This window comes from Elephas maximus, chromosome 15, assembly GCF_024166365.1.
Source record: "Elephas maximus indicus isolate mEleMax1 chromosome 15, mEleMax1 primary haplotype, whole genome shotgun sequence".
Lineage (NCBI taxonomy): Eukaryota > Metazoa > Chordata > Mammalia > Proboscidea > Elephantidae > Elephas > Elephas maximus.
Window position 1 is genome coordinate 76559028 of NC_064833.1, and position 60948 is coordinate 76619975.

The 60948-nt window shown below is 40.8% G+C and overlaps 1 protein-coding gene across 2 annotated transcripts; it reads right to left on the minus strand.

Moving 5' to 3' along the window:
- Nucleotides 1–5285: 5285 nt before the first annotated feature.
- TRIM55 (tripartite motif containing 55) lies at nucleotides 5286–60670 on the minus strand. Of its 2 annotated transcripts, XM_049854105.1 has the most exons (10): nucleotides 59906–60670; nucleotides 59220–59392; nucleotides 53049–53214; nucleotides 48111–48206; nucleotides 11256–11489; nucleotides 10840–10862; nucleotides 10616–10740; nucleotides 9007–9227; nucleotides 7436–7720; nucleotides 5286–5872 (listed from the first exon to the last, which is right to left on the minus strand). In XM_049854105.1, the coding sequence occupies exons 1-10, from the start codon at nucleotides 60071–60073 to the stop codon at nucleotides 5756–5758; spliced, it is 1608 nt and encodes a 535-aa protein (XP_049710062.1). In that variant the 5' UTR covers nucleotides 60074–60670; the 3' UTR covers nucleotides 5286–5755. The 2 variants fall into 2 exon arrangements, with proteins under 2 accessions (XP_049710062.1, XP_049710061.1); XM_049854104.1 differs by lacking the exon at nucleotides 5286–5872 and having other exon boundaries at nucleotides 6553–7720.
- Nucleotides 60671–60948: the final 278 nt, after the last annotated feature.

Sequence of the window (60948 nt, forward strand, 5' to 3'; positions counted from 1 at the left end):
AGCATTGATTAGAAGAAAATTTATAACATTAAATGATTACAAAAGAAGAAAGACTTCAAATCAATAGCCCAAGCTTCCACCTTAAGAAACTAGAAAGAGAAAAAAAAAAAAAAAAAGAAAGAGAAGAGGAAATTAAATGAAAGAAAGCAGAAGAAAGAAAAATAAATAAAGAGCAGAAATAAATGAAATAGTTAATGGTCAAACAATAGAGAAAACCAACAAAGCCAAAAGCTGATTCTTCGAAAAGGATCAATAAAATTGATAATCAAAACAATTTTGAAATGAGAAGAACAAAGTTGGAGGACTTACACTAACTGATTTCAAGACTTATTATAAAGCATAAAAATCAGAAGAGTATGGTATGAGTACAGGGGAAAACATAGATCAATGGTACAAAAGAGAGAGTCCAGAAATAGATCCACACATACATGGTCGATTGAATTTCAACAAAGTCAACAAGGTATTTCACTGAAGGAAAGAAAAATCTTTTCAACAAATAGTGCTGGAACAAATGGATGGCCAAATGGGAAAAAAAGAGCCTTGATCCTTACCTCCAATCAACTTAAAATAAATCTCAGACCTAATGTAAGAGAGAAAATAACAAAAATTCTAGAGGAAAACATGGGAGAAAATCCTTGTGCTCTTCAGAGAAGCAAACATCTTCTGAATAGGATGCAAAATAAAACAAAACCCTACAAATCATAAAAGAAAAAATGATAAATTGTACTTCATTAAAACAAAAAATATTTGCTTTTCAAAACACATTAAGAAAGTAAAAAATGCAAGCATGGACTGGGAGATAATATTCACAAAACGTTTATCTGATAAGGGATCTTATCTAGAATACATAAAGAATTTTTACAACTCTAGAAGACAAAAAAAAAAACCAATAAAAAGTGGACAGAAGATGTGAACAGATACTTCACCAAAAAAAATATAAAAATGACTAATAAGCACATGAAAAGATGCTAAACATCATTAGTCATCAGGAAAATGCCACTTAAAACCACAAGGAGATACCATACACGCCCATCAGAATGACAGAATTTAAAAGGCTGACACAATAGCAAGTGCTGGCTAGGATGTGGAGCAACTAGAACTCTCTTACCTTGCCGGCGGGAACTCAAAATTGAAGAGCCACTATGGAAACAGTTTGGCAGTTTCTTCTGAAGTTAACTGTAAGTTTACCATACAATCCAGGAATTTACTCAAGAGAAATGAAAATATACATTCACACAAAGACCTCTATGTGAATGTGCGTAACAGCTTTATTTATAGTAGCCAAAGCCGGTAACAACACAATTAGCCATCAATTGAATAGAGAAATAAATTGTGGTACATTGGATAGCCATATATGGGATAATACTCAGGAATTAGCTACTGATAGCTGCAACAAAATGGATAAATCTCAAATGCTTATGCTAAGTGAAAGGAGTCAGTAACAAAAGTCTACGTACGGTATGATTTCATTTATGTGGCCTTCTAGGACTGAGGAAACTACAGTGACATCAAACACCGGTGATCGCCAGTGACTGGGATACGGGGAAGGAATTAACTGCAAAAGTGCATGAGGGAACTTTTTTGGAATGATGGAAATATTCTGTATCTTAATTGTGGTGGTGGCTATGCAACTACATATTTGTCAAAACTCGTTGAACTGTACACTTAAAATGGGTAAATTTTAGTGTATGCATATCAGATGAAAATCACTTATCTTTCACCTAATATTCTGTAACTGCCTCTAAAGTGTACGTAAGTCTTTGCTCTATCGGGTCATGAGGTCTGTAAGGTCTTTTAGGTGAAGATGATTTTAGGGAGCTTATGGCATCTGAAAAAAAAAAATTTTTTTTTTTCATTTATGGCATCTGAAGGAGATGGGTGGTGCAAATGGTTACTGTGCTCGACTGCTAACTGAAAGGTTGGTGGCTCCAGTCCACCCAGAGGTGCCTCAGAAGAAAGGCTTGGTAACCTACTTCTGAAAGATCAGCCATTTGAAACCCTATGGAGCACAGTTTTACTCTGAAACACATGGGGTCACCGTGAGTCGGAATCAACTCGAGGGCAACTGGTGGTTGGCATGTGAAAGGGTCATAACAGATGTGTAAACATTCTGCTAAACAGGCGCCTAGGAAAAGATTTTGGAAAACAGTTTGGGAAATGGGGAGTTTTGTAAGAGCTTCAAGACAGGAAATATATTTCGAGAAAGGCAAAGGATTGCCTGTTTCACTGAGAATCTACGTCGTTACAGTCACTCAGGATGATTTGTGTCAGGCCTGAGTTCCTCGCAACCACCCCCTCCTCCATAATGAAAACAGCCTGAAACAAATGATTACGTTACTAGCACTAAATTTAGCACCGTTCAAACACTGTAGAAATCTATTCATTGAATAGTCCCCCCATTTTACCAGTGAGAAAACTGAGTCACATGCAGGTCAGGACGGGGACCTAAGCCCTTTTTCCTAATTTCATTGATTTTCCACTGCCCCAGGCCTTGTAAGAGTTTGTGCTCAACTCATTTGCCTATTTTTAGGCTTAAGAGATAGAATGTGAAAAGTGGGTATTCTCTTCTTGAACAATGAATCCCTATAATATGGTAAAGCTTTAGGGTCTCCTACAACTACAACTTTATGCTCCTGTGAAATATGTGAGTTTAGACCCAGTGCTTGCTCATAGAGGGAGCAGTTGCAGAGATTTGAATGCCAAAGTCGCATTTTCAATGCTAATGGCTGTTGTGGGGTAGGGGTGGAGGTTCTCTGACTGTGAGGCAGCTGCCATGGTCCAGCTCAAGTATCAGCCAGGGCAGCTGCTGAGTTAATCCCACAGAGCAGGGGGATATTTCTCCAGAAAACTCTATTCCCTGCATAGCTCCCACTAAACGGCTCGGAAAAATTCTCCAATGCAAGGCTGCTGGGCTACATCAGAAAGAGAAGAAGGGGAAGGAGAAAGGGAGGCTCCCGTTGCTGCTGCTCCCACCTCTGCAAAAGTTTAATTGCCACACCTATTCCCAATAAAGTGCGCAGTTGTTCACGGGGAGAGGGTGGAGTCCTTAGTAACAACTAGGTGTACTTTGGGTATGGAGCCTTGGTGGTGCAGTGGTTAAGAACTTGGTTGCTAACCAAAAGGCTGGCAGTTTGAATCCACCAACCACTCCTTGGAAACCCTATGCAGCAGTTCCACTCTGTCCTATAGGGTCACTGTGAGTTGGAATCGACTTGACAGCAAAGGGTTTGGTAGGGTTTTTTTTTTTCTTTTGTACTTTGGGTTTAAGGAGTGTACGAATGGAAGGGCAGTGGAGTAGGACAGGAAAAATGACCACAACAGGGCCTGCCTGAGAGAGAAGGCTTCCCGAGCCTGCTTTTCAAGACATAGAACTGTCTCATCGTACCCTTCTCCCCCCTTATCACTGCCCTGTGTTCTGAGGTTGGTTACAGCATGGTGTCATTTTTCCAAAATAAATTGAAAAATTAATAAATGAAGCAGATCAAATGTTATTTCCACCAAACTCTCTTTGAATTGGCTGAGCATACCAGCTTCTCACACATATATGATTGGGTGAAAAGGGAAGGTAGAGCTTACCCAGCATCAGAAATCACAGGCAGCAAAAGCCAAGGGAGGTTTCACGGTGAGAACGGATATGAGGAAAGAATGGGAAATAGAACTTTGACTTGTTCAAACGTTTGCAGCTCATTTAAGGGGGACTGAAGTGAGTTGACAGATCAGCAAAGGAGCCTGAGACGTGTCTGAGTTTCTAAGGCAACATCACTTCTTGATTTTAGACTATACAGTAAGGAGAGGTAAGTCCAGTAGTGAATCAAGAGGAACTTTTGTATCACATCCTAAATGTTCAGGGAAAGACTGATAATGGACTCTGAAATTCCAACAAGTGCTCCTTGCACTGGACAAATGTTAATCTAGGGAACTGGGTTCTGAGGTGGTGAAGGTTAATCAGGCCTGCAGAAATCCACAGAGAGGCCAGGAAACTGTCACCCAGTGAGGTCTCTGTCGATCTACCCATATATCCCAGTTCAAGAGTGACAGTAACACTCCATCAGGGATAGTTTCTTTCTCTTTGTGCTTTCTCAAACACTGAGAACTACATAAGCAAGGTTCTTGGCAATACTGAATGCCAATTCACCTCACCCCATTCCATCTCCATTCTGCCTCACCCACATCTCCCCCAGACAGGCATGTGAATGTCAGCAAACATGAATGGGCTAAGTGGATGGCAGCCACAAAGCATGACTCTCCCCCCGCAGCTCCAGAGAAGCATTCCAAGGATATGTGGTGACAAAGCCCCAAATCCAAATTCTCAGAATGAAAACTGAACTCTTCAGACAATTATTCAGATCCATAATTAGGTCCTTGTTCCAATAAAGGGTGGGTTTTTGTCTCTTGTTCACCCCACTGAGTCCATAGCCAATACTTCCTCCCACTGCTCCTCATGACAAATAGTGACAGGAGAAGACTACCAGAACATTCCAGGGCACACAGATTTCTGGCTGCCTGTTAGGCACTGAGGCAGGCCCTGCTCACACACAATTCCAGACACGGCAGGGGCCCATGGAGATCCTCCCTGCCATTGCAGAGCAGACAACTAATGAGGGAGGCAGAAGCTCTAGGATGGGGAACTTCAAGAAAAGTCAGTGTCAACACAGGAAAAAGTGAGTGAGCCAGAAACAGCTGAGGATTCTCAGCATCAGTGACTCTGGATTGTTTCTGAGCTCCAGGCAGGGAGCTGCCTCTCAGGCCCAGCAGGGGCATTTACTCACAAGCATATGGAGTTTACCTTTAAATATTATTAATTAAACTGATAACATTCAAAAAAGGGAGTAAGATGTCAGTCCTTATAACAGTAATCAACAAAATGTTTATCCATGAGAAAGGTAACTCAACAATAATATGCGGGGGCTGTTTGATGGCTTTAAGGTTTTTCTTTGTTTCTAATTCATTATAGCTGGTGTACGAATGTTAATCCAATGTTGATCTTCTGGCTTCTTATTCATTCAGGTCACACCTGGCTGCAGCCCCTGATGTGATGCACTCGGTGCCTTTTTTTCAGAGCCCTCCCCTCCAAGGAGAGTCACTGTAGTGTTCGAGGGTTCAAAGAGAAACAAGAAGCTACCTAGTCCACCTCCCAGCAGTGCAGAAATTGCCTACAACAGGAGTCACCTGGTCTTCTCCTGGGCATCTCTGGCGTAAGCAGAGGAAACAAGACTCTTTTATCTATGGAAGAAGGAGCCCTGGTGGTGCCACTTTTAAGCACTTGGCTGTTAGAAAAAGGTTGGTGGTTTGAACCCACCCATGGGAGAAAGACCTGGAGATCTGGTTCTGTAAAGAAAATCCTATGGGGGAAGTTCTACTCTGTCACATGGGGTAGCTAGGAGCCCATACCCACTCAATAGCACCCAACAACAACAATCTATGGAAATAAGGATTGCAATTTCTACCCCTGCCTCTTTAAGAGCAGTGAATCTTCACTGCATTATTGACAGCATTTGAAACTGGGGAGCTCATTCCTACTGGATTACTGAATAATTGCCCGTTGAGTCAGGGTTCCCTCCATGCAGGATTAGATAAAGGAGCCTGTCTCCTCAGGAAACGGCTTTGAGGCGGTTGCATTGTAGGGAGCTTGGGGCCCTGAGTATTGTCTACCAACATGATTCTTTTTAGATGCTGAGCCTCAAGGTTTGGGGAGAAATTCTTCTCCGGGCTTCCAGAAGAGGAATCTTATGGAAGAAGCTACATGAGATGTTAGTCAAGGGAAAAGAAAATATTTCCTACCCATTAAAGTAAAAAGCAAGCACTGAATCTGACGCCAGATGTAGTGAAGTAAGACCAAAAAAGCCAAAAGTGCTAGGCAGATTACTAACTCCTGTGAGAAAACAAGAAGAAAGCTTCACCGATGTTATCACAATTTTTTTTTTTCCCCAACACCCTTAGGATGGTCTTTTCATTCTGGTTTGGAGTACCTACTATATGCTCTTCATGGAATATTATACTACAGTTTTCAGAAAGGAAACCCTGGTGGCGTAGTGGTTAAGAGCTATGTCTACTAACCAAAAGGTCAGCAGTTTGAATCCACTAGGTGCTCCTTGGAAACTCTATGGGGAAGTTCTACTCTGTCCTATAGAGTCGCTATGAGTCGGAATGGGGTTTGGTTTTTTTTTTCTCTTTCAGAAAATAACTCCCCCTCACTCAGATCCCACTAACCATATAAGAATTCCAATAAACTCTATAGAAACAATCAATGCCTACTCCATTCTTTTACATAAAAACCACCTTAAGAGTTTTCCTCACTTTGGAGATGGAAAATGGTGATGGTTGCACAATATGGTATATGTAATTCATATCACTGAGTTAGACACTTACAAATGGTTAAAATGGCAAATTTTTTGTTAGACATATTTTACCACAATAAAATTTTAAAGTTTTCCTCACATCAAATATTTATTTTTGATATTTTTCATCTACGAGAATAAATATTCGCCACAAAAGCATTTTATTTTGAACTTTCCAAACATAATTTCCTTTTATTACCTCGTCGAATTGAGGTTCACATAAGAAGATACAGTCACAATGTTAAGCAAGTCTATTATTTTTGAAAAAAATGTTGTTTGTTGCTCATCACCTGATGACCCAGGAGTATGGAACTAGAGAGTGTTTCTTTGGCAGCCCCCTTGTCTGGGCACCACTCACACCACACACATAATTTAAGAATACTCATGGGTATAGAGTAACCATGAGTATTCTTCCTTCTGAAGAAATCGTAAAAGATTTTTTTCTGTGAAATTTTGGAGCCATGCAAACATCTAACGTAGGTTAGGGAGAGGAACGTGGACTTCAAACACTCATTATAAAAAGAGAAGGGGAAAAAAACTACCGAATATCCCTTTAATGTACGGAGAAAAATACATGCTTTTCTGCTTCCAGCAGGACATGCTTAGGAAGCACTGGTTTCTTCAAGCCAAGGCTATCTTTGTCTAGCTGTGGCCAACACTCTCCCCAGAATTCATGAATCAGAGGTTATTTTCCAAAGCAGATTTAAAGCTCAATTCACACGTGCTCCTTGGGGGTTGCTGGGAACTACACAAAAGCAAGTGATTAGTGCTTGGAAGCCCAAGGAGGACACAGAAAAGGCTGAGCAAGGGCACATGGCCATTCCAGAGATCCAGGGACAACCACCAGTCACCGCAGGCAAAGCAACTTTCTGCCCCTCCCCTGGGAAGCCAGGTGTGAGGTCACACGTTAGAGTGACATCAAATCTGTTTTTTGTTTTCCTTTCACATATTGCTTAAAAAACATGTCAATATTGGGGTGAGTTGTTTCTTTGTTTTTCCCAAGGCAATGATTACTCTCTCTCCCTCTCGCTGTGTTTTATTCCCTGGGACCCCCGGCAGCACAGGAAAGCATCAGACAGAAGAGCATCAACACTAACCTGAGAAGTGGCTGCAGGTGAACTAGTTTCCTTACCACTCTCTGCTGCCCTCTCATTGGCTGCGGCTTCCGCCACGGCTGCCTTCTGCTCACTGGAATCCTTAGAACCTGGATTCCCTACTTGTCCCAGACCTTCATTCCCTGTGGTGGAAGGTGGGTTGGCGGCTTTCCGGGTCTGGCCTTTATACCAACTAGGGTAAAACAAGGGATCCGTAGTTTCCGTTGCTGCAGGGGCTGGAGTTTCAGACTCTGGGGTCTGCTGAGAGCCACTGGGCACAACCTCCCCCTTAATCAGGACAGATAAATTCGGAAGTAAAAAAAAGAAAAAGAAGAAAAGAGCAGTCGGTTTTAGTTCCTTTTGGGTTTGAAGACTGAGAGCTGTCTGAGTGCAGTGCTGACTGTTTGTTTCAGCTCATCCCACCCTACTGGGTGCTAAGGGAAAGAATGCAGACAACAGCGCCCCCTTTCTTCTCTTCTGGGCTTGTCTTTCACTAAGCGGTACCCAGTGGAGGCTGAAACAGAAGTCTAAAATGAAAATTGCTTATAAAATATCGGATGTGGAAAAAGGATCAAACTATTGACCAGAATTAATTTTGTCACATTAGATGTTGGCTGCCGAACCTCTTTTCCAAAACCAAAAATCTATTTTATTGGTCAAGTCCAACCCTCATTTAGTTACCACACCATTTTCAATTTCAGTGCAATAGGTATACCCAGAATCAAGATTCTCAGGACTATAGATAGTATCTTAGAGCTACTGTCCTATGGAGACAGCATGGAATATAATTCAATCTTTGAGTACCCCCTCTGAGGTTTTGTTTCTATAGATAACTTCAATCCCTCTCTGAAAAAAAGGTACAAAACCAGGGCCCCTCTCTGATGAGTGGGTATTGCCCACAAATTCAGTAAGTTGGGATCCTGTCTGCTGAAGGTGTCATGGAGCTGGCTCAAAGGCTTGAGGACAGGACAGTTCACATTTTAGAAACATATGGTCAGCCAATTAGGTGCAGCATTTGTGATGAACAATTTCCTAAGAAATCTTTTAAACAACCTATCGACATGTAATCTTGTTAACTGACAAACCCATAGGAAAGCAGGATTTATTTGTTTCTCCATGGAAGGGAAGATAAGTGGTGTGGCTTCTTTTATTACCTACAGAAAAATCAAAATTCTGAAAGTATAATCACTTTTATTGTTAATTCTGTATTATTTTTCATCCCATACTTTACATCTGTATTCATTAAGCAACAAAGAGCAGACCCAATCCTCCTGATATCATCTATGAATTAATGTTTTACACACACACACACAATTTCTAGACAAGGATGGCCTCAGATTTGAGGGTGTTTTTGGTGGGAAAATCTTGTTAAACTAAGTCTTGTGAACCAGCTATAACAACAATGACCTGTTGCATCACTCAGAGGACTTTTCTTCCTTACACTGTGATTTCCCTGAAATCTTTTGTCCTACACATACAAATGCCTGGTGTATAGTCATCTTTTTCTTACTTTAAATTGTTCAGCAAAGAGGCACACCTGTGTGTCCTGGAGGAAGGAACTCATTAAGAGTTACCTGTGTCACTGGGGCCTCAGCAGTAGATGGCAGGTCTGGAGGTGGCTCTGCAGAGGAAATGGGAAGTGTCTCGGAGGCTGCTGGGAGCTCGGAGGCCTGCAGCGAGGGCTGAGAGTTTTTCTCCGGAGTTTCATCTTCTCCTGATGACTCTGTTCGAACATTTTCTACCTCTTCCACTTCTATAACTGCTTCTTCTTCTTCTTCTCCTTCATCTTCTTCTTCTGGTCAGGTAAGGAAAGCCATTTTTTAATCATAATTACCACCACAGCCATGAATGCAATTAATGGCCAGTACTGACAGACCAGGTTAAAGACAAGTGTGTGGGGTAATCCTCTCCAACAGATGGGTAACAGCCCAAGTAAGCCAGGCTGGGGCTTGGTGGCTCCAGTTCAGTGTAGACAGGGCAAACATGAAGGGGTGCCTAACCATCACTATCTTCCTTGTTTCCCTACCCAGGACAAAATGGTGTGCTCACCACCATCCCAGAGCCTGTCCATGTTTTAATCATAGTCTGCTACCTGTGGAAACTCTGGAGGGCTATTTGTCTCTGTCATATTAAATTGAAACGCACCTCTCTTCCCCATCTCAGAAACATACAAAACCCTCACTCACTTTATCTTAATTTTTTACCGTCTTTTTTCAGTGAATACTAATTTTTGTCACAGTTAACGCCAGGACTCTTTTCCTAACCCAATAAGCTTAATTTCAGACAAGCTTAAGCTTTAAAAAAAAAATCCATCCTGAAGATCTGCTTCTGAATTTAAGTCTGTGGACACTGATGCAGCCTTACGGCATTATTAGTGGCCTAGCCAAGGGGTCACGTCATCTAGATGAGCTAGCACGAATCAAGGTGATCAAAGATTTGGTCAGTTTCAAAGTTATTTTCCTCTTTTCGATTATTTCATCAAGATATATTTCCAGGGGTGGGAAATCTAGGCCAAAGCGTAGGGCTATGTTTAAGGCTCATGCAGTACATCTGGGCACACAGACTCAGCTTTATTTCCAGGTCGTGACTTATTACTATTTTTGCCTCTAAAGTTAGAGTAAGTGGATATGCTATGATATCTAGCTCAGATGTGTACTATGTTTTATTTTTATATGATTCTTAATCTTGTACCTGATGCCATTCCATCATCATAGCTAACACTTTATGTATGGTCAAGGTTGAGATCATCACCATGAATTATTAAGTATTTGACTACCCAGAGTCAAATGCCCTCCAAAATGGCATTACAATACCCATTGCCGTTGAGTCGATTCCGACTCATAGCAACCCTATAGGACAGAGTAGAACTATCTCATAGGGTTTCCAAGGAGCAGCTGGTGGATTAGAGCAGCTGGCCCTATGGTTAACAGCTGAGCTCTTAATCACTGCATCACCAGGGCTCTGGCATTGTAATAGGCACTGTGATATGCAAAGCTGAATAAACTCTCTCAACAAGCTATATGATTCTGTAATGAGGCAGAGCTTCACTTTGGATTACAATCCTTGTAAAGTTGTCGACATTCATTCTGGAGGTGAATCTGAGTCCCTCTTTCCTCCCACTGAACTCTTCTGCTGCTTTCACAGAACTGCAGTTTTGGCCAAATGGTCAAAAGAGTAACAAACCTCTGTAAAAATCAATTTCTCGTATTATTTTTTCTTCTCTATTGAGGTTGACTGTGAAGTGGTTCATATTTTCATAACCATGTTCTATTTTCTCCATCTGAAATGCCTTCGATGCTTCAGAAATTCTGCAACAAAGATAGGTTGCTACTTGCTGTCACTGAAGTTTGATAGCCTCAGGTAAAAATAAAAAGCACACACTTTCCCACAGAATAAAAATTACTTACTTTTGTAACAGGGTTTTGGCATTCTGTGAAAGCAAACAAAAGATAGGCTTTCTTAAATTCTTTATATCAAAAATGGTGTTGAGACTTAATTCTTTCCTTTGCTGACTCGGAATCTCATAGTTTAGCTTCTAAATGGCATAAATAATTGCTATTTGATAGCACAAAAAAAAGCCCTCTTATATTTAAGCAATGCTATGGTCTTTTAAATATATGTTGATTAACTTATTTAAACAGATAAAGATAGATGCACAAATTGGGCTTATATTTCATCTGGCAAAATAAGTCAAAATGAGGTGAACATAGAATAATGCAAGTACCCTATAAGGAGATGCTCTTGCATCAATTTGTGATAACAATGAAATTCTCTAGCACCCACCTTCTCAGTTTGTTTTCTCTGGTGCCAAAAAGAAACTTACCTGTAGAAACACTGCCATTTCTGGCTCGTCCATGAACTGGATTCCTGACTCAACCAACTTTGATACGTTCTCCAAATGATCAGAATACTTTTTGATCAGAGCTCGGACATGTTCCAATTTCTCCTCTTGGGTACGGGTGATGACTCGTGTCATTTCATTCTTTCTCTCCTCCAGGATGCCATACAGGTAATCAAACTTCTCACAGAGTTCTTGCTTCTGATTTCGGCAGCATTCCTGTGATTTGAGTTAGCTAATGTTAGGAAGTTTTTAAAAGTCAACATTTGGGAGATAAGAAATTTTACTTCTGTAGCATATTTTTTTCTTTTCCTTTAAGCTGACCCTTTAAGTATTTTTTTTTAAGTATAATTTTTTATTATTATTATTATTAGGTATAGATACCACTGTCTTGACTCTTGGAAAAGCTATTTAGAAAATTCAAAAATCAATCAAATTGGCTAAATTGATCAGTGATTTTTCAATCTTCTGTCCTTTGTAAATGGAGAATTTCATAAAAATTAGGACAGATTTTGTTTTGTTATGTTTTTCATTTGTGTGTGTGTTTGTGAGAAAGGAAAAAACTATTCCACTTCCTGGTTTGTACCCTTCAGTCTCTCTGCTCCATCTATACCACTACTGTCCTCAGTCCAGTCCTTTCCTGTAGATTTGGTAGTTTCCCAATGGCCTCTGCATCTGGGAGTGCCCTCTCCAAGCCAACTCACGCACTGAAGCCAGATTCATTTTCCTGGAGTAGAGTTCTAATCATGTTTTTTCTCTATGATGACTCTCTGTTACCCAAAGAATAACATTCAGATTTCATAACTGGATTTTAAGACCCTCCATGATCTGGTTCCAGCTTTCTTCCACGATATTCCACTATCCTTCACATATTCTATGTCAGAAAAACTAAACCACTCACTGTCTTTTCTCATGCTTTCCCTTCTTTCTAGAATGTTTTTTCTCCCCAGCTCACAGCTGCAGACTCTAAACAATCCTAAAGACAGTGTTAAAATACCTCATAAGCTTTGCTAGATCTCTATGGCTAAAATGTAATATGTCCATTCTCTGAAATCCCATAATAGTTACCATTTATGGCATATACCTGCATCTACCAAGTCCTTTATTTATCCAGTACCATCAAAGAGAGGGAAATACTGGATCTCATCTTTGTTCCATGGAGAGAAAGGCTATATTGGAAGTCAATGTATCTGTATTGTGTGGCTGAAGCGTCCCCTCTACTTTGAGTCCATGATGGAATCATAATTAACTTTCCAACTGGCCTTTTGATTTATCAAGTTCTATGTTTTAGTAAGCTTGGCATGTGTGTATGTCAACTCCTTGGACCTGACCATCTCTGGGGCTGGGACCTCTACAGCTGAGGGCAGGTCCTGTGCCATGATGGTCCAACCTAATTCTCCTGCACTCTGAGGGCTACTGGGAATTCAGCCAATTTATCTTTGATATCTCTCACCTCAGTATGACCCTTATCACATGTTCTTTCATTTTAGTAAACATCAGTCTCTCTTACATATTGCTTTCTTCCTTTACATGAGTTTCTTACATATATTCTTGACATATTTGCAAAATATATTCTTACCTATATCTAAACTACATTCTCCTTGAGGGCAAAATCTGGGTCTGATTTGCCTTAATGCCTAGTAGGACACACACTACTTTGCATAGTAGAAATTCAGTAAATATTTGGTGATTTACTCCAGTAAATATTCAGTAGTCAATCTGTTGAATACAGTTTTATAAATTTTAAGTTTCATTTTCCCCAATTTCTCTACTATTCTCAGATTAAGAGGAAAAGAGGGGATAACCTAAGACTAAGTGTTGATTTTAAAGATACTCCACAAATGTGAAGAAATACATCTCTGACTTCACTTGGAACACAGTGAGTTCTCATCACGGGTTCTAAGCAAATTAGAACACGCAAAGGAGATTCAATAGTTCAAACAATTTTAATAGTAAGTACTAGTTACTGCTGTCATCTACCCATTCATTCACTCATTTGACAAAAAAATTCTTAAGCATGTCATTTGTGTCAAGCAATATGCAAGACTCTGGGGATCTAAAAATGAATTAAACATAGTGCCTGTTCTCAAGGAGCTCACACAGTTCCTTGAATGAGAAAACCAGTAATGGAATACTATATAGTAAGCTGAATAATGGAAATATTTTAGAGATTTATACCAGGTTTCATAGAAGCATAGAGGTGGGGACATAATCCAACCCTTTGTGTGAGTGGGAGATGTTCAAGGGGAGCAATGAGCGGTGGCTCAGGAAAAGCTTCTTTGAAGAAGTGATGCATGAGTTAGACCTTAGAGCATGAGTAGAAGTAGAAGAGATGAGGGAAGGAGAATAAAAATGCAGGAGTCTAGGCAGTTGTCAAAGTAATCATATAAGGAGCTACACACAATGTCAAGACAGTGGAAACTAGTGGGCTTGCCAAATTTCCATTTGTTTTGAGCACTCTAGCTTGATATTTGGACTATTACAACAAGGCCTAGAAACTGAAGCCTGTTAGTAGCTTCCCAATCAAACTTTCTTTCACTGTATTACCTATTGTTCTAGCTTCCAGACAATCATTACCTACTGCATTCCTGAAATATGCTTCTATGATGTTTAGAAAACTCTACTGCTTACTGCCACCACTCATCTGTCACTTTGTTGTATTGTGGTGGCTGGTGTGTTGCTGTGATGCTGGAAGCTATGCCACTGGTATTTCAAATACCAGCAGGGTCACCCAAGGTGGACAAGATTCAGCAGAGCTTCCAGACTAAGACATACTAGGAAGAAGGACTTGGCAATCTACTTCTTAATAAAATTGGCTGGTGAAAACCTTAAGAATAGCAGCAGAACACTATCTGATATAGTGCCAGAAGATGAGCCCCTCAAGTTGGAAGGTACTCAAAATACACTGGGAAAGAGCTGCCTCCTCAAAGCAGAGTCAACCTTAATGATGTGAAAGGAGCAAAGCTTTGGGGGCCTTCATTTGTTAATGTGGCATGACTCAAAATGAGAAAAAAGAGCTGCAAACATCCGTTAATATTTGGAACATGGAATGTTGAAAGTATGAATCTAGGAAAATTGGAGGTTGTCAAAAATTAAATGGAACACTTGAAGATTGATATCCTAGGCATTAGTGAGCTGAAATGGACTGGTATCGGCCATTTTGAATCAGACAATTATATGGTCTGCTATGCCAGGAATGACAACTCGAAGAGGAACCGCATCACATTCAAAAAGAACATTACAAGATCTATGCTGAAGTACAACGCTGTCAGTGATAGGATAGATAATATCCATATGCCTACAAGGAAGACCAGTTAATACAATTGTTATTCAAATTTATGCATGAACCACTAATGTCAAAGATGAAGAAATTGAAGATTTGTACCAACTTCTACAGTCTGAAATTATCCAGTCATACAATCAAGATGCACTGATAATTACTGATGATTGGCATTCAAAAGTTGGAAACAAAGAAGGATCAGTAGCTGGAAAATACGGCCTTGGTGATCAAAATGACACCAGAAATCACTTGATTGAATTTTGCAAGACGTACTAATTGGAAATACCTTTTTTCAACAACATAAACGGAGACTATACACGTGGACCTCACTAGATGGAATACACAAGAATTGAATTGATTACGTCTGTGGAAAGAGATGATGGAGAAGCTCAGTATCATCAGTCATGATAAGGCCAGGGGCTGATTGTGGAACAGACCATCAGTTGCTCTTAGCCAAGTTCAATTTGAAGCTGAAGCTGAAGAAAATTAAAACAAGCCCATGAAGCCAAAGTACGACTTTGAATATATCCCATCTGAATTTAGAGACCATCCAAAGAATAGATTTGATGCGTTGAACACTAATGACCAAAGACCAGGTAAGTTGTGGAATGACATCAAGGACATTATACATGAAGAAAGCAAAAGGTCATTAAAAAGACAGGAAAGAAAGAAAAGACCAAAATGGATGTCAGTAGAGACTTTGAAACTTTCTTTTGAATATCAAGTAGCTAAAGCAAATGAAGTTAAAGAGCTGAACAGAAGATTTCAAAGGGCTGCTCAACAAGACAAAATGTGCCAAGACCTGGAGTTGGAAACCAAAGGGGAAGAATACACTTGATATTTCTCAAGCTGAAAGAACTGAAGAAAAAATTCATGCCTCAAGTTGCAATATTGAAGGATTCTATGGGCAAAATATTGAACAATGCAGAAAGCATCAAAAGAAGATGGAAGGAATACACAGAGTCATTGTACCAAAAAGAATTGGTCGACATTTAACCACTACAGGAGGTAGCATATGATCAGGAACTGACAGTACTGAAGAGGTCCAAGCTTCATTGAAGACACTGACAAAAAACAAGGCTCCAGGAACTGACAGAATACCAGTTGAGATGTTTCAACAAAAGGATGCAAAGTGCTCATTTGTCTATGCCAAGAAATTTGGGAGACAGCTACCTGGTCAACAGACAGGAAGAGATCCATATTTGTGCCCATTCCAAAGAAAGAGAATTCAACCAAATGTGGAAATTATAGAACAATATTATTATCACACGCAAGTACAATTTTGCTGAAGATAATTCAAATATGATTGCAGCAGTATATTGACAGGGAACTGGCAGAAATTTAAGCAGGATTTAGAAGAGGACATGGAAGGAAGAATATCATTGTTGATGTCAGATGGATCTTGGCTGAAAGCTGAGAATACCAGAGAGATGTTTACCTGTGTTTTATTGACTATGAAATGGCATTTGACTGTGTGAGTCAAATGAACAAATTTTGGATAACATTGCCAAGAATGGGAATTCCAGAACACTTAATCGTGTTCATGCAGAACCAGTACATAGACCAAGAGGCAGTCGTTCAAACAGAACAAGGGGATACTGTGTGGTTTAAAGTCAGGAATGGTGTGTGTCAGAATTGTATATTTTCACAATAGTTATTCAATATGTATGCTGAGCAAATAATCCAAGAAGCTAGGCTATATGAAGAAGCATGAGGCATCAGGATTGGAGGGAGATGGATTAACAATCTGTGATATACAGATGACACAACCTTGCTGCTGAAAGTCAAGAGGATTTGAAGCACGTACTGATGAAGATCAAAGACTACAGCCTTCAGTATGCAACCTCAACATAAAGAAAACAAAAATCCTCACAACTGGACCTATAAGCAACATCATGATAAATGGAGAAAAGATGGACATTGTTGGGGGTTTCATTTTACTTGGATCTACAATCAATGCCCATGAAAGCAGCAGTCAAGATATCAAACGATGTACTGCATTGGACAAATCTGCTGCAAAAGACCTTTTACAGTGTTGAAAAGCAAAGATGTCGCTTTGAGGACTAAGGTGTCGCTGACCAAGCCACGGTATTTTCAATTACCATGTGCATGGGAAAGCTGGACAATGAATAAGGAGGAACAAAGAATTGATGCCTTTTGATTATGGTGTTGTTGCAGAATATTAAATATTACATGGGCTGCCAGAAGAACAAATAAATCTGTCTTGGAAGAAGTACAGCCAGAATGCTCCTTAGAAACCAGGATGGTAAGACTTTGTCTTAATGTACTTTGGACATGTTATCAGGAGGGACCAGTCCCTGGAGAAGGACATCATGCTTGGTAAAGTAGAGGGTCAGCGAAAAATAGGAAGACCCTCAGTGAGATGGATTTGCACAGAGGGCTGAAACATACCAACAATTTCAACAATGGGTTCAAACACAGCAAGGATTGTGAAGATAGCGCAGGATGGGGTAGTGTTTTATTCTGTTGTACGTAGTGTCACTATGAGTCAGCACCAACTGGATGACACCTAACAACAACTGCTTATTAAGAATATACAATTGCTTCTAACTTATTTTTCTAAAATGAACTGTGCACTTCAAACATTTATGATGAGTATTATATTAAGAGGAAACTCTGGTGGCGAACTGGTTAAGAACTACAACTCCTAACCAAAAGGTTGGCAGTTTGGATCCACCAGGCGCTCCCTGGAAACCCTATGGACCAGTTCTACTCTGTCTTAATAGGGTCACTATGAATCAGAATCAGCTTGGCGGCAGTGGTTTTTTTTTTATTACATTAAGATTTGATACTGGCTGAATGGTTTTGTTTCATAAAATTATTTCCTGTATATGATTTAATATGTGTGGGAGCATTCAAGCTTTTGAGAGACAAATGATTTGTAATGAGACTGATGTGAAGTCATTTGGTTAGTGTATTCTCTCAAGTCAAACAAAGATGAGATCACTTTTATTTCAGACATGTAAATTTTACTTACTGGTTTAAACATCTGTCTACTTACATGCTTAGATTATTTCCAATTCCAAATACTATCTTATTTCTGGTTTTTTTTTTTTTTAATGATTTGCACTATTTTGAATGGTAAGAAAATTACTATTATTTTAACGGTTCCTGGGTGGTACAAAGGGGAGCCCTGGTGGCGCAGTGGTTAAGTGTTTGGCTGCTAACCAAAAGGTTGGCAGTTTGAATCTACCAGCCACTCATTGGAAACCCTGTGGGGCAGTCCTATTCTGTCCTATAGGGTCCCTATGTATCAGAATCAACTTGATAACAAAGGGTATTTTCAGGGTGATGCAAATGGTTAATCTATTTGGCTGCTAGTCAGAGGTTGGAGGTTCAAGTTACCTAGAGGCACCTTGGAATAAAGACTTGGTGATCTCCTTGGAAAAATCAGCCACTGAAAACTCTGTGGAGCACAGTTCTATTTTGACACACACAGGGTTGCCATGAGTTGGAATTACTTGACAGCAACTGGTTTTATCATTTGCTTATGCAGTTTAGGAAATGCTTCCCCATGCATGGTATATGCTTTATTATTATTACTATTCTTATAATATTCTTATATGAAGCCCTGGTGATGCAGTGGTTAAGAGCTACAGCTGCTAACCAAAAGGTCAGCAGTTTGAGTCTACCAGCCTTTCCTTGAAAACCCTATGGGGCAGTTCCACTTGGGCCTATAGGGTTGCTATGAGTCGGGATCAACTCAACGGCAACGGGTTTGGTTTGGTTTTTGGTTTATTCTTATATAAGTACATGCTTTGTAAATATTACTTAGATATTACTGGCACATACCAGTACTAATTGCCATCAAATCGATTCTGACTCATGATGACCTCATATGTTTCACAGTAGAGCTGTGCTCTATAGGGTTTTCAATGGCTGATTTTTCAAAAGTATATCACCAAGCCTTTCTTCTGAGGCACCTCTAGGTGGACTCAAACCTCCCAACGTTTCAGTTAGCAGCCAAGTGCATTAACCATTTGCACCACCCAGGGACTCCTCCCTGGCACATAACCAAAAAACCCATCGCCATTGAGTCAATTCTGACTCCTAGCGATCCTATAGGACAGAGTAGAATTGCCCCATAGGGTTTCCAAGGCTGTAAATCTTCATGGAAGCAGACTGTCACATTTTTCTTCCACAGAGCTCTTGGTGAGTTTGAAGCACTGACCTTTTGGTTAACAGTCAAGTGTTTTAATACTGAGCCACCAGAGTTCCCACCTGGCACATAGTAAGCACTCTATCAGTGCTTATTAAATTTAGGTTCAATTTTCCTTAATTTGTATTACTCAGTTGTGGAATTTTGAAGCTAAATGGAATCTTATAAGTAACCTGCTCCAAAGCAAATCATTTCATTCACGTGGAAACTGAAGCTCAGCAGTTAAGTCATTTTCTCAAGACCATCCTGCCCATTAGTGGTGGCACCTGGCCTAGAGCCAAGATATTTGAACTCCTAGGACCCAGCATTGCTGCTTCCATCACACGTAGCTGTGCCCATATTTTAAAATAACTTGAAAAAAAATTTATATGAACTGCTTATGAATGGAATATATGCCCTTTAGCAAACCTACTATGATGAAAGTAGGTTTTAAAGATAAGAAATCTCAAACTGCTTCAGAATTATATTCATTTGTTCATTCCTTCAACAAAATTCACTAAGTGCGTACTATGTGACAGGTACTATAAGATCTAAACACATGCTGTAATTTTCCAGTGTTCAGGAGAATGGTGAAAATTAACATATTTCCTAACAGAAAAAAAAATTCACTTTTTCTTTTTCCTCTTGCTTATTGTGACTTCAACATAATTCTATGCAAGATATGGTAAAGTTTCTGAAATAGGAAAAATGTATGCTTCTTCACTGGAATTATGAAATTGGTACTTATAAGCTTTTAGAAATTCACTTAAGATATTCGGGTTAATCTGATATCAGATTCAAATGTGGAAAATGAGATTGAAATTCCCAACTAGAAAACCCCACACAGAGCTTTTTCATACTCTCTGAGGTAGAAACAGCCCATGCAAGGCTAACTTGGGTGCCCTTCGGTCCTCTTCGGCAAGAGGACCTTCAAAGTGCTATGAAAGTCAGTAAGTGACAAGTACCTCAGTTTATTAATTCTCTCTCCAAGCCAACTAGATAACAGGTATCTACTATGAAAGGAAAATAGGCTCTCAGAGCCCACCTAGCTACTGGTAGTGATTACTCTGAATTTCAGTACCTACTGCGCCTTTGTGAATCTGAAACACTTTCAACATTGACTTTCTAGTAACCTGGAAAATGGAATGGGAAAAAATGTGACGTCTGCTTTGTCAAAATGTCTGCAGACAGAACACTGTAAAGGGCGATTGTTACCTGCAAGAGCATGACAGCAACCAAGTTTCTCTCTCTCCACAAAAATTCAAAGGCATCTCCTTGCACTTAACATACTCATTTTACTTAGTTGTGTTAGAAGGTATGTATCTTTAAGCCCAGTTCTGGGCTGTATGTGTACACATGTACACACAGACATAACTTCTCTGGGGAGTAACTGAATCAAGATTTATATTTGGGGGACTTTCAAATTCTGTTTTTTCAAATGTTTTCATTTTCTTATTTTTGAGGTCTGTGGCTCCTGTGTGTGTATGTGTGTGTGTTCAGCAGTGAAGTAACCTCCATCATAAATGCACCAGGGTTAGCCTCCAAGCATATTCTGATGTAAAGCTTCCAATTGCAACATGACGTGCCTCCAGGGTCTGCCAGGACAGATATTTATTGGCTTCGTGGAAGAACCAAACTAAATTGGTCTACAATACATTAATGAAAATAAAATCCCTCCCGTATATAGGCAGAACCTGGTAAAAATCAATATATGTAAAGGGGTGATTTTATAAATGCAAGAATATTATGCTCATATTGAAGCAGTAAGATGTAGAATATTGTTTCTATGCAATGTCCACAGATATGGATAAAAGAAAAAAATTAAGTAGTCAGTTGAATGTTTTCTTAGACCTGAATAGGTAACCTTTAATACTTATCTAAAAACAATGTCCATCACGTGTCTGTCAGTTCATTGTACCGTGGGGGTTTGTGTGTTGTTGGAAAGTATACCACCAGTATTTAAATATCGGCAAGGTCACCCATAGTGGACAGGTTTCAGTGCCATTTCTAGACTAAGACAGACTAGGAAGAAGGACCCAGCAGTGTACTTCTGAAAAGAATTAGCCAGTGAAAACCTTATGAATAGCAACAGAACATTGTCTGATATACTGCCGGAAGATAAGCTCTCCAGGTTGGAAGGCACCAAAATACAACTGGGGAAGAGCTGTCTCCTCAAAGTAGCTTCCATCTTAATGACGTGGATGGAGTCAAGCTTTCAGGACCTTCATTGCTGATGTGGCACAACTCAAAATGAGAAGAAACAGCTGCAAACATCCATTAACAATCAGAACCTGGAATGTTCAAAGTATGAATCTAGGAAAACTGGAAATCATCAAAAATGAAATGGAATGCATAAAGATTGGTATCCTTGGCATTAGTGAGCTGACATGGTATTTGTCATTTTGAATCAGACAATCATATGGTCTACTGTACCGGGAATGATAGCTTGAAGAGGAATGATGTTGCATTCATGGTCAAAAAGAATATTTCAAATCTATCCTGAGGTATATGGCTGTCAGTGATAGGGTAATATCCATACGCCTCAAGGAAGACCAGATAATACGACTGTTATTCAAATTTATGCACCAACCATTAAGGATGAAGATGAAGAAATTGAAGATTTTTACCAACTTCTGTAGTCTCAAATTTATCCAACGTGCGATCAGGATGTGCTGATGATTACTGGTGATTGGAATGCAAAAGTTGGAAACGAAGAAGGATCAGTAGTTGGAAAATGGCCTTGGTGAAAGAAACGATGCTGGAGATCGCATAATTGAATTTTTGGAAGACCAATGACTTCTTCATTGCAACATAAATGGTGACTATACATATGGACCTCCCCCAGTGGAATACACAGGAATCAAATAGGCTACATCTGTGGAAAGAGATGATGGAAAAACTCAGTATCATCCGTCAGAACAAGGCCAGGGGCTGATTGTGGATCAGACCATCAATTATGCATTTTCAAGTTCAAGTTGAAACTGAAGAAAATTAGAACAAGTCAACGAGAGCCAAAGTACGACCTTGAGTATATCTTATCTGAATTTAGAGACCATCTCAAGAACAGATTTGATATGTTGAACACTAATAACCAAAGACCAGACGAGTTGTGGAGTGGCATCAAGGACATCATACATGAAGAAAGCAAGAGGTCATTAAAAAGAAGAGAAAGAAAGACCTAACTGGATGTCAGAAGAGACTCAGAACTAGCTCTTGAACGTCGAGTAGCTAAAGCAAAAGGAAAAAATGATGAAGTAAAAGGGCTGAACAGAATATTTCAAAGGGCAGCTCGAGAAGGCAAAGTATTTTGATGACACGTGCAAAGACCTGGAGATGGAAAACCAAAAAAGAAGAACACTCTCAGCATTTCTGAACCTGAAAGAACTGAAGAAAAAATTCAAGCCTCAGTTTGCAATACTGAAGGATTCTAGGGGGAAAATATTAAATGACACAGGAAGTATCAAAAGGAGATGGAAGGAATACACAGAGTCACTATACCAAAAAGAATTGGGGTAACATATGATCAGGAACCGAAGGTGCTGAAGAAAGAAGTCCAAGTTGCACTGAAGGATTTGGTGAAAAACAAGGCTCTGGGAATTGACAGAATACCAGTTGAGATGTTTCAACAACCAGAAGCATCTCTGGAACTGCTCACTCATCTATATCAAGAAATTTGGAGGACAGCTACCTGGCCAACTGACTGGAAGAGATCCATATTTATGCCTATTCCCAAGAAAGGTGATCGAACTGACTGTGGAAATTATCGGACAATATCATTAATATCACATGCAAGAAAATTTTGCTGAAGATCATTCAGAAGCGGCTGCAGCAGTATATTGACAGTGAACTTCCAGAAATTTAAGATGGATTTAGAAGAGGATGTGGAATCAGGGATATCATTGCTGATGTCAGATGGATCCTGGCTGAAGGCAGAGAATACCAGAAAAATGTTTACCTGTGTTTTATTGACTATGCAAAGGCTTTTGACTGTGTGGATCATAACAAATTATGGATAATGTTGTGGAGAATGGGAGTTCCAGAATGCTTAATTGTGCTCATGAGGAGTCTGTACACGGATCAAGAGGCAATCATTCAAACAGAACAAGGGGATACTGCATAGTTTAAAGTCAGGAAAAGTGTACATCAGGGTTTATCCTTTCACCATACCTATTCAATTTGTATGCTGAGCAAATAATCCAAGAAGCTGGACTATATGAAGAACAACAGAGCATCAAGATTGGAGGAGGGCTCATTAACAACCTGTGTTATGCAGATGACACAACCTTCCTTGCTGAAAGTGAAGAGGGCTTGAGCACTTGCTGATCAAGATCAAAGACCACAACCTTCAGTATGGATTACACCTCAACATAAAGAAAACAAAAATCTTCACAACTGGACCAATAAGCAACATCATGATAAACAGAGAAAAGATTGAAATTGTCAAGGATTTCATTTTACTTGGATCCACAATCAACACCCATGGAAGCAGCAGTCAAGAAATCAAAAGACCCGTTGAATTGAGCAAATCTGCTGCAAAAGACCTCTTTAAAGTGGTGAAAAGCAAAGATGTCACCTTGAGGACTAAGGTGCGCCTGACCCAAGCTATGGTGTTTTCAGTTGCCTCAAATGCATGCAAAAGCTGGACAATGAATAACAAAGACTGAAGAAAAACTGATGCCTTTGAATTGTGGTGTTGGTGAAGAATATTGAATATACCTTGGACTGCCAAAAGAACAAACAAATCTGTCTTGGGAGAAAAACAACCAGAATGCTCCTTAGAAGCAAGGATGGTGAGACTGTCTCACATACTTTGGACATGTTATCAGGAGGGATCAGTCCCTGGAGGAGGATATCATGCTTGGTAAAGAAGAGGGTCAACAAAAAAGAGGATGACCCTCAAAAAGATGGACTGACACAGTGGCTGCAACAATGGACTCAAGCACAGCAACAGTTGTGAGGATGGTGCAGGACTGGGCAGTGTTTCGTTCTGTTGTGCATGGGGTCGCTATGAGTCGGAACCAACTCTAAAGCGTCTAACAACAACAGCAACAACAACAACAAAAAATTTTGTTTCGAAGTTCAAAAACCCCTCATAGAAGTGCTAAAATTGCCAGATTTCAAGTTTCAGCCATCTTTATATTTTAGGGAAACCCTGGTGGTATAGTGGTTAAGTGTTATGGCTGCTAACCAAAAAGTTCAGCAGGTGCTCCTTGGAAACTATGGGGCAGCTCTACTCTGTCCTATAGGGTCACTATGAGTCAGAATCAACTTGACAGCAATGGGTTTGGGTTTGGTTTTGGTTTTAGTGGCAATAAGATAAAATAGTATACGCTACTGCAAAAGGGAGGTTTTCATGGGTGGGGGAGGGGGAACAGGGAAACCAACAGTAGATGATCTGATACTAAAAGTGTAGCTACCTGGCAAAAACACCATCATACCAACACTTTCAATCATTAGCTTTAGACGCTCACTTTTCTCCCAGAAAGTCATGACTCTCTGAAATGATCTTGCTATTCATTTGTTTTACTGCCTGAGAGCAGGGACTTTTCTGTTTAGTTCATCACTATTTCCCAGGTTTATGTGGACAGAATATGGCACATAATACACACACAAGAAATAGAGTTGGAATGATTGAATGAATGAATGAAATATGACACAAATCTAGAAATATTCATCCCTGCACTCAAAAGTTTCTATTTTGTTCTGGTCCAAGTAATTAGGTATTTAAGATGATACTGCACATCACTGCTTCACTCAGTCTCCAAACGAAGAAGGTAGAAAATAGCTCCACAACCTCACACCCGTTGCTTTCGAGTCAATTCCAACACACAGTGATCCTATAGGACAGAGTAGAACTGCCCCATAGGGTTTCCAAGGAGTGACTGGTGGATTCAAACTGCCAACCTTTTGGTTAACAGCCTTAGCTCTTAACCACTGTGCCACCAGGGCTTCTATAACTTTAGGAAAGCCATTCAACCTCAGCACAGTTTTTATATTTTAAATTGTAAGAAAAGGGATCAGATTAGATGATGGGGAAGGTCCTTCTAGGAGTCCCTGGGTGGTGCAAACGGTTAATATGCTTAGCTGCTAACCAAAAGGCTGGGGGTTTGAGCCCACCCAAAGGCACATCTGAAGAAAGGTCTGGTGATCTATTTCCAAAAACTGAGCCATTGAAAACCCTATGGAGCACAGGTCTACTGCGACACACTTGGGATCACCACGGGTAAGAACCAACTCGACAGCAACTGGTTGGTTAAAGTCCTTCTGACTCTACGGTTCCGAGATTCTGTGACTCCAGGTAAATGTGGAGATATCTCAGAGTCTTCAGGCTTTATATAAAAGGCTTATTTCCATTCCCAGCAAGTTTCAGAGTGGTCATCTACATCACTATGACATACATTACATGTCCTTGCCCTGGAATGTCAGTCCTAGTTTGGGAGTGTGGTATGTATGGCCAAGATAGGAAAAACGTAAGACAGTTGTGGCCACTGCTCTTACCATGTAAGGAAGATGGTTCTGTGACCAAAATAGAGCTGAAGATAAGCACTTAGCCCACCACTTGTTACTGAGCAACTGTGGCTCTATAGGGCCCATTCATATCTATACCACATTCCTCCAACATTAATCAAGACACACTTGTCGGAAGCTGCAAGTCTGAGTCCAAAAGTACCCCCTCAACTTCACTTGAAATACCGTAGTTCAAAATTCCTTTCATACATCAATCAGGTTTTCTTTTCCCAGAAATTAAAAAACAAAAACAAGAAACAAACAAAAACCCAAGAGTAGGTTAATAATCCTGAAGAAAGAACTACATTAAAGCAGGAAGTTCCTTCCAAGGAAATCAGGTCCAGGCTTTATTTGTAAAGCCCCAGTTCCAGGCACTTGGGGTCCTCTGAGTGCAGACCAGGATGAGAACCCGGTCTCTGCCAGGCTGCAGTCAGCCCCTGTGGGCTGGAAAAGGGAAGACAAACTAGAAAAACACTGTCCCTCCAGATAGACAAAGCCCTGAGGCACACCAGCTGGAGTTCAGCCCCCTCCGCCCACAGTCAGAAGCTGAAGCCTTCATGCAGCACACAAGGAACAGTTACGTTTAGGGACCACAGTTTCACAGGCTCATGCCCTTTTCCACCATACTGTGTTGCCCCTCACCTCGCATTAGAAAGATGATTATGGCATAATTGTGTGGAATTTCTAATGCTTACTCCTGGAGGTCTTGGCATTAGGGTTATTTATTATTATTATTATTTAATCTCCTTGAACAAACCCTCAGAGGGCTGAGGACCAGGTGGGCCAGTCCTAACTTGAACTGAACTTCAACGCAAGCCCCACGGACGTAGCAAGCCAAGCAGCTGTCTAATTTGCTCCTTTCTGCTGTGGATAGTCAGCAGGTTTCTTGAAGAGGCCAAGTCTCCCCTGGTTGCCAATATTTTGAGTTATCACAAAGTATCGTAGATAAGGAATAGAGCTAATATCTATTTCCATTCATTCTCAGTTTTTCCCTCTGAAGAGAGTTGCTCAGCCCTGCTGTCATAATTGACCACGACCCTGAGAGGTTTATTTTGGTGCCATTTAAAAGACACCTCATGTGTTCCAGAGTCCCCGGGGGGTGCTAACGTACTTGGGGGCTAACTGAAAGGTTGGAGGTTTGACCCACCCGGAAGTTCCTCTAAAGAAATGCCTAATGATCTGCTTCCTAAAAATCAGCCACTGAAAGCTCTTTGGAGTACAGTTCTGCTCTGACGCACATGCGGTCACCATGAGTTGGGGTTGAGTTGAAGACACCTGGTGTTTCATGTACTCCAGTGGCTCACAACTATCATTAGCATCATCAGAATAAGTGAGGGAAGGGGCAGAGCAAGATGGCAAAATAAGTGGACTCTCTCATTTACTCCCCCAGCAACTAACCCACTGGAAAATAAGTAAAAACAAGCACGGGCTGAGATCTCAGAACTCTGGGTGGCAGCTGAGGTGTAATAAAGTTGGGGTGAGTTCAGAAGCAGGGGAGAGGAGAAGCAAGGATGGCACAGAAGCTCGGAGTACCGATCTGCTAACATCTGGAGTGCTCACTCATCACAGCCATTTTGGGATGGGGTTGGACAACACCCCAAATAGGGAACACAGAAATTGAGCTAATCTGAGGAAGCTGTAGCCCGATTTTTTAAGGTAGCACAGATTGACTGTGGGAGTTCGTGGGCCACACAATTGGGAGGGGTGAAGGGAGACTGTGGTGCTGTGAGAGATTGCTGTTGAATCTCGCTGAGGCCTCAGACAGATGGGGCACTAGGACCGGGAGGAACTGCAAGGGCAACAGGGCGAGGGGAATAGTTCTGATGAAGGGGCAACACAGAAAGCACCCCATCTTCCTTACAGGAAAGTCGAGCCCCATCGTTTATGTCAGTGTCTGCAACCAAACCACCACCCCTCATCATGCATATTGAATTCTAGAGATCAAGCATCCAGAACTCCTGAATCAGCACTGAAAAAAAAAATAATAATAACGAGTGCCCTCCAGTGGTTCTCAGGAGAAAATACCAGGCCCGCTGCCTCTGTGTCACCTCGGACCCATGGAGACCCTGTGGGGTGAAGTGGACCTGCCCCATTGAGTTTTCAGGGCTGTGAGTCTTTGTGAGGCACACTGCCACATCTTTCTCTCGCGGAGTGGTTGGTGGGTACAGGCCCTGGTCTTGTGGTTGGCAGCTAGGCACTTGCCACTGCACCACCAGGACACCCAATCAGAAAATTTTTCCACAAAAATCGGAATACAAAATTTTTTTAAAAAGATAACTGAACGACCCACATTCAACAAATAGTAGTAAAACACAAAATCACACAAGAAGGACCAATCAAAAACAAAGCATGAAGAAGAAGAAATTTCTCCTATAGAGGTCAGACTAATGGAACAAATTGAAAATTTTCAAACTATGGTGCTAAATATGTTTAAAGAAAGCACAAGGAAAACAAGCTAGCATAGATCAGGAAACAAATGGAGGGACAAAATGAGACACTCAACAAGGAAATTGAGAACATCAAAAAAATAAATAAAAACAGAGAAATACTGGAACTGAAGAGTAAAGCAACTGAATTAGAAAAAGCAAGAGAAAAACTCAACAATAGAGTGGAAGAGACAGAAGATAGAATAAATGAACTAGAAGACAAAATGACTGAACTTCTCAAGTCTCCAGAGAAACAAGAGAAAAGAACAAAGAAAAGCATACAAACCCAAAAGAAAATACGGAATTTAATTAAGAAATCTAACATTAGAATTATTGTAATCCCAGAGCACTGTGACAACAATAAAGGCATAAAAACAGAAAAATCAGAATAAAAAAATCAAAGAAGATACAAAACACTCAGAAAACAAATAGCGAAATGAGTGAGGCAGATACTTTGTTTTCAGTAATAACCTTAAATGTAAATGGTCCAAACATCCCATGCAAAAGGCAGAGAATGGCAGAATGGATAAAAAAAGATCCATCCTTTTGCTGTCTACAAGAAACACACCTTAGGCATAAAGACATAAACAGACTGAAAATAAAAAGATGGAGAAAAATATTCCACGCAACCAGTTAACAAAAAATAGCAAACAACAGATAAAACAGACTTTAAATCAAAATCTATTACAAGAGATAAAGATGGACATTACATAATAAGAGGGTCAATCTAGCAAGAAGACATGACAATTATAAATACACATGCACCTAACAGCAAGGCTCCAAAATACATGAAATTAATACTGAGTAAAATGAAGGGAGAAATACACGGCTCCACAATAACACAAGGGGATTTTAACACACCACTTTCAATGACAGACAGGACATCTAAAAAGATCACTAAAGATGTTGAGAACTTAAATAAAAACATAAGCCAACTGGAGCTAACAGGCATATATAAAACACCCCACCCAACATCAGAAAAATACACATTCGTCTCCAGTGCACATGGATCGTTTTCCAGCACAGGCCATATGCTAGGACACAAAACAAGTCTTACCAAAAACAAAGCATCTTCTCTGACCATAACGATATGAAGCTACAAATCAACAACAGGAAAAATAAGGAAAAACAAACAGAAACTAAATAATGTTGTTATGTGCCATCGAAAATAGTATATCAAAATATACTATACAACCACACTGTAATCAAAACAGCCTGGTATTGGTTCAATGAGAGACACAGACAAGTGGAATAGAATTGAGAACTCAGAATTGAACCTAGCCATATAAAAAAAAAAAAATTTTTTTATATATAGACAACTGATTTTTTTAAAATAATTTTTATTGTGCTTTAAGTGAAAGTTTACAAGTCAGTCTCTCACCCAAAAACCCATATACACCTTGCTACACACTCCCAATTACTATGAGACAGCCTGCTCTCTCCCTCCACTCTCTCTTTTTGTGTCCTTTTTGCCAGCTTCTAAATCCCTCCACCCTCTTGTCTCCCCTCCAGGCAGGAGATGCCAACATAGTCTCAAGGGTCCACCTGATCCAAGAAGCTCACTCCTCACCAGCATCCCTCTCCAACCCATTGTCCAGTCCAATCCACGTCTGAAGAGTTGGCTTCGGGAATGGTTCCTGTCCTGGGGCAACAGAACATCTGGGGGCCATGACCACCGGGGTCCTTGCAGTCTCAGTCAGACCATTAAGTCTGGTCTTATGAGAATTTGGGGTCTGCATCCCACTGATCTCCTGCTCCCCCAGGGGTTCTCTGTTGTGTTCCCTGTGAGGGCAGTCATCGGTTGTAGCCAGGTGCCGTCTAGTTCTTCTGGTCTCAGGATGATGTAGTCGCTGGTTCATGTGGCCCTTTCTGTCTCTTGGGCTGGTAATCACCTTGTGCCCTTGGTGTTCTTCATTCTTCTTTGATCCAGGTGGGTTGAGACTAATTGATGCGTCTTAGATGGCTGCTTGCTAGCGTTTAGGACCCCAGATGCCACTCTTCAAAGTGGGATGCAGAATGTTTTGTTAATAGATTTTATTATGCCAATTGACTTAGGTGTCCCCTGAAACCACGGTCCCCAGACCCCTGCCCCTGCTACGCTGACCTTTGAAGCATTCAGTTTATTCAGGAAAATTCTTTGCTTTTGGTTTAGTCCAATTGTGCTCACCTCCCCCGTACTGTGTGCTGTCTTTCCCTTCACCTAAAGTAGTTCTTATCTACCATCTAATTAGTGAATACCCCTCTCCCACCCTCCCTCCCTCCCTCTTCTTGTAACCACAAAGGAATGTTTTCTTCTCAGCTTAAACTATTTCTTAAGTTCTTATAAATATTTGTCCTTTTGCAACTGACTAATTTCACTGGTTTGGGGGTTAATCTCACTCAGCATAATGCCTTCCAGGTTCCTCCATGTTATGAAATGTTTCACACATTCGTCACTGTTCTTTATCGATGCGTAGTATTCCACTGTGTGAATATACCATAATTTATTTATCCATTCATCCATTGATGGGCACCTTGGTTGCTTCCAGCTTTTTGCTATTGTAAACAGAACTGCAATAAACATGGGTGTGCATATATCTGTTCGTGTAAGGCTCTTATTTCTCTAGGATATATTCCGAGGAGTGGGATTTCTTGGTTGTATGGTAGTTCTATTTCTAACTTTTTAAGAAAACGCCAGATAGATTTCCAAAGTGGTTGTACCATTTTACATTCCCACAAGCAGTGTATAAGAGTTCCAATCTCTCCACAGCCTCTCCAACATTTATTATTTTGTGTTTTTTGGATTAATGCCAGCCTTGTTGGAGTGAGATGGAATCTCATCATAGTTTTAATTTGCATTTCTCTAATGGCTAATGATCGAGAGCATTTTCGCATGTATCTGTTAGTTGCCTGACTATCTTCTTTAGTGAAGTGCGTGTTCATATCCTTTGCCACTTCTTGATTGGGTTGTCTTTTTGTGGTTGAGTTTTAACAGAATCATATAGATTTTAGAGATCAAGCGCTGGTCGGAGATGTCATAGCTGAAAATTCTTTCCCAGTCTGTAGGTGGTCTTTTTACCCTTTTGGTGAAGTCTTTAGATGAGCATAGGTGTTTGATTTTTAGGAGCTCTCAGTTATCTGGTTTCTCTTCGTCATTTTTGGTAATGTTTTGTATTCTGTTTATGCCTTGTATTAGGGCTTCTAACGTTGTCCCTACTTTTTCTTCCATGATCTTTATCGTTTTAGTCTTTATGTTTAGGTCTTTGATCCACTTGGAGTTAGTTTTTGCGCATGGTGTGAGGTATGGGTCCTGTTTCATTTTTTTGCAAATGGATATCCAGTTATGCCAGCACCATTTGTTAAAGAGACTATTTTTTCCCCAATTAACTGACACTGGGCCTTTGTCAAATATCAGCTGCTCATATGTGGATGGATTTATATCTGGGATGTCAATTCTGTTCCATTGGTCTATGTGCCTGTTGTTGTACCAGTACCAGGCTGTTTTGACTACTGTGGCAGTATAATAGGTTCTAAAATCAGGTAGAGTGAGGCCTCCCACTTTCTTCTTCTTTTTCAGTAATGCTTTACTTATCCGGGGCTTCTTTCCCTTCCATATGAAGTTGGTGATTTGTTTCTTCATCACATTAAAAAATATCATTGGAATTTGGATGAGAAGTGCATTGTATGTATAGATGGCTTTTGGTAGAATAGACATTTTTATTATGTTAAGTCTTCCTATCCATGAGCAAGGTATGTTTTTCCACTTAAGTAGGTCCTTTTTAGTACTTTCTTGTAGTAGTACTTTGTAGTTTTCTTTATATAGGTCTTTTACATCTTTAGTAAGATTTATTCCTAAGTATTTTATCTTCTTGGGGGCTACTGTAAATGGCATTGATTTGGTAATTTCCTCTTCGATGTTCTTTTTGTTGATGTAGAGGAATCCAACTGATTTTTGTATGTTTATCTTGTATCCCGATACTCCGCTGAACTCTTCTATTGTTTCAGTAGTTTTCTGGAGGATTCCTTAGGGTTTTCTGTGTATAAGATCATGTCATCTGCAGATAGAGCTACTTTTACTTCTTCCTTGCCAATCTGGATGCCCTTTATTTCTTTATCTAGCCTAATTGCTCTGGCTAGGACTTCCAGCACAGTGTTGAATAAGAGTGGTGATAAAGGGCATCCTTGTCTGGTTCCTGATCTCAGTGGGAATGTTTTCAGGCTCTTTCCATTTAGGGTGATGTTGGCTATTGGCTTTGTATAAATGCCCTTTATTATGTCGAGAAATTTTCCTTCTATTCCTATTTTGCTGAGAGTTTTTATCATGAATGAATGTTGAACTTTGTCAAATGCCTTTTCTGCATCAATCGATAAAATCATGTGATTCTTGTCTTTTGTTTTATTTACGTGGTAGATTACATTAATTGTTTTTCTAATGTTGAACCATCCCTGCATACCTGGTATGAATCCCACTTGGTCATGGTGAATTATTGTTTTGATATGTTGTTGAATTCTATTGGCTAGAATTTTGTTGAGGTTTTTTCCATCTACTTCCATGAGGGATATAGGTCTATAATTTTCTTTTCTTGTGGTGTCTTTACCTGGTTTTGGTGTCAGGGATATGGTGGCTTCATAGAATGAGTTTGGTAGTATTCCATCCTTTTGTATGCTCTGAAATGCCTTTAGTAGTAGTGGTGTTCACTCTTCTCTGAAAGCTTGGTAGAACTCTGCAGTGAAGCCGTATGGACCAGGGCTTTTTTTTGTTGGGAGTTTTTTGATTACCTTTTCAATCTTTTCTTTTGCTATGGGTCTATTTAGTTGTTCTACCTCTGTTTGTGTTAGTTAGATAGGTAGTGTGTTTCTAGGAATTCATCCATTTCTTCTAGGTTTTCAAATTTGTTTGAGTATAGTTTTTCATAGTAATCTAATATGATTCTTTTAATTTCAGTTGGGTCTGTTGTAATATCGCCCATCTCATTTCTTATTCAGGTTATTTGCTTCCTCTCCTGTTTTTCTTTTGTCAGTTTGGCCAATGGTTTATCAATTTTGTTGAGTTTTTCAAAAATGCAGCTTTTGGTCTTGTTAATTCTTTCAATTGTTTTTCTGTTTTCTATTTCATTTAGTCCAGCTCTAATTTTTATTATTTGTTTTCTTCTGGTGCCTGTGGGTTTCTTTTGTTGCTCTTTATTTGTTCAAGTTATAGGGATAGTTCTTTGATTTTGGCCCTTTCTTCTTTTTGGATGTGTGCATTTATTGATATAAATTGGCTTCTGAGCACCGCTTTTGCTGTGTCCCAAAGGTTCTGATAGGAAATGTTTTCATTCTTATTGGCTTCTATGAATTTCTTTATTCCATCCTTAAGGTCTTCTATAATCCAGACTTTTTTGACCAGGGTATTGTTCAGTTTCCAAGTGTTTGATTTCTTTTCCCAGCTTTTCCTGTTACTGATTTCCACTTTTATGGCCTTAAGGTCAGAGAAGATGCTTTGTAATATTTCAGTGTTTTGAATTCTGCTAACCCTTGCTTTATGACCTAATATGTGGTCTATTCTAAAGAATGTTCCATGTGCACTAGAAAAGAAAATATAGTTGGTTGCTGTTGGGTGGAGTGTTCTGTATATGTCTACGAGGTCAAGTTGGTTGATTGTGGCATTTAGATTTTCCGTGTCTTTATTGAGCTTCTTTCTGGATGTCCTTTCTTCACCGAAAGTGGTGCGTTGAAGTCTCCTACTATTATTGTGGAGCTGTCCATCTCACTTTTCATTGCTGATAGAGTTTGTTTTATGTATCTTGCAGCCCTGTCACTGGGTGCATAAGTAGTTAATATGGTTATATCTTCTTGGTGTATTGTCCCTTTAATCATTATATAGTGTCCTTCCTTATCCTTTCTGATGGATTTAACTTTAAAGTCTATTTTGTCAGAAATTAATATTGCCACTTCTGCTTTTTTTTGATTGTTGTTTGCTTGATATATTTTTTTCCATCCTTTGAGTTTTAGTTTGTTTATGTCTCTAAGTCTAAGGTGTGTCTCTTGTAGGCAGCATATAGACGGATCTTGTTTTTCAATCCATTCTGCCACTCTCTGTCTCTTTATTGATGCTGAATAGTCCATTTACATTCAGGGTAATTATGGATAGATATGAATTTAGTGCTATCATTTTGATGTCTTTTTTTGTGTGTTGACAGCTTATTTTTCCCACTTGATTTTATGTGCTGAGTAGATTTTCTTTATATATTGTCCTTTCCTCATATTTGTTGTTGTTGATTTTGTTTCTGCTGAGTCTGTATTTTTCCCTTGTATTTTATTTTGAAGAGTAGGATAGTTTGTCTCCTTTGTGATTACCTGATTATTTACCCTTATTTTTCTAAATTTATAACTAACTTTTATCTCTTTGTATTACCGTATCTTCCTCTCCATATGGAGGGTGTATGATTACATTTCTTAGTCCCTCTTTATTATTTTAGTGTTGTCTTCTTTTATATAATAACATCGCCGTTACACTGTGTTGGGCTTTTTTTTTTTTTAAGTCTTGCTTTGTTTTTTTTGTTTTTTTTTTTTTTGGATTTCCCTGTCTAGGTTGACTTCTTGTTGCCCTACCCAGTGTTCTAGCCTTGGGTCGATACCTGATATTATTGATTTTCTAACCAAAGTACTCCATTTAGTATTTCTTGTAGTTTTGGTTTGGTTTTTACGAATTCCCTCAACTTGTGTTTATCTGGAAATGTCTTAATTTCACCTTCATATTTAAGAGACAGTTTTGATGGATATATGATTCTTGGCAGGCAATTTTTTTCCTTCAATTTTTTAAATATGTCATCCCATTGCCTTCTTGCCTGCATGGTTTCTGCCGAGTAGTCCGAGCTTATTCTTATTGGCTCTCCCTTGTAGGTGACTTTGCTTTTATCCCTCGCTGCTCTTATAATTGTCTCCTTATCTTTGGTTTTGGCAAGCTTGATTATAATATGTCTTGGTGACTTTCTTTTAAGATCTACCTTATGTGGAGTTTGATGAACATCTTGGATAGGTATCTTCTCATCTTTCACAATATCAGGGAAGTTTTCTGCCAACAAATCCTCAACAATTTTCTCTGTATTTTCTGTTATCCCTCCCTATTCTGGTACTCCAATCACTCGTAGGTTATTTCTCTTGATATAATCCCACATGATTCTTAAGGTTTCTTCATTTTTTTAAATTCTTTTATTTGACTTTTCTTCAAATATATTAGTGCCAAGTGATTTATCTTCAAGTTCAGAAATTCTAGCTTCTACTTGCTCGATTCTGCTCCTCTGACTTTCTACTGAGTTGTCTAATTCTGTAATTTTATTGTTAATCTTCTGAATTTCTGATTGCTGTCTGTCTATGGATTTTTCCAGCTTATTAAACTTTTCATTACGTTCCTAAATAGTCTTTCTGAGTTCTTCAGTTGCTTTATCTGTGTGTTCCTTGGCTTGTTCTGTATATTGCCCCATTTCCTTCCTGATGTCTTGAAGGGTTCTGTATATTAAACTTTTGTATTCTGTATCTGGTAATTCCAGGAATGCACCTGCACCTAAAAGATCCCCGGATTCTTTGTTTTGACAGCCTGTTGAGGTGATCATGGTCTGTTTCTTTATGTGATTTGATATTGACTGTTGTGTCCGAGCCATCTATAAGTTATTGTATTAGTTTATGCTTGCTTACTGTGTCGTAGCTGCTTGCTTTGTTTTGTTTTGGTATACCCCTATGGGTTGCTTGAGTGAGCTAGCTTATTTTTGCCTTTGGAGCTCTGGTGTCCTGTCCCCAGCTGGCTAGAGCTGTCATCAGGTATATCAGTCTAGGAGTCCATTCAGTTTTCTCGTATGAATTCAGCTCAGGTTTCCAGGTAGCTAATAGCAAGTGTGTGGTACAGGCTCTGTCCTACAGTCTTAGAGGGGCAGGGGTGATTGGCATACATAGCAGTATCTTATTGCAGCAGGGGGTCATGCTCTGAACAAGGCAGGGGGCTGAGAACCGACCCCCAAGTGTCTCTGAGGAAAACGCATCTCTGTTCCCTAGATCATGCTGGTGGGTGGGCTCTGCAGAGGGACCATGGGCACCCAAAGATTTTGTTGTAAGGACTGGGAGGTACCAGTTATCCCTGGGCCCCTGTCGCAGGTGGCTGGGTGACGCAAGTGGAGCTACCAGTCCTTAGGTCCCTGTTGTGGGTCGGTGAGGACTTTGTTTAATAGGCAAAGCAATGTCAAACGTCAACACCCACCTTTCTACCACACCACTGAAATGGTTGGAGTTTGTCAACAAGGGCCTATTCTCCAGAAATAGGCCCACACAGGTCCATAAAGAAGGGAAAGGTGCTCAAGGTCCACGTATGGTTTATGCCTGGACTGGAGCTGCTTCTGTCCTGAGCTCCCCCAGTTAATGGAGCCAGCAAATTATCTTTTCCCCCCAGTTGGAAATTTTTTCCTTCCCCAAGGCCGGGAGGATGGCTCCAGGTGCTCATCAGGGTCTATCTCAGGCCTAGGGATTCAGCCACTGAAGCTGGCTTGGGGTGGGGGGTGCACAGTAAAATATACGCAAGTGCTTAGCTTTTGCCAAGAGCGCCCTTCTGCTCAGGTTCCAGAGGTGTGAGTGGGCCGTGTCGCTGGCTGCTTCTCCCTGAGGAAACTGTGGCGCAACGCTAGTACCAGCCCGCTGTGGCCACCATGGCAGCAGCTCCGGGAATGGTGCCTGAGGGCTCCCTACGATTCAGGTCTGGCAACTCCAGACTCCACTTCTGAATGGTCTCTTCCTTCCCCTGCCCCTCAGTTCATTGTCTAAGCTTGCCTTTGATGCTCAGAGCTCCCAGCTCGTCACAAATATGCTCGTTTCACTTGTTTTTTGGGGTCTTTGTTGTAAAGAGGGTTCGACGGAAGCGTCTGTCTATTCCACCATCTTGGCTCCGCCTCCTAGACAACTGATTTTTGACAAGGGGTCCAAGTTCATTCAGTAGGGGTAGAAATAGCCTCTTTAATAAACGGTGCTGGCAAAACTGGATATACACCTGCAGAAAAAGGAAACAGGACCCATACCTCACACCACACACAAAAACTAACTCAAAATGGATCAAAGGCCTAAATGTTAAACCTAAAACCATAAAATTCCTGGAAGAAAATGTAGGGAGAAAACCATGGGACATAGGCTTTTGTAAAAATAGGATAACAAACATAACAACAAATGCATGAATAAAAGAAGATAAAATAATGTTGTCGTTGTTATGTGCTGTTGAGTCATCTCTGACTCATAGTGACCCTAGTACAATGGAATGAAACACTGCCCGGTCTTGCACCATCCTCACAATTTTGTTATGCTTGAGCCCAACGTTGCAGCCACTGTGTCAATCCATCTCGTTGAGGGTCTTCCTCTTTTTCACTGACTCTCTACTTTACCAAGCATGATGTCCTTCTCCAGGGACTAGTCCCTTCTGATAACATGTTGAAAGTATATGAAACGAAGTCTTGCCATCCTCGCTTCTCAGAAGCATTCTGGCTGTACTTCTTCCAAGACAGATTTGTTCATTCTTCTGGCAGTCCATGGTATATTTCATATTCTTCACCAATGCCATAATTCAAAGGCATCGATTCTGCTTCAGTTTTCTTTATTCATTGTCCAGCTTTCAAATTGCATATGAGGCAACTGAAAATATTGGGTCAGGCTCACTTTGGCCCTCAAAGTGACATCCTTCTTTTCAACACTTTCAAGAGGTCTTTTGCAGCAGATTTGCCCAATGCAATATGTCATTGGATTTCTTGACTGCTGCTTCCATGGGCATTGATTGTAGATCCAAATAAAATGAAATCCTTGACAACTTCAATCTTTTCTCCATTTATCATGGTACTGCTTATTGGTCCAGTTATAAGGATTTTTGTTTTCCTTATGTTGACGTGTAACCCATGATGAAGACTGTAGTCTTTGATCTTCATCAGTGTCTCAAGTCCTCTTCACTTTCAGCAAGCAAGTTTGTATCATCTGCATATCACAGGTGGTTAATGAGTCTTCCTCCAATGCTGATACTGCATCCTTCTTCATATAGTCCAGCATCTGGGATTATTTGCTCAGCATACAGATTCAATAAATATGGTTAAAGGATATAACCCTGACGTACACCTTTCCTGATTTTAAACCACACAGTATCCCCTTGTTCTGTTTGAATGACTGTCTCTTGGTCTGTTTACACGTTTAGAGACCATTAGCCATTAGAGAGATGCAAATCAAAACTACATGTGATACCATCTTACTCTGGTTAAAATGGCACTGATAAAAAACAAAAACAAAAAAACTGATAGCAACAAATGTTGGTAAAGATGTGGGGAGATTGGAACCCTTATCTGTTGCTAGTGGGACTATAAAATGGAAAACTACGGAAAATGGTATGGTGCTTTCTCCAAAAACTAGAAATAGAAATACCCTATGATCCAGCAATCCTACTCCTAGGTATATACCCTAGATACCTCAAAATAATGACACAGACACATGCACACCTATGTTCATTGCTTCTTTATTCACAATAGGAAATAAATGGGAACAACTGAAGTCGTCATCAATAGATCAACGGATAGGCAAATTGTGGTACATACATACATACAATGGAGTACTACACAACCATAAAGAACAATGGGGAGTCTGAGGCAGGCAGCCTTGGAGCCCAACCCTTCTAAGAGATCTGCTTTAGCTTATTTTCCTATACCTAGCAGAATAGGCTGCATATTGTTCTTAAATTGTCCTTGAAAGATAACCACAGAACAGGCATATATGTATAGCTGGCCTCAACCAGTTTTAGCAGGTTTTCAACACCATCTTGGCATTTCAAGTGACCTATTAGCTCATTAATGAAAAATACATATAAGCACCCTACCTCCGGGTGGAGGCATAACATGCTAATAAGGGAAAATCAACTCTACCTCCATCCCAGAGAATTGAACCCTTGACTGTTGTCTACAAAAGCCTGCCTTCCCAAGCTGCCTGTGAGCAGGCCCCAACTGTCTCCTTTCCTTTTGTAATGAAATAAAGACAGCTTTCTGCTTTCCCAACTTGGCCTCTTGTTTATTGGCTGTAACCAGACACGCTGAGGAGAACCTGGGGTTTCCACCTGGCAACAAGCCCACAAAACATATGACATGGATGGGCCTGGAGGGCATAATGCTAAGTGAAACAAATCAAGCATATAGGGACAAATATTGTATGATTCCTTTTCTATAAGAAGACAAGAATAGATATATAGAGAGACCAATGTTCATTGGTGGTTACTGGGTGGAGGGGGCTATGCTTGCTTTACATCATAGAAACTTGTTATTTTTGGTGACGGGAAAAGTGGCACCAAATGTAGATGTATTGAGCACAGCACAACCAAAGTAAAAGTAAGTGTTTGGATGGGTATAGGCATATTGGTATACAAGTAGGTACAGGTATATACATAGGTGAGAACAGACAGATGTATCTATAAACCAAACTAAATCTGTTGCCATCAAGTTGATTTCAACTCATAGCAACCCTATAGTACAGAATAGAACTCCCCTATCAGGTTTCCAAGGAGCAGCTGGTGGATTCAAACTGCCAACCTTTTCTTTAGCAGCTGTAGGTCTTAACCACTGTGCCACCAGGGCTCCTTGAAGTATCTATAAAAACCAAACCAAACCCAGTGCCGTCGAGTCAATTCTGACATGTGTAAATACAAATATGTGGGTACAGGCACATATATTCATCAAAGACACAAATACAGACACTCCATAGACATAATCAAATACCTTCCGAAATTGGTTTTCTGTGTTTGAAAGCTTAGGACCGTAGTCTCATGGGACAAGTCAGTCAAATGGCATAACATAATTCACAAAAATCAGAATCTGCTGTCTAGTGAAGTGAATAGCATCTGGGGTCTCAAAAGCTTGCGAGTGTCTATCTAAGATACAACTACTGGTCTCCACTCACCAGGAGCAAAACAGTAAGGTAACCAAAAGCTCAGAGAAGAAATAAGTTTACACAAGACATGGCCTCATTGACTCTGAGATCAGAAAAATTACATGGTGCCTGACTACCACCACTGACTGTTCTGACCAGGGTTAAAATAGATGGTCCTGGATAGAGTAGGAGAAAGATGTGGAACAGAATTCAAATTCTTAAAAAGAAAAGGTCCAGGCAAACTGAAACAGTAGAGAACAGAGGACTCTCTGAGACTGTTGCCCTGAGACAGTCTTTAAACCTGGAACTGAGCCTAGCCCCTGAGATCGCCTTTTAGTGAAATAATAGAGTGGCACACAAAATAAAGGATATTACCCATAAGATCGGCGCACTACCTCAAAACCACCTGTATGACTCCAAATGGTCAACAATTACTCAAAAGTAAAGATAAGACAATAAGGGGGTAGGGAAACTAGAGTACTGGAAATGGACCAAAGAGAACACAATTAAACAGAATGTTGACACATTGTGATAAATATAACTAATGTCACTGAACAATTTGTATGGAAATTGTCAAATAGGAATCTAACTTTCTGTGTAAACTTTCACCAAAAACTCAATAAAATATTATTAAAAAAAAATAAGCGTGGACTAATGGACCACATCTACCACAGCCTCCACCAGACTGAGTCCAGTACAGCTAGATGGTGCCTGGCTATCATCACTGACTGCTGTGACAGGGGTCACACTAGAGAGTCCCGGATGGAGCTGGAGAAGAATGTAGAACAAAATTCTAACACAAAAAAAGAAAGACCAGACTTGCTGGCCTGACAGAGACTGGAGAAACCCTGAGAATATGGTCCCTGGACACCCTATCAGCTCAGTAATGAAGAACTCCTCAAGATCACCCTTCAGCCAAAGATTAGACAGGCCCATGAAATAAAACAAGACTGAAGGGGCACACCAGTGCTGGGGTAAGGACTAGAAGGCAGGAGGGAACAGGAAAGCTGATAATAGGGAACCTAGCGTTGAGAAGGGAGAGTGTGGACATGTCATGCGGTTGTTATTCAGTGTCATAAAACAATATGTATACTAACTGTTTAATGAGAAACTAGTTTGTTCTTTAAACCTTTATCTAAAGTACAATGAAAAAAATTTTTAAAAGAGTATAACTAAATAAATACATAAGCGTGGCTTTCCAAGCTGATTCTGAGTATAATACGAGGTGATGCTTATCGAGACCCTGATATCCCAACTTAAACCATCACAACAACACTATAAAGAAGGTAATATCGTCCCTATTTTTCTGCGGAGGAAGTTGAGGGTCAGGGAGCTTAAGTAACTTGCCCAAGGTCATATAATTATGCAGCAGAACTAAAATTCAAACTCTGAAATCTCCCTTTTAAGCATTTGTTATATTACCTTAAAAACATTGCCTTAAAAATTCTGATATGCTTGTTAAAATGATTGTTATAAATTTATGATCATGCTTCATATTTGTAACTGCATAGACACTGTTTTTGAGATGAGGAAACACTATTTGGGATAAAATTGTTGGAAATACAGTAGATGTATTGTCATTGCAAAAGTACTGGAGAATTTTATTAAAGTTGTCATTTTTCAGATATTGGAAATGCTCAACATCAAATATTTATCATTCAATTTGTACTGTTTCCTTTAGATAGATATTCATATGAAATAGGATTATTTCTAGGCCTGCCTGCCTCAGGAGGGCCAGAATTTATGGCCTGCTCCCTTGGCTATCTGGTGACATAGGATAAATGCTGTTTGAAAAGACTATCAGAGGGAGGTTACATCTTGAATGAAAGTCAAACACCTTTTTCTGGAAGCAGAATGCTCCCAAGGCAGTGGACTTCCCCACTCCCACCAGCAGCCTCCCTACTCAGACCCAGTGTCTCCTAGAATATCTCCAGGCCTGGAAAGGCAGGTGCAGCTCCAGACCACGCTGGGCTGGTCTAGAACAACCCAGAAGGCCCTCCACAGAGCCAACAGCCTGCAATCCAGAGAGCAGGGAATGCCCCAGGCTGAGCTCTCTCAACTAGAAGGACTACAAAGAATCACACCCACCATCAGCCCAAAGAGGTGAAATGGCACTCTCTCTTTAGATGCTGCTGCCTTTTTGTGACTATAATCTCTTTCAAGGTTGCCCTCAGCATAAACTCACGTCAACTGCATACATTAATTTTAAAAGCTAGCAAGGAGTCCACAGAGTGGTTTACCCTAGTCTCCTCAGGCCAACACTGCAAGACATTACATGATGATTACAGACAAAATTAGACATGTGCCAGGAACTGGCACCACCACCAAAGGACAGGAGTCAGGCCCCCAAGCAGGAGAGGCAAAGTAATTAGGGAAGGATAGCGCCCACTCCAGGGGCTACTCCATTTCCCATCCCTAGGGGGGTTCTTCACCAATCAGAAAAGAGAATCTTTTAACAACAGCTCCCCACCCCCTGGCTGGGAGCCACTGTGGCTTCTCAGAAAATGTTCCCTGGCAGCAGGTGACAAAGCCAGAAAGGGACACAACAACCCCAGGCAGAACAGGAAACACAGGAGCTCTGAGACCTGACTCTGGAACAGAATTCACCACTCGGCCAGGTAGGGCCAAGTCCCCAGCCGGGGGCCTGCTTTGCTCCACTACATCTGTCTTGCAGGCTGGAGGAGATCCTTGCTCTGCCGGCCAGAAGCTGGACCTCTGGTATTTTGCCCCTCCGATATGTCCCTCCTCTACAAGACATTACCTTAGTGATTGTAGAGGCACAATGTCGTCATTTGTGGCAGTGTCCCTGTCCTCAAGGTGGCTTTGAATGGAGGATGTTGCACGAGAAAGAATCATAAAATCAGAGACCTCTGTGTGGCTCTGAGCACACCCCCAAATCTCTAGATGAGCCACCTAAACTGTTTTGAACAGAATGATGCCTACCTGAGCCACATCCATTCATTCTTCATTTATTTATTTTACTGGTTATTAAACATGTCATGCTCATTTTAGAAAAATGTGAAATATAGTACAAGAACATGAGGAAGGAACTGAAAGTCACCTGCAGTGCCACTGCTCTCTGCTCTTCATTTTTGGTGCTTTTCCTTCCTGGGGTTTTCCCCTCTATGAATGTATACTAGGGATATATATAAATATATACATTCTACAAATTTTTTTTTTTACACTGCCTTATGTACTGCCTTTACTCACATAACTTTATATGAGGAACAATTTCCATGTCTTTAAAATCCTTTATGAATGCATTTTTAAATAACTGCACTCCATTCCATCAATGGATATAGTATAATTTATTTAACTTTCCTCTACTTCATTGGAGCCCTGGTGACACAGTGGTTAAGAGCTTGGCTGCTAACTTAAAGGTCAGCAGTTCGAATCTACCAGCCACTCCTTGGAAACATTATGGGGCAGTTTACTGTGTCCTATAAGTAAAAAAAAAAATTTTTTTTTTTTATAGGGTTACTATAGGATCACTATGAGTTGGAATCAACTCGACAACAACAGGCCTACTTCATTACTTTAAATCATATCCGGTGTTTAGTTTTGAACAGTGTTTGTTGGTAAGCTTTAGATATAAAGCATTGTCTGTATATTAGATTATGTCCTTAAGGAAAAATCCCAGGAGTGAAATAAACAGGTCAAAGGGGTTGGACACTTCGAAGGCCCCCTACCAATATGCAGCCTCTACTTGAAGCCCTGCAGGAAGCACTTCCACACTCTCTGCTAGTAACCTGTGAAAATACTTAAAACAGTGTATCCTGCTCAACGAACATTACCATCAGTAATAATAGAGGTAATATAATCCTGACCTTCACTGCCTGGAAGTTCTTCCTGATATTTGCACTAAATCCCTTCTGCTGAATTAGGCTCAAACCTGTTCCTTCTTATCTTGTTCTTGATGAAAAAAATAACAGCTGCTTCCTGTTGCACTTCTGACTGGCCTCCGTTAAGAAAACCTGTTGTTAAATCTCCCCTGGCCCTCTGTCTCCTTTGGTGTTCCCTGAATGGAGCCTGAGTCTTTAGCATTTGCTCCTCAAGGCCCAAGCACCAACCACAGGGTTATTCTCTGTACACATTCTCCACCGTTTCCGTCCCATGCAGAAAGTCCCCTGTTCCACCTACAGAACTCTGCAATGAAGGGTCCCTGAGATGAGGATAGAGGTGACCTTCACTTGCACACAAGCAACACACTCCTGTTTATACACAGTGAGAGATACAGCTGAAGTGTTGACTAATGGCTTAATGATTAAATTAAAAAAAATTTTTTTTTAATAGTTTACAGTAAATAAGTAAAGATAAAAAAGTTTCTATTGCCCTTTTCAGAATCTCCTTAGACTCTTCACTAAGAGAAAACTTTCCTTCTGTAAATGGATCCCAGATTTAGCATAAGTCTTTTCAGGAATGAGAGCACAAGAAGAAAGAAGATTGATTTTAACCACGTGTAAATCGAAAATAATATAATGACGGCTAATGTCTGGAAGTCATCACCTAGAAACTGGCCCTTGGCCTTTAGTAGAATTTGCCTTTCTAATAAAAATAATAAGACCATCTAGCATTTATGGGGCACTCACCACATGCCAGGCACTGTGGTAAGCACTCTGCGTATGTTTATTTAATTCTTCACAGGAACTCTATGAAGTTAGTACTATAATTACCCCTAGGAGCTTCTGGGTGATGCAAATGGTTAACAAACTTGGCTGTTAACCACAAGTGCTTCAGAAAAAAGGCCTAGCAATCTACTACCAAAAAAGCCATTGACACTCCTATGGCGCACAGTCCTACTCTGACACACCTGGGGTTACCACGAGTTGGAATCAACTCGCTGGTAACTGGTTAATGATTATCCCATTTTTAAGGAGGAGAAAACGGATTTGATGTGCATGTAACAGTATGAACGGATCTTAAAAACATAATGCTTAGCTTAAAAAAAGTAAGAAACAGAATAAAAATACAGGGACCCCCTAACTCATCCAAAGACTTCACCAAAAGAGTAAAAACATTACCTACAGACTGGGAAAAAGCTATGACATTTCCCATCAGAGTCTGATCTCTAAAAGCCACATAATACTGCAAAAACTCAACAACAAAAAGACAAATAACCCAATTTAAAAATGGGCAAAGGATATGAACAGGCACTTCACCAAAGAAGACATTCAGGCAGCTAACAGATACATGAGGAAATGCTCACCAGATCATTAGCCATTAGAGACATGCAAATCAAAACGACAATGAGATACCATCTCACTCCAACAAAAAAAAAAAAGGCTGGTATTAATCCAAAAAACACAAAATAATAAATGTTGAAGAGGCTATGGAGAGACTGGAACACTTATACACTGCTGGTGGGAATGTAAAATGGTACAACCACTTTGGAAATCAATTTAGCACTTCCTTAAAAAGCTAGAAATAGAACTATCATACAACCCAGCAATCCCACTCCTTGAAATATATCCTAGAGAAATAAGAGCCTTTACATGAACAGATATATGCACACCCTTGTTCACTGCAGCACACTGTTGACAATAGCAAAAAGATGGAAGCAACCAAGGTGCCCATCAACAAATGAATGGATAAATAAATTATGGTATATTCACAAAATGGAATACTACGCATCGATAAAGAACAATGATGAATCCGTGAGACGTTTCATAACATGGAGGAATCTGGAAGGCATTATGCTGAGTGAAATTAGTTGCAAAAGAACGAACATTGTATGAGACCACTATTATAAGAACTCAAGAAATAGTTTAAACACAGAAGAAAATATTCTTTGATGGTTACAAGGGTGGGGAGGGAGGGTGGCACATTCACTAATTAGATAGTAGACAAGAACTATTTTAGGTGAGGGGAAAGACAATACACAATACAGGGGAGGTCAGCACAACTGGATTAAACCAAAAGCAAAGAAGCTTCCTGAGGAAATCAAATGCTTCAAAGGCCAGAGTAGCAGGGGTGAGGGTCTCGGGACAATGATTTCAGGGGACATCTAGGTCAATTGGCATAATAAAATCTATTAAGAAAACATTCTGCATCCCACTTCGGTGAGTGGCGTCTGGGGTCTTAAATGCTAGCAAGTAGCTGGAACAAAGGAGAATGGAGAACACTAAAGACACAAGGTAATTATGAGCCCAACAGACAGAAAGGGCCACAAAATTCAGAGACTACATCAGCCTGAGACCAGAAGAACTAGATGGTGCCTGACTACAACCAATGACTGCTCTAACAGGGAACATAACAGAGAATCCCTGATGGAGCAGGAGAGCAGTGGGATGCAGACCTGAAATTCTCGTAAAAAGACCAGGCTTAATGGTCTGACTGAGACTAGAGGAACCCCAGGGGTCATGGTCCCCAGACCTTCTTTTGGCCCAAGACTGGAACCATTCCCAAAGACAGGGATTGGACTGGACTATGGGATAGAAAATGATACTGGTGAGGAGCGAGCTTCTTGGCTCAAGTGGTCACATGAGACTATGTGGGCAGCTCCAGTCTGGCAGGGAGATGAGAAGGCAGAAGGGGACAGAAGAAGGCTGAATGGACACGGGGAATACAGGGTGGAGAGAAGAAGAGTGCTGTCTCGTTAGAGCGAGAGCAACTAGGAGTACATAGCAAGGTGTATACAAATTTTTGTATGAGGGACTGACTTGATTTGTAAGCTTTCACTTCAAGCACACTAAAAATTAAAAAAAAATTAAAACAGTACAACACAACATCATTTACAAAATTTAAATACCTGCATATGAAACAACACACATTTTATAAGAATTCACACACACAAAACATCGAACATGTTAGAATGGTTATCTATGGGGAGGAGAACAGGAGTGGAAAATGGGATAAAAGATAGATAAGCAGAGGGGCCTTGCACACAGCAACAAGACAGTGTGCCATGAACTGAGCCAGGGGATGCCTCAGCCCTCTGCAACCAAGGGCCAACTTAAAAGACAGCCCCGAAGCTTAGAACCAAAACTCAGTTGTTATTGAGTTGACTCTGACTCATGGTGATGCCACGCGTGTCAGACAGAGCAGAACTGTTCTCCATTGGGTTTTCAGTGGCTGATTTTTTGGAAGTAGATGGCCAGGTCTTTCTTCCAATGTGCCTTTGGTGGACTTGAACCTCCAATGTTAGCGGCTGAGTGTGTTAACTGTTTGCACCACTCAGGTGGAATTTTAAAGCAGGTGGTTATTAATAAATTGCTGCAGGTTTCAGAGCCAGAGATCTGGACTTGAGCCCAGGTATCCTTGCACCTGCCCCACTCTGTAGCATGCCTATAGTTAGACTGTGAACCTTCAGTTCTTGAAAAGACATCTGCTACATAGCTAAACCTGTTTAGGCTTCAGCATTTTTTTTAATTACACAGTTTAAATTTGTTCTTGAGAAAAGTGCATTAGGAATATTTCTTGTATGCCAAGACTAAGAGTGAACTCAGTCAGCTATTCACCTACTCATTCAACAAGTTCTCATTGAGTGCTTTTTATGTGCCAGGCACTGGGACAGGCAGAAAGGAGACAGAGACCAATGAGCCTGAACTCTGGCCTCAAGGAGCTCCTAGCTGTTAAACTATTCTCTAACCACAGTCAGCCCAAAAGATCCCTCCTGCTGGCCCTTTGCAGCCCACTGTTAGATCGCAGACACCCAACGCAAACCCACTGCCTTACCTGCAATGACTTTCTTAAGCACTGAAAATTTTTTCTTAAGCACAAACAACTTTTGCTGTAAGGGTGAACAACATTCATTTTCATTACTTGAAATATATTTTTCTTGTAGCTCATCTTTCAAAGTCGGTTGTCCAAGAAAGAACAACACATGTAACTACATCCTACTAAATGTAGCAAAATCTGCCTGCTTAGCTCATGCGGTAACTTCCCTTTCTGTGCTAAACCAAAACCAAACCCACTGCCCGACGAGTCGATTCCTCCTTAGACGTGACCCCACAGGGTTTCCAAGGTTGCAAATCTTTACAGAAGCAGACATCTTTCTCATGAGAAGCGGCTGGTGGGTTCGAACTACAGACATTTTGGTTAGCAGCTGAGCACTTCAACCACTGCACCACCACGGGTCCTTTCTGTGCTAAACCCAAAAAGACCAAACCATTGCGATCGAGTCAATTTCAACTTACAGTTACAGTATAGGACAGAGCAGAACTGCCTTATAGGGTTTCCAAGGAGTGGCTGGTGAATTAGAACTGCTGATCTTTTGGTTAGCAGCCTGTCTCTTAACCACTGTGCCACTTAGAACCGACCAGTTGCCACTGAGTCGATTCCGACTAATAGTGACCCTATAGGATGGAGTAGAACTACCCCATGGGGTTTCCAAGGAATGCCTGGTGGATTTGAACTGCTAACCTTTTGGTTAGCAGCTGTAGCTCTTAACCACTATGCAACCAGGGTTTTCCTGCACCACTTAAAAAAAAAGTGAATATTTCAGAAATGAAGAAAATAAAATGTTGGAACTGGGCTGGGGCGGGGGGTGGAGGAGGAATTTCTAGTGTGGCCCTGAGGAAGTCACAAATCCCCAGAAGTGGCAAGTTTCATTTAGGTTTAGGCTCCCTTGGTGTGGCCTGACTTACCTCAATCGTTTTACAAGTGTCTTCCAGCTGGCTGATCACTCCCTGGACTCGATCGTTGCTTCCCACAAGGACGGCAATGCCATCACTGAGTTCAGACTGATAAAGAGAAAAGAGAATGCAAGATTTTAGGGTTTTTCTGATTGTGCATTAATAGCAGCACTGTCCTCATGAATTCTTAATCTAGGGCCCAGGGAACTCCTAAGAGTAATAGGGAAGTCTGGAAGGCCTGTGAGCCTCCTGACATCACCTGCAGAATTTTTATGTATGTGCATAAATACATTGTATGGGAAGAGGTTTCATAGTTTTCATCAAATTCTCAATGGATACTGTGATCCTGCAAAAGACATTAAGAACACCAAATGACAGGCCACAGATACAGAATAGCCTATTCAAACCAAAGAATTGTAAGGAACCAGTAACCAGACTCATGGTGATCCCGTGTGTGTCAGAGAACTGTGCTCCATTGGGTTTTCAATGGCTGCGTTTTGGGGAGTAGTTTTGACCAGGGCTTTCTTCCAAGGTTCCTCTGGATAAACTTGAACTTCCAATGTTTTGGTTAGCAGTACATTAATCACTTGCACTGACTGCCCCATAGGGTTTCCAAGGCTGTAAATCTTTATGGAAGTTGACTGCCACATCTTTCTTCCATGGTGGATTTGAATTGCTGACCTTACAGTTAACAGCCAAGTGCTTTAATGACTGTACCACCAACGCTCCTTTAGCACTATCCAGGGATCCTAAAGAACTGTGAATATTGTTGATAAATTGAATGGAGTCTGATAAGTGACTTCAGAGACCCAAAATTAATTACTTGCCTAGTATATCTCAGGAACCATTTTATTTGCGAAATGTATGTAGTAAACACTCATCATTTGCTGACTTATTAAACATATACTATACCTATCAACTGAGATGTTTCAACAAACGCATACAGCACTGGAGGTGCTCACTCCTCTACGTCACGAAATTTCGAAGACAACTTCCTGGTCAACCGACTGGAAGAGGTCCATATTTGTGCCCATTCCAAAGAAAAGTAATCCAACAGAACGAGAAAATTATTGAACAATATTATTAATATCACACAAGTAAAAATTTCCTGAAGATCATTCAAAAGTGGTTGCAGCAGTACACTGACAAGGAACTGTCAGAAGTTCAAGCCAGATTCAGAAGAGGACGTGGAACCAGGGATACCATTGCTGATGTCAGATGGATCTTGGCTGAAAGAAGAGAATACCAGAAGGATGTTTATCTGTGATTTATTGACTACGCAAAGGCATTCCACGGTGCAGATCATAATAAATTATGGATAACATTATGAAGAATGGGAATTCCACAACACTTAATTGTGCTCATGAGAAACCTGTACATAGATCAAGAGGCAGTCATTCGAACAGGAGGATCCTGTGTGGTTCAAAACCAGGAAAGGTATGCGTCAGGGTTGTATCCTTTCAGCATACTTACTCACCTGTATGCTGAGCAAAGAAACCAAGAAGCTGGTTTATATGAAGAAGAATTCGGCATCAGGATTGGAGGAAGACTTATTAACAACCTGCGTTATACAGGTGACACAACCTTGTTTGTTGAAAGTTAAGGGGACTTGAAGCACTTACTGATGAAGATCAAAGACTACAGCCTTCCATATAGATTGCATCTCAACATAAAGAAAACAAAAATCCTCACAACTGGACAAATAAGCAACATCATGATAAACAGAGAAAAGATTGAAATCGTCAAGGAATTCATTTTACTTGGATCCACAATCAAGGACCATGGAAGCAGCAGTCAAGAAATCAGACAACATATCGTATTGGGCAAATCTGCTGCAAAGACTTCTTTAAAGTGTTGAAAAGAAAGGATGTCACTTTAAGGGCTAAGGTGCGCCTGTTCCAAGCCATATTTTTAATTGCCTCATATGCAACGTGAAAGCTGGACAATGAATAAAGAAAACTGAAGCAGAATTTACACCTTTGATTTATGGCATTGGCGAAGAATATTAAATATACCATGGACTGCCAGAAGAATGAACAAATCTGTCTTGGAAGAAGTACAGCCAGAATGTTCCTTAGAAGTGAGGATGGTGAGACTTCATCTCACGTACTTTGGACATGTTATCAGGAGGGACCAGTCCCTGGAGAAGGATATCATGCTTGGTAAAGTGGAGGGTCATTGAAAAAGAGGAAGATCCTCAAGGAAGTGGATTGACACAGTGGCTGCAACAATGGGCTCAAGTCCAGCAAAGATTGTGAGGATGGTGCAGGACCAGGCAGAGTTCCATTCTGTTGTACACAGGATCACTGTGAGTCAGAACTGACTTAATGGCACCTAAGAACAACAATATATATACATATGTTACGGGCTAAGGCTACAGTGTGTGTATACAATCACATACTAGCCTAGGTCATTAAAGCTCCTTGCCATTGAGTTGATTCTAACTTACGGTGATCCCACGTGTTACAGAGTAGAACTGTGCTCCATGGAGTCTTCTTGACTCTAATCTTAACAGAAAGAGATCTCTAGGCTTTTCTTCCGAGGTATCCCTGGGTGGGTTCAAACTGTCAGTCTTTAGGGTTCTAGGGGAGAAATTTCAACTTCGAAATTCCTCCCAATTTTTGACCTGAGAAGAGATTTCATTGTTCTTACCTGTTTCCAAGGCTGTCGATGCAGGGTGGAGAGCACTGAATGGTGACTTAGGAGACCCACATGGTTGGTACATCAGTGCCCTTAACTTCTCTATGATGTTGGTGAAGATATGTACTCAATTTGGACTCCAATTTTCTCACATTTAAAATAAGAAGACTGACCTATATCAGCACTTATAAAACATTTCAAAGCTGCAGAACCCTTTCTCCAAATGGAAACTAACGTGGAATCCCAGTAGGTAAAAGTGAAGCTGTTTCGGCTGAACAGGAGATGGAATGGGAGTCCCACCAGTTTGTCCTTCTCTTGCTCCCTCCAGCCTCTAACCCCAGCAGTCCCAAGTCACATCCATTAGTCTCCAGGGCTCTAAGGGAAGTACAGGTGGTTCCTGACCTAGATGCATTCGAGTTAATGATGAACATCCTTATCATTAGCAATATGTACTACATACAACGTTGCAGCACCTGATTTGCTGATGTTATTCTCAGATACCACCCGCAGATGTCCAATTTTATGATTTACTGTTCAAAACACTGCTGTATTTATAAAGTACTGATAATAAAAGGCAATAATGAAGAAAACTCTTTAAAAAATGAGATATTCGATTTATATCAGAACAAGTTTATGAACGGAACCCCATCATAAATTGGGAACTACCTGTAGTTGGAAAGCAGGCACCATTCGTTTCTAATATGTTATTCTTTGGAGAGGAAGAGGGGAGCGAATAAATCATAAGTGGATTGAAAAGTAAATAAATGTTACAGATATCTTGTTAAATCGTGTTTTTTGTTTTTAAGCTGTTAGTAGTTACTGGTTATAACTGGTGTTGCCCAAGAGTTGGTTTTCAATTCTACTCCAACTTTAATCCCCTCAATAAAACACTGACCAAATGTGGAATCTATGATTCTAAGTGAAAGAAGCTGAGATAGGGAGCTGCTCAAATTCTCAGTGCCTAGATGGCTACATGGTCTCTGAGGGATGCAGATGGTTTGTGCTCATTTATTAACCTAAAGTTTAGTGGTTCCAACCCACCCAGCAGCGCCACAGAAGAAAGGCCTATTTATGTAAAAATTACAGCCAAGAAAACCCTTTGGAGCAGTTCTACTCCGACATACATAGGGTCACGATGAGTCAGAACTGGTTTGATGGCAACTGGTTTTTGAGTGGCTGCCTCCTTTGATTGGACAATGAATGAGGAAGATGGAAGAAGAATCGATGCCTTTGAATTATGATGTTGGTGAAGAATACTGAATATTCCATGGACTACCAGAAGAATGAACAAATCTGTCTTGGAAGAAGTACAGCCAGAATGCTCCTGAGAAACAAGGACAGTGAGACTTAGTCTCACATACTTTGGACATGTTATCAGGAGGGACCAGTCCCTGGAGAAGGATGTTATGCTTGGTACAGCAGAGGGTCAGTGAAAAAGAGGAAAACCCTCAATGGGATGGATTGACACAATAGCTGCAACAACGGGCTCAAGCATAGCAACGATTGTGAGGATGACACAGGACGGGGCAATGTTTCATTCTGTTGTGCGCAGGGTGGCTCTAAGTTGGAACCGACTTGATGTCACCTGACAACATCTACTGAAGCATCTTTCCCCACTTTTATTTGCATCAAATGGTTAAGTTCCTACCTGCTCATGCATGAAACCAGATTGGCAGGGTAGCGATGAGCTGGGGGGAGATTTGGCCAGAATGAGGGGCCTGGGGCCAGGGCTATGGGGTGAGAGACATGGGCCATATTCAGGGGGGACCTTTCAGCAATGACACAGGTGACATGAGGTGAGGCACAAGGCAAATCTTTTAGAGTTGTTCTTTAACTAAGTGCTGTTCACTCATTGTAATTTTCCCCCACTAAGAGTTGGGGAGAAAAGAACTTGAGAGGGACAATGAGAACTTTTCACTGATGAAGAAAAATATTCTGTGACTAAAGTAAAAAGTTATCCTTTGTTTATCTATAGTCTGAACTTTGAATAATGCTTTAGCAGCTTGAGCTTGGGCCAGGTCCCATTAACACTGCTCATTTTCAGCAACTTCCAAATGTACAAAAACAGTGACCATCCCCTTTGCACCCCTTCCCGCTCCTCCGTATCCTTCCCCACCACCCTCCAGGGAAGCTAGCCTGTGGCCAGGCGTGCAGCAACCATGCAGCATCCCTCCCAGCTGAACCCTGCAGACTCGCCAGCCTCAGGGCCCTGTGACCGGGTGGGCTTGTGCTTCTCTTTCCACTTTAGGGAGCCAATCCACAGATACTCGGCAGAGGCTGTGGAGGAGGGGTGGGCGACAGCTCTATTACCTTCTGCCTCTGGAACACGTGAGTGAGGGGAGCCACCTGGCAATCTTTGTGTGCCCCAAAGACCTTGCACAGGGAGCAGGTGGGCACCTCGCAGTTCAGACAGTAGATGTTGATACGCTCTTCCTCGTGCTCCTCACACATGGGCTGGTCGGACTTCTTCTCTGGTCTGGGAAGAGGCAGGCAGATGAGTGTTCATCAGTTCGCATTGGGGCAGGTGTTTCCCAGCTGCCCCTGCACCCCTAGCCACCCTGTTCCAGAAGGCACCCAGGGTTCCACTTATGTGCTCAGAGCCCCCACAAATTCAGCTTCCCTAGTAGCAGTGAGGTGGCAAATCTTGATCGACCAGCTTGGAGTGGGAGTGGGCACAGGAGACCCTGATTTGTAGGGCTTGCCAGTGTCCATGGTGTAAGCGCTCCCACCATGGTCAACTTCAAGCTACCTAAGATGTAACAACCAGCTTGTGAAATTCCTGAAAATTAAACACTCGGCTTCCAGCCATTAGGAGCCAGCTCCAGCTCCAGCTCCAGCTCCAGCACTGTCTCCACAGCTCACCAGTTTCTCCAAGAGACACTTTCCTATGATGGATAAAGAAGGGAAAGTTGCCAGTAAACTACTCCTGCCCTCCAGTCTCTGGCCTCATTAAAATGAGTGAGGGTGGTGTATACCAGTGTTCATTGTAGCACTGTTCACAATAGCCAAAAGGCAGAAACAACCTAAACGTCCATCATCAGACGCATGGATAAACCAAATATGGTACACAATACAATGGAACATTACTCTACCATAAAGAAAAATGAAGCCTGCTTGCTTCAACATGGATAAACCTTGAAAACACTGTGCTAATTGAAATAAATTAGTCACAAAGGGACAAATACTTTATGATCCCACTTATATGAAATAGACAAATATATAGAGACCAAAGCTTATTTGTGGTTACCAGGAAAGGGGGAGCCATTGCTTAGGGGATACTGAGTTTCTGTTAACGGTGGCGAGACAATTTAGAAAAGGATAGCAGTAATGGTTGTACGACATGATGAATGTTATCAGTGACACTGAATTATACGTGTAAAAATTATTGAATTGGCAAATGTTTTGTTATATATATTTTACCATAATCTTTTAAAAAGGCCAACATTAAAAAAAGAAAAGGAAAAAAAAGGAGTGAGGGTGAGGGTAAGCTACCCCCAAAGCCCAGTGCCCTCTAGGGGGAGTTAAAATCATCTCTGATTATTAATCTTGGCTCATTGGAAGTAGCTGTGAATAAGAGGGAAAGTGTCAGCGTGTGCTTTATAAACTCATTTGGGTCTCCTCCTGCCATTAGCCCATAAAATTATATGTAAAAGATTCCAGAGGACTTGGCTGTGGTTAAGAGTGCAGCAGTATGTGCTCAGAAATGTGAATAATTTTACCGAATACTTCAGGCAATAAGAAAAATGTAAAACACTGTTCTAGGACATGGTGGAATCCTGGAAGACTGGACCTCACAGGGCATTCCCACATCTGCCTTCCCAACAGATCAACACCAACTGGAGCTTGGTCACAGCTGCGCAGGTGGTGATTGAATACTGGGTTTGTCATGCTAGTGAGGATGATGACCAAGCAAGGAAGCATATAAAAGTATGAGAGATGGAGTGATTAGTCATTGCTACTCAGGGATAGCCTGTTAGCTCCATAATCGCCTCGAGCTGGTGAATGGTGAGTAGCACTTTAGTAGGATACAGTATGTTCACCTAATGATCAGTGTGCTTGGGTGTTAAGTTCAAGGTCAAAATTAGGCTTACTTCCCGGACCGAGCTGAAGCAAAGTGTAGAACAAAATTCTAACTCACAAAAAAACAGCAGACTTACTGGCCTGACAGAGACTGGAGAAACCATGAGACTACGGCTCCTGGACAACTTTTAACTCAGTACTGAAGTCACTCCTGAGATTCACCCTTCAGCCATAGATTAGACAGACCCATGAAACAAAATGAGACTAAATGGGCACACCAGCCCAGAGGCAAGGACGAGAAGGCAGGAGCGGACAGGAAAACTGGTAATGGGGAACTCAAAGTCAAGCAGGGGAGAGTGTTGACATGTCATGGGGTTGGCAACCAATGTCACAAAACAATATGTGTATTAATTGTTTAATGAGAAATTAATTTGCTCTGTAAATCTTCATCTAAGTTATAATAAACACACACACACAAATTCTGCTTACTTGTGCTTTGGGCTCCTTCTGTAGAGCACGGTGGGAGGTGTGAGTGTAGCCTATTTACACAAAGCTCTGGAATTTTAAGATATCTTATCTCAAGATGGAAGCAGGTAATATTTTTCAGGAGTATTTGAAAAAGCCAAAGCCAAAAGCTTTCTGCATATTCCCAAACACTTGATTATTTAGAACTAGACTTTTTAGTTAACTACATCCATTTTTAAAAAACTGCAGGCTACAGATTGTTATGAGCCATGAAATCAGTTTAGGAGGTCATGACCAGCATTGTTAAAAATCAAAATAAAATATGATGGCAAATACTGTGAATTATATTACATGTAGTAAGGATAAGTATTGGTATATGAAACTTTCACATATATATGCATATATAATAAATAACACAATGTAATGTAATATAATACAGTATTTTTTCAGGTATATATATCCATCCATTTATATAAATGGTTACTGGATCACAATGTAAAACGTATTTCCTACAGTAAGCCATGAACAAGCATGTTTGAAAACCACTGATCTTGATGTGTGGTATCATGTAACTATAGCCGCAGAACTCAGAGAAAGGCAGAAGATATGCTGATTTACCTCCAGAAGTCTCTAGAAAGAAGTTAACTGTTTGAAATTGGGCTAACCTAGGTCTGGTAAGGAAAATACATGGCTTCCAGCTTTAAGATTTCTGAATCTGATTTTTTGGAAAGGGATGGCTGCCTGGTTTTCAGCAATATGTTTTCTATGAAGTCTACGATTGTCTGACTTGATTTCTGCCATATGCTTGAAATCCAACTGAGAAAAGTAAAGTCCACAACCGAGAAATGGATCCTTCCTCCCCAGCCCCCAGGGTGCTCCCTCCACTAGACCGTGCACTTTACAAGGGCAGGGGCTGGGGTCTATCTTTTGTTGGATCCACAGCGTCCAGAGCAGTGCCTCGCATAAAGTGGGTGCTCGGTAAATGTTTGTTGAATCAATGAGTGAGAAAATGAATGGGAATTTGCCAGATTAATAGACAAGTATTCCCTGTGCTCTTACCTAGAGCTATCCACCTACAGAAGGCATGGGAAACGGAGGGAAGCTCAGGGCCACCTGGGAGTCATGAGTGGCAAAGGCAGAGACCAGACGACATCAAATACTGCATTTATAAATGGCAAAGCTCCTCGGGGGTTCTCTAGAGGTTAGGATTATCCCGTGGCCAAAAGCTTCTCTGTTTTTAAAACCTTTCCTCCTGTGTATCTCCACCGCGTGATAAATAGGAGTCAAGCACGTGTCTGGAGCTCATCTACCGGAAGTGGCACAAGAAATGCTACTGAGGCTTGTCTTCCCTAGGCATGTCCTAAGGACGACCTGCGTCCCATGTGCCACATCCTAGGTGTTGATCTGATGTAAACAGCAGTGACCAGAGACAATGCTATTAAGGTCAGGTGTATGCAACATACACAAACACTGAAAATGTGGGAAATGGCCATAAGACCCCATTTTTACTGTGTGTTTGTGATGCAGCTGATTTTTGTTCATTCTGCAACCAATGTACACTGAGAACTAATTCTCAGCCCCATTGTCAGGTTTTCCTATTTAGATGGCAACATAGGCCCAAAGGCACCCCCACAAATAAATGAGAAATAGCGGAAAAACAGCTACAAGAATTAAAAGTGGTTGACTGGTGAGTGAGACTTGGGGGTGAAGAGGGAGTGAGGTAGGGATGGCACCTCTCATTAGAAGTCTTGTAGTACATTTGAATATGTGAAATTATGTATAGGAAGTATTTTGATTAAAACATTACACTTAATAGGGTAATAATAATCACAACCTCCCAAGATTGTTGTGAGAATAAGAATTACTCATGATTCAAGTAAAGCAACCTGAATAATGTACTGAATAGTCAGCAAATATTAGTTTCCTTATAATATTTTTATTAGATTTCATTATTATTATGTTTATTATTAATACTAGCAACATTAGTGCCTTTTCCACACCGCTACCCTCAAGTACACACACAAAGTGTAGAAGTTCAGCCCCATGAAGAATTCTAGACACCAAGGCCAAGTTTTGTCCAAACCTACAATCTCTAACCTTTCTGTGGGAGGTCAGAGTTGATCAACCCCTCACAGTGTTTTCCAGGGCCAGGTGCAGTCTGTTATTGACAACCTTCTCCTCTCGCCCCGCCCCCGATGGCTACAGCCAGAACTGGGCCCATCTCACTCTGTATGCCCCAGGTTATTCCAGGGATGCCTAATGCGCCCTGCAGGCTCAGGGTTCTGGTCTGGTAAGGCTGTCAGTCCCTAGGGAAGAGCCCAGTTTATGCCCAGACATGTGCCCGAGCCCTCTGGGCAACTTGTGGTTTTGCTACTAAGTAAAAATGTCCCAAAAGCAAATCTCAAGTTCAAGAGCACAAGAATGTGATAATCACAAAAACACCACTAGTCTACTCAGCTCTGAGTTTCATTGATAGAAATTTAGTTCATTGCTTTTATGCAATTTGGGTACTGTTTTTGACAGATAAACCACGCAGACTCTACAGTTAAGGTAAGGATGTGTCTTATAGTGTTTTTTTACTAATGCTACAAGTTTTAACATCTCCTCTTCTCCGAATTGTCTAATGATTACTGCTATTATTTCACAAGTTTCAAGCTCCCACTGTGGCAAGAAGCAAAACAGAATATTATTGCAATAAATAGAACATGTAAGAATATTTGTAGTGCTGCTAAATCTCCTGGCACCTAGGAAGCACCTCTTCTGTGATGGCACTGTACTAGGCACTGAAACAGTTGCTACATAAACTCCCTTAATAATTGGTTGGTGATTAGTTGGTTGGTTAATTTTCTTAAGAGGCAGTGTGTGTATTTGCAATTTTAAATAATGAAATACAATGAGATCAGATCTGTGAAACAACAACTTTCCTTCTCCAGAGACTTTGGAAGCAAGGGAAACAGCTGGCTCTTTGTCTCTGAAACATGTCATCAGCAATTATACTTCTTCCCAAACCCATCTATATCTTGGTACTACCTAATTTAGTTTTGAATCTTAAGCAGGAACTAATAGTCATAATAATTACAATAATTATATGTTAGATTTATAGAACTGCTTTTCTTCTAAGAGCGTATGGTTCTTACAGCCCAGCAGATGTTCTATAAATACATGTCCCCTAATAAGAATCACTACAAGGTCATTTCTCGATGGTCTCAATATTGCCATCAAGCTTTGTGGACTGGACTGACCTAAATGTACAGTTGAAAAAGGCTTCTCACACCATGCCTTCCAGGAATAAGGCAATGTGGTTCAATGAATAAGAAGCCTTTTTTTTTTTTTTAATGGATGGATGTATCTACTCGTATCAATCAATCAACAGGTAAATGCCAAATATATGCAGTAAATACAATTTGGAGAATAGGAAACAACTTGAATCCCATCTTTTTCTTTTTCATCCACGTCTCTAAACTTGATATCCTGAAGGGTCAGGACTATTTCTTGCTTTGCAACTTCCCATGGAGCCAATATGATTACTAACTAGGTTTGAGGATTTTGTTTTTATTGTTATCATCCAGTCAATTTAATGGTAAGACTGTCTGAAAGAGAAACTGGACTATTTTGGAAGCTGCCAGCGCTATTTCATTTTCTACAAAGTTTTGTACTAGAATTTTCCTGCTATTTAGAATCTGGAGCTATTGAAGACCTTAAGCTTACCCAAAAAGCTTAGGGGGCAGCATTATGCCTCTTTCAGTATCACCACCTGGAATGGATTAGTGTTAATGAGTCACTTCATTCTCAAACTGATACAGAAGCTCTAGCACCAGCTCCTGTCTCCCTTCCCTCTCACCTCCCTTGGGAAGGACTGACTGGGGAAAATATTTTCCTACAGAACAATTCGTCCGTGACTGGTAAACAAGCACTCAGTGTAGCAACCCATTAAAACAAACAAGCAGATAAGCAAAAACAAGTGTCAAATGGGTCGGACACATCACCGAGTGTTACCTGGTAGACTCCTGCTTGTAGATGTCTATGATGTTTTCTACCAGCAGGTTCCTCTGAAGTCCATACACCCCATGTCTGTCCAAAACCACCTCATGTCTACAAGACGGACAACGGAACCGGCCCCCCGATGCGACAGTGGTGCCTCCTCTTGTGGGCAGGTACGGGTTAGAGGCCTGTTCTTGCCAAACAGGAAAAGAGGAGTTGAGTAACGCTGCAGGTAGCTTTCCTGAGACTTTTTCTCACTCACTGTTACTACAAACAACCTCAACTTCTCCTTTAAACTTGGCCATAAAATAATCCTTCAGGGCCTTATCAGCAGGTGGTCCTAAAACACAAGGCCAACATTTATTCACAGTCAATGGCAATGTAACATTTTTCATCCAGGACGCTCTTCCATCCAAGGTTTTCATAACTAAACATGCCAGCCAGACATCCCAACATTCATGTCTTGGGCAGTAATTCATTTACCATTTTGAACCAGACTTCATGGTTTGACATAAAACTAGATTTGGGAGGATGGAGGAGGCTGAAGGCAAAGCACAAAGCAAATCATTTTAAAAAATTGGTTTTTCTTGAACATGAATTGCAACCTTTTCAAGCTTTCTAAAGGAATTCATCTCAATGTTAAGCACTTGATTCAGAGAGGAGGGAGTCTCTCCCACTCCCCAAACTCCAAACAAACCTACCTGGAAAATATCACTGGCACATTTCCTGCACAGGTTATGCTGACACGGGAGAATGACCACGGGCTTCGTGAACATCTCTAAGCAGATGGGACAGATGAGTTGCTTCTCCAAGTTATCCATGGTCTGCTGCTCTTTGGAGAAAGACTTGTAATTCAGAGAAGTACTCATCTCCTGGCCGTCGGTGTGCACTGCAGGAAAGGGTGCTCCGGACAGGCTTCGGTAAGGGTTTCCTTGAAATAATTCCAAGGATTGTGTGATCAAGTGTTCTTTGCGTCTCTTTCGGTGGCGGACATTGTTTCAGGCCTTGCTTCAGACTGGGTGCCTGAGCTGTTTTTAGCAGCCAGGGGTCACGTGATGGTGACTGACTTGTCCATATAAGCCAGTGACAGGAAGATGGATTCTGACAGGTGACGGAGAACAGGAGTCAACATTCCTGCCCTAGGGAGTGAAGAGAGCGGGTGGGAAGGAGGATTTCAAACCTCATTTAGACAGGGGTTGTGAGGAGGAGGTCTGAGCTGACAGTTGTCAACAACAAATGCAAATATGCATGCCCAGTAACTGAGCCATGGCCTCGGTGAGCACTCAATAAGAACTTGTTGACGGGTTTCTCCAGGAAGGGCAGACGGCAGCCCAAAAGTCTACTGTATCATGAGCGCCATCTCTGTCTTGAGTGTTTAGGAAGAGGGTCACCAAAAGTAACACAATAACACCTTTTCGCAGAAAGCAAAACAAGTCTTGAAAATCATTACGCTGGCTTCACAAGAGTAATCATTTAAAAATTAGGATTTGCTTAATGTTAAATATTTCATCATTGCTAGGATTGTGGTCTGGGAAAAATTCCAATTTAAACGCTGATTTTGAATTTCTTCACTATAAAGGTATCCACACACACACACAAAAAATTAACAACTGATGATATAATTATAAAAAAAAAGTTGTAGAGAAAAACTCTAGTATGTTCTTTTCTTTTCTACATTTCTCTCCCTCTTCTCTAACCCTCTAATCATCCTGTACCCCATCACCACAACCCCTACACACACCCA

Bases quoted from the DNA above. Each gene is read 5' to 3' on its own strand.
- TRIM55 (XM_049854105.1), bottom strand. From the start codon at position 60,073: ATGAGTACTTCTCTGAATTACAAGTCTTTCTCCAAAGAGCAGCAGACC. The intron at 10,863-11,255 runs GTAAGTTTCTTT...TTGCTTTCACAG, and splicing joins AAATGGCAGTGTTTCTACAG to AATGCCAAAACCCTGTTACA. The intron at 7,721-9,006 runs GTAACTCTTAAT...GTCCTGATTAAG, and splicing joins CTGAGGCCCCAGTGACACAG to GGGGAGGTTGTGCCCAGTGG.